This window comes from Ips typographus, linkage group LG5, assembly GCF_016097725.1.
Source record: "Ips typographus isolate SLU linkage group LG5, UJ_Ityp_2.0, whole genome shotgun sequence".
NCBI lineage: Eukaryota > Metazoa > Arthropoda > Insecta > Coleoptera > Curculionidae > Ips > Ips typographus.
In genome coordinates, this window is record NC_138426.1 from 5,622,720 (window position 1) to 5,694,006 (window position 71,287).

At 36.0% G+C, this 71,287-nt stretch overlaps 5 protein-coding genes and 2 long non-coding RNA genes across 18 annotated transcripts; 2 read left to right on the forward strand and 5 right to left on the reverse strand.

Annotated features, from left to right (window-relative positions):
• Nucleotides 1-2,288: 2,288 nt before the first annotated feature.
• On the reverse strand, nt 2,289-4,977 carry LOC145729628 (uncharacterized). Its single transcript, XR_014178421.1, has 3 exons — nt 4,337-4,977; nt 3,893-4,281; nt 2,289-3,679 (listed from the first exon to the last, which is right to left on the reverse strand). It is a non-coding gene; the product is annotated as an uncharacterized LOC145729628 (long non-coding RNA).
• A 510-nt stretch (nt 4,978-5,487) lies between these two features.
• On the reverse strand, nt 5,488-9,704 carry LOC145729060 (uncharacterized). Its single transcript, XM_081979668.1, has 4 exons — nt 9,469-9,704; nt 6,155-6,233; nt 5,936-6,097; nt 5,488-5,874 (listed from the first exon to the last, which is right to left on the reverse strand). The coding sequence occupies exons 1-4, from the start codon at nt 9,525-9,527 to the stop codon at nt 5,647-5,649; spliced, it is 528 nt and encodes a 175-aa protein (XP_081835794.1). The 5' UTR covers nt 9,528-9,704; the 3' UTR covers nt 5,488-5,646.
• A 13,021-nt stretch (nt 9,705-22,725) lies between these two features.
• Nucleotides 22,726-26,316, reverse strand: LOC145729138 (uncharacterized). Of its 5 annotated transcripts, none has more exons than XM_081979780.1 (4): nt 26,089-26,316; nt 23,414-23,473; nt 23,195-23,356; nt 22,726-23,133 (listed from the first exon to the last, which is right to left on the reverse strand). In XM_081979780.1, exons 2-4 carry the CDS (start codon nt 23,441-23,443, stop codon nt 22,906-22,908), a joined length of 420 nt encoding a protein of 139 aa, XP_081835906.1. In that variant the 5' UTR covers nt 23,444-23,473; nt 26,089-26,316; the 3' UTR covers nt 22,726-22,905. The 5 variants fall into 5 exon arrangements, with proteins under 5 accessions (XP_081835906.1, XP_081835902.1, XP_081835905.1 ...); XM_081979776.1 differs by having other exon boundaries at nt 23,414-23,492; XM_081979779.1 differs by lacking the exon at nt 26,089-26,316 and adding an exon at nt 25,252-25,797.
• Nucleotides 26,317-28,458: 2,142 nt separating this feature from the next.
• Nucleotides 28,459-38,527, reverse strand: LOC145729726 (uncharacterized). Of its 3 annotated transcripts, none has more exons than XM_081980604.1 (4): nt 38,483-38,527; nt 29,447-29,514; nt 29,219-29,389; nt 28,459-29,163 (listed from the first exon to the last, which is right to left on the reverse strand). In XM_081980604.1, the coding sequence occupies exons 1-4, from the start codon at nt 38,517-38,519 to the stop codon at nt 28,936-28,938; spliced, it is 504 nt and encodes a 167-aa protein (XP_081836730.1). In that variant the 5' UTR covers nt 38,520-38,527; the 3' UTR covers nt 28,459-28,935. The 3 variants fall into 3 exon arrangements, with proteins under 3 accessions (XP_081836730.1, XP_081836731.1, XP_081836732.1); XM_081980605.1 differs by lacking the exon at nt 38,483-38,527 and adding an exon at nt 32,625-32,871; XM_081980606.1 differs by lacking the exon at nt 38,483-38,527 and adding an exon at nt 31,768-31,923.
• Nucleotides 38,213-50,248, forward strand: LOC145729720 (glucose dehydrogenase [FAD, quinone]-like). Its single transcript, XM_081980595.1, has 7 exons — nt 38,213-38,470; nt 41,350-41,562; nt 45,141-45,403; nt 45,452-45,888; nt 48,143-48,334; nt 49,292-49,631; nt 49,877-50,248. The coding sequence occupies exons 1-7, from the start codon at nt 38,278-38,280 to the stop codon at nt 50,096-50,098; spliced, it is 1,860 nt and encodes a 619-aa protein (XP_081836721.1). The 5' UTR covers nt 38,213-38,277; the 3' UTR covers nt 50,099-50,248.
• An 8,049-nt stretch (nt 50,249-58,297) lies between these two features.
• Nucleotides 58,298-61,005, forward strand: LOC145729434 (phenoloxidase-activating factor 1-like). 6 transcript variants are annotated; one of them, XM_081980197.1, is made up of 8 exons: nt 58,298-58,554; nt 58,610-58,748; nt 59,244-59,286; nt 60,046-60,174; nt 60,230-60,330; nt 60,394-60,429; nt 60,480-60,716; nt 60,767-61,005. In XM_081980197.1, exons 3-8 carry the CDS (start codon nt 59,270-59,272, stop codon nt 60,934-60,936), a joined length of 690 nt encoding a protein of 229 aa, XP_081836323.1. In that variant the 5' UTR covers nt 58,298-58,554; nt 58,610-58,748; nt 59,244-59,269; the 3' UTR covers nt 60,937-61,005. The 6 variants fall into 6 exon arrangements, with proteins under 6 accessions (XP_081836323.1, XP_081836325.1, XP_081836319.1 ...); XM_081980199.1 differs by lacking the exon at nt 60,046-60,174 and having other exon boundaries at nt 58,304-58,554; XM_081980193.1 differs by having other exon boundaries at nt 58,311-58,554; nt 60,230-60,429.
• Nucleotides 61,006-68,441: 7,436 nt separating this feature from the next.
• LOC145729190 (uncharacterized) lies at nt 68,442-70,593 on the reverse strand. Its single transcript, XR_014178297.1, has 3 exons — nt 69,316-70,593; nt 68,893-69,243; nt 68,442-68,835 (listed from the first exon to the last, which is right to left on the reverse strand). It is a non-coding gene; the product is annotated as an uncharacterized LOC145729190 (long non-coding RNA).
• Between the last annotated feature and the right edge of the window lie 694 nt (nt 70,594-71,287).

Sequence of the window (71,287 nt, forward strand, 5' to 3'; positions counted from 1 at the left end):
AGAGACACTACTATCAGATTTGAGAAAAATAGGGGAGGAAATAAAGAAAAATGGGTTTGAACTTGCCATATCAATCCAATAGTTGTCATCATACTTCCGTTTACCCATCAGTGAATGCACATTCTCTGAAGGCTGCTGGTGGTGCATGTAAAAATACCACTAATCTTGCGCGGCAGTCAGTGGCGACGTCTCCATTGGCATGGGAAAGTCAAACGTGCACAATTAGACCCTAACCATTAATGATGGCAGTAGCCACCACAGGATCCCGAACAGTACAAAAGGAATTAACAGGCATTGCACTCCACGAATGTAAACCATACCAGAATAGGCTGTACTACTTACCGAGGTTCTGGGGAGATCAAACACAAGGCCCTTCCTGCGCATGCAAATGGTTTCATGGGGCTTCGGTTGAAGACATTGCGGAACACTGCCCAATGCACTGCCACCAGTCAAGCCTCATGATTATTTCAGAAGTCGGGTCAGAAGAATTCTTGCTGACACACCCTAAACCTAATACAACGATAATGTGCCCCCAAGATACTTCTAACCTACAAAATAGTAGATACTAAATCTACCAGGGGCATTGAAAATCAAACTATCTTGCCAATGTCAGCTAAATGTGAACGAAGAAACCATGATCCAAAAACGGTTTTCTTGCAAATCCGACAAGTCATCGGCCTCCATCAAGCACATTTTACCGGCCGCATGGACTAACCTAAAAACATTCGTACTTAATCCTACGAATAACCATGCATATCTACCTACCTTTCACAATTTTTCTGAATGCCTGAACAGCAATTCGACATCAAACCTACCACATTTTAATATGTCTTCCGAAAAAAAGCTGAGGCAGGCGTTAGAAGAAAATTGGAAAAAAATCCCAACAACCAACATTGTCGGGGTGCACAGCGAAAATCACTCCTTCATGTTTTTATGGAACATCACCTTGTCCCTAGCTGTAATATATCTACTCCTTAGAAGACCGGCCATAATGGCGCTCGCCCATGCGGTACCAAAAAGTTCATCGACCATAACGGTACCTAATCCAGAAACAAGCAGCTCCTGGTTGCTCATTTTTACCTGGTCTACAGGGGCGCTAGTAATCACAGTTCTCATATACAGTGAGGAAGCGCAGGTTGGAACAAATTCATTTAAAATTAAGGGTTTTGTTTTTTTGGAAATACGCTCTGTCACGTCGATTTTTATTTTTGTATGCGGTTTTTTATGGTAAATGCAGCACAATTAGCGGCCCAAAAATAAGTTGATTTTAATAAAAAGGTAGCCCAAATAAGTGATTTATTTCTTGATGAAATGTGATTTATCCACATTAATAATGATTTTATAGTCACGGTTTCTCTGAAAAACTTGCCTGAGGTGCTGTAGATGCTGCTTGCGATTTGTTGAAGCTATTAAGATATCATCAATATAACAATAAACAAAACCTAAACCACGCAAAACTTCATTCATAAAACGTTGGAAAGTTTGAGCAGCATTGCATAGACCAAAAGTCATCCTGTTAAACTCAAAGAGCCCAAAAGGTGTGATAATGGCTGTTTTTGGTCGATCTTCAGGAGCTATAGGGATTTGGTGACAGGCTCTAAAAAGAACAATAGTTGCAAACACCCTACCCCCAACCCTATCCATGTAATCTGTGGGCAAAATCTTGAATATGAGGGATTGGATATTTATCTGGCACACTGATGCTGTTTAGCTTCGGTAATATCCACGGTAAGGTCTCCAATCCCCTGTTTTCTTTGGCACCATGTGCAATGGACTTGCCCACTCACTACTGGAAGGAGTGCAAATCCCTTGTTCGACCATAAATTCAAACTCTGCTTTGGCAATCTTGAGTTTTTCAGGAGTTAGGCCGCGTGGTCTCTCTGCAATAGGACCAACTTTGGTTGTAATGAAATGTTGGACGTATGTTGATTTTGAATAACAGAGTCATTCCCAACAGTAAGAATGCTGGAAATCCGAGAACGGGAGGTGCCAGCTGGACATCCAAGTTTGGTGGAACTGTCAATGAGCCTTCTATTTCTAAGGTCTATCAACAGTCCAAAATGTTCGATGAAGTCAGCTCCTGTAATAGCTTGAGAAACATTAGCAATTATGAATACCCACTTGAATGAACGACGAAGGTTGAGGTCCAGTGTCAAAAGCTTTTCTCCAAAAGTGTCAATAATTGTATTGTTAGCAGCATACTATTTGAATTTTGAGGTTGAAGGAAATTTCTGTCTTGTCATTGACTTTGGAAGAACAGAAACAGCTGATCTAGTATCACTCAAAAATGGCAGACGATGGTTAATTTGAACTGCATCACCACCACCAACCGTCGTAACATGAGGCGATGCAATTAGTTTTCCTGCTGCTTGTTGGACACGCGAAGTTTCCAGGAACAGGGCTTCTCGCATCTTCTTGCTCTTGCGCCAAACTGATGATGATAAAAACGAATATTAGAATTTGAAAGAAGTTTTTATTAGAAAACCTGGCTTTCTAAACGGAGAACTGGCTCTATAAGGGCGCCTATCTGAAGGTTTACGTGGCACTTCTTGGAAGAGGCGATCAACTTTCGAGGTTAATGCAGCTAATTGATTTTCGAGCTGGAATTCAACCTGAGTTGTGGCAAACACTGCTGAACTTGGCTGGTCGAGATCTATAAGCCTAGCGGCAAGAACTGCTAGCTTATCTAGTTCATCTTTCGGACTAGCGATCAAAATCTCGTTAATCCGAACAGGTCTCTGATCTAGGAATAGGCATTTAAGTACATTATTAGTACAGACGTTACCAGCCAAGTTCTTCAAATGCTGCAAAAAGTGCGATAGTTTCTGATCCCCGAAAAGTTTACCTTTGAGCAGTCGTCGGATCTTGACTTGGTTAGATTATCCAAATGAAGGTAGAATTCTATTTTTAACCGCTTCGTACTTGTGAGTGTTAGGTGGATTTCGCAAAATGTCCGCTATGAAAGGAAGAACAGTGGTATCGAGGTTAGCATTTAAAAGATGGTACTTAATTTCATCCTTGGTAATCTTTGCGATTAAGAACGTACACTCTATCTGAACAAACCAGATATCTGGTTCGTCTCTCCAAAATGGCGGGATTTTAGCATTACTGGCGGCGAATACAGGCGCAGCGCCTTCGTTGGTTGGAACGTCTCCGTTCATTTCTGAATCCTGGGAGTAGACTTCCTGGTGTCTTCACAGTATGTCGCTCCTCAGTTGATCCTAATGCCTCCACTATCACGTCGGAGTCACCAAATTGTGGGTATTAATATCCACAAATAAAGGGAGGCAGAAATGTAACAATATTTTTAATAAATGAACGTATAAACGGTTACAAAGGTGTGAACTAGAGTTTTGCGACTATCTGATGAACGCTTAAGTCTCTAACTGACAGTCAACAATAACAATTACGAAACGGTTGTTGAACACGTCACTGAATCAAAGTCTGTCGTGCCGTGGAACTTCAGGTAAACAAGGTTGGCCCCAGGTGGTCAGGGAAAGGCATAGTGACCGCCACACTCTAACGGCAGTAACCCCATCTAGCGCACAGAACAAAATACGGGACCTGGGTAAACACCAGCCAGCGAGAAGGTCAGACACTTCGACGATAGTTGGCGATACCAAGAGGATCGACTGGCAGGGAGCTTTGTTACCCGTGAACTGAGTAGCGAGTAAAGCTGCTAAAACATCCAGACTTAATAGAACAACCCCTTAGGAGCGTAGCATAATGAATTGTTTACTTGTATTTTTTATATAAATAAAGGATTCGTTCGACCACATTAACCCACCTTGTAGCATGTAAGCTTGTATAAATTTGTACAGTTGGGAGGTTTTAATGTTTGGTGCGAACACTTTTCATAGAAATTACACTGTGTTCTGTTACCAAATCTTACCTCAGTCTCCTCCAGTACAATATCAATGTAAACAAGATCGGCGAATTGAGGTCATGATGTGGATATAAATACAGCTTCAAAAGCACGTACAGATTCCTGATCTCTAGGTTAGTCTGGGTACGCCTCTTGTGTAACGTAAACGTGGAGCATTAGGTGACCAAGTGCCACACCCGAGTATCATCCCTAGCAAACGAAATAGTGTGGGAAAGCAGCAATAGTTGCCGTACCTACCTCCCTTTGCTAGCACCACAACGTCTTTACCTGCCCGGTGAATGCCTTCGGGCAAGAGTTTAGGGTTCATTCATCCCCGCTAAAGCGTTCGCCCTCCGTGAAACCTACCGCCTTCTCTATCCAGCATCCCCCATCATGATCTACGCCGTCTTGGCAATCTGGGGGTAAGGACATTGTAACTGTTGTCTTAATTTCTTAAATAAAGTGGGTTACCTGTGGATTCCTGAGTTTTCTTCCCTCTGAGCTACCCCTTAACGTGACAGTATTATTTAACGTCACATCAACAAAGCACAAATAGCCAACTTAACAATAAACGTCACCGTGATTGTTAGACCGTATTCACATTATTTACCAAAAATTAAGAATTTCTAAGTGGATATCTAATAAAGCATTTTGTATAAACCTCGGCCGTGAAATATTTATTTCGTTCTCAAGATTGTTGTTCCGGGTCGTAAGACGGCATCGAATGCGAAACTTTCTTTCGGCCGAAAAAATAGCATTTTACGGCCTAGGTATACAAATAACTATTTTTTTCAAGCGGTCTAAAATATTCTTATTATTGACGTGTACTGCCGGCGTAGAAAGACTACATTATGTTACTAGCTTTTTTCATTTTTGACGCATGATGAATGAATCGAGGTTATAAAACTTAGAAAAATGGCGTTTGATGTTTGAATATGGTTTAGCGGTCATATTTTTCTATCCTATTTTGTAAATTGCACCGCTTATAAATTTTAACTTTTATTTAAAACTCTTCGATAGTTAGTTGAGATTCTGTATGAAGAAATGCCAATAGTAAATAGTTAGGTTCTACTAACTTTATTATTTGTGTATAGAAAAGAATCTTGATTTATGTAACCTAATCTCTAAATTTCAGGCGAGTCGAAAAAATTTTCATCAAAGTTATTTCTTAAAACCAATTTTTTTAAGAGCGCCTTAAAATTTTAGAGGTATTATAATCAGTTTTTTACCCTTTACTGAGGAGTTTACTTTATCGCGCGTTGCCAAGAGTAGCGAGCGATAAACATTTTTTCGCTTGCTGTCCAGGGAAACGACTACTATGCATGCCATTGTTGAAACTGTCAGTGTCACTAGTTTGATGTCAGTATTCAATTGTGTATAGTTTTGATCCTGTTTTTGAGTACCTACGCAATAAGTTTAGTTGTATTAGATATAAAGCGATGTTTGTATGTATTACGCGCACAATGTGACTTTTATGCTGTCGAATGATTCATTCTCAGAGCATAAAAGTCATGGTTTGCGCGCTTAATACATAAATAACTATTATGAGTACTTCTAATTACAAATGATAAAAAGGAGTTTTTTTGATTGACAACCCGTTGAACCATAGTGACTATGTTTAATTGATACACTCGATACAAAATTACTATATAGTTTTGTGTGTTTAATTATATAATTGTAATCCTTAATTAAATAAAGTAAGAACATTCAAGTTTTTCAGAGTATTACAAAATTGTCGCTTCAAAAGGGAAACGAATCTTGTTGCTATAATAACGATTATCTCATTGGATCAAGATCTCTAAGTCGTTACTTTCATTTTTGTTATTTTCCCAGAAATTCAATTTTCCGAAAATGAACAAACCCATAGAAGCCACAGTAATCGTTGTCCAGTCCAATATCTCCGACTCCAATACTATTATTGCATATACGCTTTTGACTATAACTATTAACATCGTGACACAGTTTAGTACATTTCTTGGAATGACGTACAAGTAGTTCTTTTGAGTCACCTGAAATAGTAGTATTTGCTTGACTTACATGCAACATTAATTTTTCATAATTAACACTAACCAGAATCAAATCGACCAGTATCATTAAAATTATAAAAATCCAAGTAAGGGCTGCGTATAAGGAACGTGCATCTTTATCTTCTTTGCGAACGGCACAAATATCGAAGACCGTTAGTGCTAAACCCATTAAACCCATTATCATATATCCAAGGACAAATGGAATCTGTATTAAATACAAAATATCTATTAAATTTAAATTCGGTTAAATTTTTTATATTACCTTTTTCCAAATTTCAATGGTACCCGCCATCTTAGTCAATCTCACTTGGTTTTCGGTGTTCTGAAAATAATTTGGTTTTCTGAAATAAATAAAATATAACTGATCAAAATCTATTAGGTATGAAGTCTACCCCTTTAACAGAGAATTGTTGAAATAGTGATTTTCCTACTCGGTCTGCTATCGAGTGCGTAAAAGACACTTTCCGCACGTATTAGGTACAATATTTTTCCTACGATCCTGCAGAAAACTACAATGCAAACATTAGCATTTATTAGTGTTTATGTCATGCTATATGTAGATGAAGGGGTTACAATAGGAAACCAGTCACGTGAATTTCTTACAGGTGGGTTGTCAGTTTAGTTTGTAGACGTTGTCAAAATATTTTTTCTACGATCACTACAATACTACTCAGGCAAAACAGTTATTTAAGTGGTAATACGGTAACAAGTGGTTCTTAAAAAGTCACTTAAACTGAACATGTGAAAAAGTAACTAAATATAGCGCATATTTAAACTATAATAATATACCAATAAACCAAAATCGTGCGGTAAAAATACTTTAGCTACGACCTCAGTGTAAATAGCTATTTACGCATAGTTTTCCGTTACGTAATGAACCTCTTTACACACAGTTGTAAAAAAAGCGCACAGCTGTAAAAAAGCCCACAGTTTTAAGATTGTCCACAAACTATCGTTATAATGCTGGGAAAAATTGATTTTGTAAAAATTGAGTATATTAGATAAAGATCATCGCGTAATGCATTGTTCATACAGTTTTAAGTAACTACCACTTCGTCTAGATCGTCTAGATAATATTATCTGCAATAGCAAACACATCAAGTAATATTACTGAAAGTTTTCCCTTTCTTCTTAATAACTGTAATGTCACCATAAATAATTATTTTAAGAACAACACTAATAATTATTTAAGTAACATGATTTGTGAATTTTTTTTTATTACGTTATTATTTTTTTCTTTAGTGGCATAATACCTATGATTAGTACAAATATTATGTCAATACGTTGAAAATATACTTTTTTACCCAAACATGACATAAAATACTTAGGCGTAATACTGGACCAAAAACTAAAATTTACAAAACACTTAAAAAATGCAAGAACTGAAACTATTAAACGGACAAAACATTTTAGATCACTGACATACAAAAACAAAGGTATTAGCACGAAAACCGCCACACAAATATACAAATCCATCTGTAGACCAGTTCTAGACTACGGACACTTACTTAGAGCAAACGCTACTGACAAAACTAAAAGATATACTCAGACTACGGAACAGATTGCTCTAAGACTAATAACCAAAATAAGACACCCAGAAAACCCACTACACAACCCATCCAACCAACTTCTCTACGAACGTACAAACATGACCAAAATAACAGACAGACTTATACAACTACAAAACAAATGGAAAAATAATCGAAACAACTGGACAATAATAAACCCACTGTGCATAACAAGACAAACCAGACAATCCCGTTACCTCTTTCCCACTGCCACCCTACTAGAGCACTTTAACTAAGACTATTTTTGTTTTATTTTTTTTTTGTAAATAAATTGTAAATAATTAGAATAAGTTAACATGTATGCTAAAACTATAAAAAAAAAATCCCACTGTAAACATAGGCAGAAAGACCAAGTGGTCGATAGCCTTTTTTCTGTTGAAAATAAAGATTGTTTATATATATATATATATATATATACTTTTTTAATGAAAATTTACTGTGAATTATATGAATTGCGAAGACAGGACTTTCCATTTGGTCGTAAGTAAAATATAGTACGTCAAATGTGCTCTAAGGCATTTTACGCACTCATGGAATTACACACTCGCCGATACGCGGCTTCGTTCGTAACTTTTTCCATATCGTGCGTAAAATGCTTCTTACAGCACTAGTTACGTAATATACTATTACCGTAGCGTGCGGGAAAGTATCACTTTCTGCACTTGTTAGGAAAATAACTATTTCAAGGCGGTGTTATTAACAGTTTTTCTTTAAAAGGCGCATAAAATGGTAAACGATACTAATCTGAATACGGACACCTGGTTGTGCTTAAAGACTAGTTGTCGTTTCTATAACTGCAACTATTATTGGCCTTCCATGTAAACTGATGCGTCTAAATTTATAAATCACTGTGAAGTGTTCCAAAAATCAAAATATTTAAGAAAATTGTCATATGTACCATTAGTTCTTAGACAAACCACTGATGATAAAATACACAATGATGTGCAACATTTTAACAATTAAATGTGCAGGCAATATAACAAGACGTTATGACGGATTGCACCGACGTATTTAGGGACAGACTAGACTCTATCTAGGCTAGGTTCTGTTATAACTGTTGCAGGTAATTTGTACAATATCACAGTCAAATTAAAATTTAGCGTAGGGTGCCCAGAATACGTCGGTCGGGACGATCGACCTTAACATAACCTTAACATAATGAGAACTATAGGACGTCTTCGGCGCCCGCCTAATATTGCTCCGGTTATTATGGACATAGTAATCATTTTGTTTCTAAGATATTATGGATAAATACACAACACAAAAAAAAATTGTCTTACCGGTGAAGAGTATTTTTAAAACTGAACGTGAAAAGGCGTAATTTGGTATGAAGTGTCAGTTTTGGTTGAAGTGTCAACGTCAGTTTTAATCCACAAAACTCAACTAGGTTTTTGCATGAGTTAAAATGACAGAGAGTGAGAGTAGTAAAAGATGATCACATGGAACATATTCTAGTTACCTGATAAGAGGTCACCTGACCAACTCAAATATAAAATAATTGTAGTCGCTCTTTTGAAATTTTTATTTGACATTTGAAACCCACCAAACCAAAACCTATTGAGTAAATAGAACAAATGCCAAAACCACTTTTGTCATCTGTTTTGACTCCTTTGGTTTTTTCTTGCTTTCATTGCTTTTGGCGTTTCAAGATAAGAGATACTCCCTCTGGTGATCAGTTTTGAAAACAATTTCGGGCATTCCAGCTGTCATTTTTCCGTTTGTTTACGTTGATTTTGGTTCGGAATTTAGCACTGGTTTCATAAATATGAAGTGACAGTGTCATATTATTCACAATGTTAGGTTAGGAATGGGTTACCCGATTTTAGTTCAACTGGCGCTGCGATCTTAACTTGAAACGCCAATAGCTTATAACTGCGGTGGCGCCTTTGACGTTGACGTTTGTGATTTGTCAAGAAAACACAGCTTTTTGACATTGATAAAATCTTATCAAGACTTGACCATTTCTAAATATGTTTTTTATTAAATAACAAATTTTTGTACCACTCACCTTTTGCAAATATTCAATCTACCCATAATATCGAGTTTTAAGTGCACCACTCGTAACATAACTTTTTAATATACACATCAAGTTATATACAGTTATATACACAAAAAACAGCAACATTTTGTCATATGCAACAGATTGTTTCTTCATTGGTAAAACTGGCACTTTTTGAGCAACACCTGACAAATAGATGCACATGTTTCGTAAAGTTTTGTAATGCTATAATAACTGAATACTATCTTAATTACAGAAATTCCATAACAGCCAGAAACCGATAAGTTTTTTTCTATTTGAAAATGCATTAATATTTACTGATATGGGTGATATGATATCGATTAGAATTTCATAAACCTTTCAAACTTTTGAGAGTTTTATTTTGTTTAAAATCGCATTTTTGTACTACTCGTAGTTTGCCATAAACTATTTGGCGGTGTTATTCTCACAATGCACTTTATAACTAGTGTATTAATTAAATAAATGTGTAAATAATTTCTCCGGAAGAAAATTTCAATAAAATTTTGAAATAGCTTTTAAAAAATTCTTTTTTTCAAATTCCATAACTCAGTTTAACCACCGCTTTTGAATCCTCAGTTTCTTGAAAACTGCGCGGGGTTTTGCATCTTCTCTTAGTTTCGAGTTTTTCCTTTAGTGCAAAAGTTCAAGGTTTGTACGGTTAATAGTTTTAAAAAAATGTTTGTTTATTTAGTTAATTCTTGTCAGGTTTGGTATACAGGGTGTTTCATAAATGCGTCATATTTTAGAGTTTGTTTAATCTTCAAAAAATAACCCTAGTTTGCTATATAAACCATGGTTCAAAGATGTTTTGCTATTAAGGTACAGGGTGTTAAAGTTTAGATAAACAAAACTGAATTAATTTATTTTTTCAAAACGGCTGCAGATATATTCATGAAACTTTAAAAGTGTCAACTGTCCTATAAAGCTCGTTTTTCAAGATATACGTTTTTAAGATATTTTTTAATTTTGCCAGTGCTGTCCAATCAAACAAGCTCTTGAATATTTTTGAAAAAAAATATGTACGCCACTATTTTTCCATAAAATGCAAATCAGTTCTGAATTCCTCATTCAATTTTGAAGAGAAAAGCTATCTAGTAACATTTCGTTACACCTTTTTGTTTTCCAGGAAAAAAATAAAAAATATGATAATGTACTCATAAAATCTATACTAAATCATCGACTTTGTTTATTATTCAATTTTTTATTCATTTTGTTTTTCAAGATATTTTTTATTCGATAGGAACAAGCAGTATCTCGCCATTTTTTCGGGGGTAATATCCCCAGTGCATTTAATTTTTTAGGAAAAATTCGGAAAAACGAGTTTCTAAGTAATTTGTTTTAACAAATAGCATGAGCGAGAGTGGTTTTAAAAATCATCCGAGTCGAAGACGAGACACTCTCGAGCACTCTTTCTTTGAGCAAGTGTTGATTGTGTGACCTGACTACCTATTTTTTAAGGTAATATTTTTGCGTTAGTATAGACGTGTGACGTTAACAACATTCTGTATCATAGGTCTGATGATGGCTTAAGAGCCGAAACCGGTAACCGGATTAAACATTTTGTGGCAACGACTTATTTTTCTTCTTCTTCCCTTTCCTGAGTAAAAAAAATATGGGCAACTTTGAGGATTGGAACAACTTTATATAACTTCATTGTTGTGATATATTCACCGAAAAAAAAGTTTTTATAAAAATTACTACCCAAAATTTATCCCAAACCATACTTGTTATAAATCATTTTAAAGGGAAAAAAATAATCTTTCTGCTGAGGTAAAAATAAAATATGACTCGTATTTAAAAAAGTAAAATTTTAGTTCAGAACTCAAAACATTTTTACATAAATAATGTAAAAGCTATTTTCACCAAACTCTCATAATAACGAAGTTACAGGGGCTTGTTCAAAATGTCAAAAATTCAAAATTTGACAATTACAAGAAAATAACCGCCTTTTTGATTTTTAAATTTCTTAACGGTTCTGGCAGTTTCCATATAAAAAGAAGCAAATTAGGTCACCCTGTACAATATACTATTATGGTCGGTGTCAATAGCAACGACCGAAAAAAAAATACAGGAAAAAAAGGAAATTACCACTCATTCTGACATCTGTTATTGGTACGGTTCCTGGTTACGAATTCTTGATGTGCCCATTGGGCACCATTTGCCCTATTTTATTTTTGCGTTTCTGACAGAACTCAGTTTATTAGATTTAGATAGACTTATTTATTTAACCACAATATACATGAAATGCATGCGCAGCAAGTCATCTTAAATAATTTCTACAATCTACAATATAACAAAACACTTACGGATAAAACTTAAACATGCATATACAAATATAAAATAACATGCAAAACTGACAATGACTTTTGAAAAACATAATTAAAATATTCCTCTTCCGAATAGAAAGAAGCGTCAATAAAAACCTGCTTGATCGCCCTCTCAAAAGCACAACCCTCCAATGTCCTGATGCAATCAGGAAGCTTATATCGTAAGTTGGACAATTTTTAGACTTTTTTTGAGACTTGAAGTCGCCTGCGAGGTAAACTCAATAAATTAGCGTTTCTGGTGTTAAACTAATGTACTTGAGAGTGCATCGTGTAAAGCGATTTATTCTTATGAATTTCATTTATGCAGCCCAACATATATGTCGATGGAAATGTTAAGACTTTCAAATTCCTAAAATGCTGTCTGCAAGAATCTCTAGGTCCAAGCCTCAACATGGTTCGGATCGCATTTCTTTTGGAGCCGGAAGATTCGAATAAAATGATCGGAGCCACCCCAAAGTGTTATACCATACTGAATTTTCGAGTGGAACCATGCAAAATATGCAGTTCTTAGGACTTCTAGTTTTAATGACTCTCTCAGATGTCGCAACATAAATATGACGGTGGCAAGTTTATTGGAAAGGCAGTCAATATGCGCAATCCAACTCAGACGATCATCAATAGTCTCTCCCAACAATGTGACGGTATTAGGAGAGTAAACTAGTAGTCCATAGTCACCCAGTGGAGTTGTAGTAGATAGGGGTAGCTGAGTAACACACAATCTTCTCCACAAAAAATTTATTGGTCTTTAAACCTTCAAAAAACGCCCAACATGTTTCGAGAGCAGCAGCTACTTATCATCAGGGGTGTACTAAACAGCATATTAGCTGGCTGTCATTTTAAACAGGGGGACAGCAAACCTGGGGTAGTGTTATGAAAAAATATATAGAGTGAAGTAGTAATCCATGTTACTTGCAGTGGAGGTGAAATCGTAAAAGTGGTGAAAAAACACGCAACCTTCTCCACAATATATTTATTAAACCCTCAAACTGAGGTGAAGATTCGCTTGCTGTCCAGAACAACGGCCACAATCACCGCCCTCTGTACAAGAAAGCCAAGAAGGTGCATGCCAAAAATTCCAATATGGCCGAAATAGTGGTTGACAGTTTGCATTTGTTTGTATTGTGGAAATTGAGTTTTTCGATGATTAAATAAATTTTTAAGGTTTAAAGTCAAGACTTGGGATTACTTGCCAAAGTAATTTTTGTTTGCTATTATATATTGTTGTTTATATGTTTATTGTTTTAGTGAAAGTGTAGTTTGTGTTCATTTTATTGTGTTATCACTATTGTTATTGTTCTATAATTTGTTGTTGGTTTTTTAACTTAAATTCTATTGTCTCTACAATATGCCGTCCACTTGTTGTTTGCCAAATTGTAAAAGCAATTTGGTGAAAGGCCCAAAAGTGTCAGTCTTTTACTTTCCATGCTCGAAGTGGTTGCTGCGCTCCACTTTGTGTCGCGCAGCAAACGTCATTCTCAGAGCATAAAAGTCATACTTCCAATCCAAATTCCAATCATTAAATGGGTTTTTTGAAATGTTTTATCCTGAAAAATTATTTTTTCAAAACACTACCCTAGGTTTGCTGTCCCCTTGTATAAAATGACAGCCAGCTAATATGCTGTTTAGTAAGCTGATGATGAGTAGCTGCTTGCACTTGAAACATGTTGGGCGTTTTTTGAAGGTTCAAAGACCAATACATATTTTGTGGAGAAGATTGTGTGTTACTCAGCTACCCCTGTGACAGTATTACCCTTAGACACGTTGTCCGAAGTAGGAAGAATCAACTCTTGAGTATGAATGTGATTTCAGTCTGATTTATTATTAGAAAACCAAGACTCGACTCTCGTTTGCACCTCCCCAGAACGAAACAATAGCTCCGTGAGTGTAGCCCCGCTAGACATAACGGTTCAGCAAACAGTTAACAATTGGCTGGCATTACATACTCTGAAAAATCATTAAATTATAAATTATAAAAAAAGAGGACTCCAAATTCATCCCTGCGGAACACCTGTCTTTAGGGGCAAGACAGAGGACAGTCTTCCATTCGCCTCGACAAACTGAGTGCGGTTCACCAGATAAGACTCGAAGACCAAAACCGATCTTTGCCAGTTTCTCCCACAGCAGAGTGTGGTCAACGCAATCAAATGGTTTTGAAACGTCTTAAAGAGATAACCACACTTGATCGCCTCTTTCGCGCCCCTTAAACAGATATACAGAAGCGCAACGCTTGCACCGTTGACCTCCCAGGCAGAAACCCGAACTGCTCTGTGCAAAAGAACGGCACCTCAAGCAAATAATCATGAACTAAGTCCTTTAAGTTAATTTCAAATAATTTGCCAAATATAAGAATAATTGAAATCGGACGGTAATTACGATATTTAAGTCAGATTTCGAACCTTTTTTAAATATAGGAATTACTTTAGCACGCCTAAACTGCGTGGGAAAAACAGAGGTGGCTAAAGAAGTGTTGTGTAGATGTGATAAGAGAGGTATCAAGAAACATTCAGTATTTTTGACTGACGCGTTATTAAAATTATAAATATCTAAACACGAAAAATTTTTCAACTTTGTAATGGCATGGAATACCATTTCATATGTTATGTAAGGGAAGTAGAAAGAGTGTTGACTAACAGACGCCCGCATATCATTCACCGGGTTCTGCACAAAAAGGTTATCCAACAAAACGTCAGTCACAGTGGCAAAGTGTAACTTCAAACTCTAACAATCCACCGCATTCAAGTTGTTATCCAATACATTTCTATTAAGTTCATAGTTAATCATCTTCCATGAGGCTTTATTTTTATTGTAAGATTGGCCGATAAAGTTATTGAAGGTCGTTTGCCTTTCCACTTAAATTTCCTTATCTTATTGTAACAGAAATTACACTATGTTCCGTTACCAGAAGATCGGCGATTTGAGGCCATGATGTGGGTATAAATACAGCTTCAAATGCACGTACAGATAGATCACTGATGGTTAGTCTGGGTACGCCTCTTGTGTAACGTAAACGTGGAGTATTAGGTAACCAAGTTACACACCCGAGTATCAGCCCTAGCAAAGGAAATAGTGTGGGCGAGCAGCAAGATTTGCCGTACCTACTTACCTCCCATTGCTAGTACCACAACGTCATACCAACGTCATACCCATCCCCGTTTTGCAGACGCAGTTAACGACAAACAAAAAAAAGGGAATGAATAAATTGTATAATTTGAGATCCGCAAAGACCGACAGTCTGTTTAAACCAGAAGCTCAAGTGTAGGGGACTCACGGAGCCAAGAACCAGAAGAAAGTGATAAAAAAGAAGAAAGACAGCCATGCCTTCTATTGAGCGGACTGCCGTGCTATAGGAGATCCCCACACTAGGTTCAGGTCCCGAGAGCGGTTCCCTAGTTCCAAGCCCGGCAAGTCTGTCAGCCTCCATGTTGACGGAGACACCCGTGTGTCCCGGCACCCACGCGAGGTATACCCCGCCGCCCCGAGAGAGGGCCTCCATGGTACTTTTACACTCCATTACCAGCTTGGACCGCACCTCATCGCCCTCAATGGCCCTGATGGCAGCCTTACTGTCGGAGCAGATGACTGTTCTGTCATCCCTTTTCGGGTCGGATAGGAGAACCCGCCCGCAGACAAGGATGGCATATACTTCAGCCTGAAAGACTGTAGTGTAACTACCGAGAGCGATACTCTGTGACAAGCGTCTGGAGCCGGCAAAAACGCCGGCCCTCGCGCGTCCTGCTAGCAACGATCCATCTGTGTACCAGACGTCGCTATTCCGGAGGAATTCCGGTCCGTAATCGGCCCCCCACTCTTCTCTATCAGGAACTATGACTTTGAAGAGATTTGAGGGCACGAGCTTGGAGATCTGATGATCGCCTGGCATCAGTAGGACCGAACACTGGTCTGTGGCCCAGTCCCATATCCTGCCGTGCCCAAATGAGCAGGCTTGTAGTTGGCCGCCCACGTGCAGCCTGTAAGCTGCGCGCGTGGCCTCCATTCTCACGCACAGTTCGAGGGGCATGAAGTTTAACATCACCTCCAGGGCCCTAGAGGGAGTGCTCCTCATTGCCCCTGTCACCGCCAGACAAGCCGCTCTTTGAACTTTGTCCAGTTGAGCGGTTGCTGAACTTTGCTCAACACAGGGCCACCACACTATGGCCCCGTAGGTAATTATGAGCCAGCACAATTATGAGCACCACAGCCACTCATCTTGGGTATGGAATTCTTGGAAGATACAAAAGCAACAATTAACATGGCGAAGAAAACGCTAACCTTGTCACGTTAAGGGGTAGTCCAGAGGGAAGAAAACAGAGGAATCTACAGATAACCCACTTTATTTAAGAAATTTAAGAAAAGGCAACAGTTACAATGTCCTTACACCAGATTGCCAAGACGGTGTAGATCATGATGGGGGATGCTGGGTGGAGAAGACGTTGTGGTACTAGAAAAGGGAGGTAAGTAGGTACGGCAACTCTTGCTGCTCGCCCACACTATTTTCTTTGCTAGGGCTGATACTCGGGTGTGGCACTTGGTCACCTAATGCTCCACGTTTACGTTACACAAGAGGCGCACCCAGACTAACCCAGAGATCAGTGATCTGTACGTGCTTTTGAATCTGTATTTATACCCAAATCATGACCTCAATTCGTAGATCTTGTTTACATTGACATTGTACTAGGGGAGACCGGGATAGGATTTGGTAACGGAACATAGTGTAATTTCTACGAGAATGAGAGAGGCTAACCTTACGCTAAAACCCAGTAAATGCGAGTATCTGCAGGAACAAGTAAGAATAGACAGACTAGAAAGGTGTTCTAGTCAGAAATAGTGCAAGAGTTACAGCAAATAATAAGTATTCAAAGCACCTTTACCACGGCTTATCACATGGTCATGCAATGGCCCTACGGAAAGGCTAAACAAAACACTAGCCGACATGATGTCCCTATATTGTAACACGGAACAAACTGACTGGTATTCATACCTATCCTTTGTCACGTTCGCCTACAACACGGCAAAGCAAGAGACTACGCAATTCCCGCCCTTTGAACTAATATTTGTAAGAAGCCCAACCCTACCTTTAGACGCAGCACTTCTAGACAATGAAGCAAGCTCAAATGTCAAGGAACTAAGGGAAAAAGCGTTACTAATAAGAGCACTAGCCGTAGATAACATACAGAAGAAACAAGTAAAGGATAAGGAGTTGTACGATAACAAACATAGAGAAGGATAGTATGAAGTTGGAGACAAAAAAAGTGGTTTGGGCCGTACAGGATTACGAAAAAAGTAAGCGAGGTAAATTACGAAGTAAAGAAAGAGGGTGGTAGAAAAACAGATGTGGTGCACATAGCCAGATTACTACCATTCTACGACGAATGGACACTAGGGGAAATAGCAGAAGAGCAAGAAGTGAGCGATGACGAAGGACACAGGGCATCGAAATCCTCGTAGATAATACTAAGGCAGGACGTTTCTCCAGGTACTGCTAGGCAAACTCCCAACACGTGGAGGTGAAAGCAGGGGCCCATCGAGGGCCTATTCGTGAAAGCAGGGAACGGAATTCCCAAGAGAAGCGTTGATAGAATGTGACAGAAGCTGACAGTGGTGGGTTCCTGTTACATTCTAAAGGTCTTTCTCTTGATAATTCCCATCCCTCGTTTCAAGAATACGCACCGTGGAAGGGACTACCAAGTACAATCATTTACGAAAGCACTATCCCGTTAAGTTAACCTATGTGATACCCTGGTCAGAACCGAAAGTAAACCCGGCACCAAGAAGAAGCTACCTGGAAAACTGCATCAAGGGTAACCAGAGCTCCATCTGTCAAGCTAGGAGGAAACATTTGAGAGACTTGGGGGATGCAATAGATGAAGAAATGAGGTTGTACAGGACAAATTGGTACTCAGATGAGGAACCACCAAAATCACTAAGAGCAAAACGCACGTTTTCACCTGGGTGAAATATTGTTCTGTGTCGCAACACAAGAAAAAATGGACTCCATGTCCATGAAAGAAAGTAAACTGGAGGCCCATATAACGGCCCTCCGCGACGGTATGGGGAAGGCCCTGAAGTCATTAAGTTTACTCTCGGAGGAACAAAAATGGTGCCAAGAAAATACAAATCGGGCAATAAGGACAACGGAAACCAGGATTCACAGTTTGGAGGAACTCCTGAATAAAGAACAGCTAGGGAATAAATGGGTGTCCAAAACCAACATGAAAGCAAATCTGGGAACAGCTACCAAAAATATTCTTCTACTGAGAATAATGCGAAGCCAGGCAGCACCCCAAGAGTGAAGGCAAAAATAAATCCCCATGGCAGTAATAAAACCAGAGACACTACTATCAGATTTGAGAAAAAGAGGGAAGGAAATAAAGAAAAATGGGTTTGAACTTGCCATATCAATCCAACAGTTGTCATCATACTTCCGTTTACCCATCAGTGAATGAACATTCTCTGAAGGCTGCTGGTGGTGCATGAAAAAATCCCACTAATCTTGCGGGGCAGTCAGTGGCGACGTCTCCATTGGCATGGGAAAGTCTTACGTGCACAATTAGACCTTAACCATTAATGATGGCAGTAGCCACCACAGGATCCCGAACAGTACTAAAGGAATTAACTCCACGAATGTAAACCATACCAGAATAGGCTGTGCTACTTACCCAGATTCTGGGGAGATCAAACACAAGGCCCCTCCTGTGCACGCAAATTGTTCCATGGGGCTTCGGTTAAAGACATTGCATAACACTGCCCAATGCACTGCCACCAGTCAAGCCTCATGATTATTTCAGAAGTCGGGTCAGAAGAATTCTTGCTGACACACCCTAAACCTAACACAACGATAATGTGCCCCCAAGATACTTCTAACCTACAAAATCAGATACTAAATCTACCAGGGGTATTGAAAATAAAACTACCTTGCCAATGTCAGCTAAATGTGAACGAAGAAACCATGATCCAAAAACGCTTTTTTTGCAAATCCGACAAGTCATCGGCCTCCTAAAACCATTTGTACTAAATCCTACGAATAACCATGCATATCTACCTACCTTTCACAATTTTTCTGAATGCCTGAACAGCAATTGGACAACAAACCTACCACATTTTAATATGTCTTCCGAAAAAACGCTGAGGCAGGCGTTAGAAGAAAATTGGGAAAAAATCCCAACAACCAACATTGTCGGGGTGCGTTGGTCGGTTTTTATGGAACATCACCTTGTCCGTAGCTGTAATACCTACTCCTTAGAAGACCGGCCATAATGGCGCTCGCCCATGCGGTACCAAAAAGTTCATCGACCATAACGGTACCTAATCCAGAAACAAGCAGCTCCTGGTTGCTCATTTTTACCTGGTCTACAGGGGCGCTAGTAATCACAGTTCTCATATACAGTGGTGCACTGCAGGAAGCGCAGGTTGGTACAAATTTATTTAAAATTAAGGGTTTTGTTTTTTGGAAATACGCTCTTTCACGTCGATTTTTATTTTTGTATGCGGTTTTTTATGGTAAATGCATGTATACAATTAGCGGCCAAAAAATAAGTTCATCTTAATAAAAAGGTAGCCCAAATAAGTGATTTAGTTCTTGATGAAATGTGATTTATCCACATTAATAATGATTCTATAATCACGGTGTCTCTGAAAAACTTGCCTGAGGTGCTGTAGATGCTGCTTGCGATTTGTTGAAGCTATTAAGATCAATATAACAATAAACAAAACCTAAACCACGCAAAACTTCATTCAGAAAACGTTGGAAAGTTTGAGGAGCATTGCATAGACCAAAAGTCAAAAATTTATCTGGTACTGTCATGTTGTTTAGCTTCGGTAATCTTCACAAGGTCTCCAGTCCCCTGTTTTCTTTGGCACCATGTGCAATGGACTTGCCCACTCACTACTGGAAGGAGTGCAAATCCCTTGTTCGACCATAAATTCAAACTCTGCTTTGGCAATCTTGAGTTTTTCAGGAGTTAGGCGGCGTGGTCTCTCTGCAATAGGACCACCTTCGGTTGTAATGAAATGTTGGACGTTGTGTTTTGGATTTGAGCCCAAGGTTGAAGGTCTGGTGATATCTATATACTCGTTTAAAAGATTTTGAATAACAGAGTCATTCCCAACAGTAAGAATGCTGGAAATCCGAGAATGGGAGGTGCCAGCTGGACATCCAAGTTTGGTGGAACTGTCAATAGCCTTCTATTTCTAAGGGCTATCAACAGTCCAAAATGTTCGATGAAGTCAGCTTCCTGTAATAGCTTGAGAAACATTAGCAATTATGAATACCCACTTGAATGAACGACGAAGGTTGAGGTCCAGTGTCAAAAGCTTTTCTCCAAAAGTGTCAATGATTGTATTGTTAGCAGCATACAATTTGAATTTTGAGGTTGAAGGAAATTTCTGTCTTGTCATTGATTTTGGAAGAACAGAAGCAGCCGATCCAGTATCAATCAAAAATGGCAGACGATGGTTAATTTGAACTGCATCACCACCACCAACCGTCGTAACATGAAGCGATGCAATTAGTTTTCCTGTTGCTTGTTGGACACGTGAAGTTTCCAGGAACAGGGCTTCTCGCATCTTCTTGCTCTTGTGCCAAACTGATGATGAGAAAAACGAATATTAGAATTTGAAAGATGTTTTTATTAGAAAACCTGGCTTTCTAAACGGAGAACTGGCTCTATAAGGGCGCCTTGCTGAAGGTTTACGTGGCGCTTCTTTGAAGAGGCGATCAACTTTCGAGGTTAATGCAGCAGTGGCAAACATTGCTGAACTTGGCTGGTCGAGATCTACAAGCCTATCGGCAAGAACTGCTAGCTTATCTAGTTCATCTTTCGGACTAGCGATCAAAATACAGAGAGAAGATCATTATTAGTACAGACGTTACCAGCCAAGTTCTTCAAATGCTGCAAAAAGTGCGATAGTTTCTGATCCCCGAAAAGTTGACCTTTGAGCAGTCGTCGGATCTTGACTTGGTTAGATTATCCAAATGAAGCTAGAATTCTATTTTTAACCGCTTCGTACTTGTGAGTGTTAGGTGGATTTCGCAAAATGCCCGCTATGAAAGGAAGAACAGTGGTATCGAGGTTAGCAATTAAAAGATGGTACTTAATTTCATCCTTGGTAATCTTTGCGATTAAGAACGAAGACTCTATCTGAACAAACCAGATATCTGGTACGTCTCTCCAAAATGGCGGGATTTTAACATTACTGGCGGCGAATACAGGCGCAGCGCCTTCGTTGGTTGGGACGTTTCCGTTCATCTCTGAATCCTGGGAGTAGACTTCCTGGTGTCCTCACAGTATGTCGCTCCTCAGTTGATCCTAATGCCTCCACTATCACGTCGGGGTCACCAAATTGTGGGTATTAATGTCCACAAATAAAGAGAGGCAGAAATGTAACAATACTGTTAATAAATTAACGTAAAGGTGTGGACTAGAGTTTTGCGACTATCTGATGAACGCTCAAGTCTCTAACTGACAGTCAACAATAACAATTACGAAACGGTTGCTGAACGCGTCACTGAATCAAAGTCTGTCGTGCCGTGGAACTTCAGGTAAACAAGGTTTGCCCCAGGTGGTCAGGGAAAGGCATAGTGACCGCCACGACCTAACGACAGGAACCCCATCTAGCAAACAGAACAAAATACGGGACCTGGGTAAACACCAGCCAGCGAGAAGGTCAGACACTTAGATAGATGGCGATACCGAGGGGATCGACTGGCAGGGAGCTTTGTTACCCGTGAACTGAGTAGCGGGTAAAGCTGCTAAAACATCCAGACTTAATAGAACAACCCCTTAGGAGCGTAGCATAATGAATTGTTTACTTGTATTTTTTATATAAATAAAAGATTCGTTCGACCACATTAACCCACCTTGTACCATGTAAGCTTGTATAAATTTGTACAGTTGGGATGTTTTAGTGTTTGGTGCGAACACTTTTCAGGGGAGGGACATGTAACATAGAAATTACACTATGTTCTGTTCCAAAATCTCTGCACCAAATCTTACCTCAGTCTCCTCCAGTACAATATCAATGTAAACAAGATCGGCGAATAGAGGTCATGATATGGATATAAATACAGCTTCAAAAGCACGTACAGATTCCTGATCTCTAGGTTAGTCTGGGTACGCCTCTTGTGTAACGTAAACGTGGAGCATTAGGTGACCAAGTGCCACACCCGAGTATCATCCCTAGCAAACGAAATAGTGTGGGAAAGCAGCAACAGTTGCCGTACCTACTTACCTCCCTTTGCTAACACCACAACGTCTTTACCTGCCCGGTGAATGCCTTCGGGCAAGAGTCTAAGGTTCATTCATCCCCGCTAAAGCGTTCGCCCTCCGTGAACCCTACCGCCTTCTCTATCCAGCATCCCCCATCATGTTCTTCGCGATCTTGGCGATCTGGGGGTAAGATTTGATCTGTTGTTTCATTTATTCAAATAAAGTGGGTTACCTGTGGATTCCTGAGTTTTCTTCCCTCTGAGAATGACAGTATTATTTAACGTCACATCAACAAAGCACAAACAGCCAACTTAACAATAAACGTCACCGTGATTGTTAGACCGTATTCATATTATTTATCAAAAATTAAGAATTTCTAAGTGGATATCTAACAAAACGTTTTGTATAAACCTGGGCCGTGAAATATTTATTTCGTTCTCAAGATTGTTGTTCCGGGTCGTAAGACGGCATCGAATGCGAAACTTTCTTTCGGCCGAAAAAATAGCATTTTACGGCCTAGGTATACAAATAACTATTTTTGTATGTAAAAATATTGTATGTATTACGCGCACAATGTGACTTTTATGCTGTCGAATGATTCATTCTCAGAGCATAAAAGTCATGGTAAGCGCGCTTAATACATAAATAACTATTATGAGTACTTCTAATTACAAATGATAAAAAGGATTTTTTTTGATTGACAACCCGTTGAACCATAGTGACTATGTTTAATTGATACACTCGATACAAAATTACTGCACATAGTTTTGTGTGTTTAATTATTTAATTGTAATCCTTAATTAAATAAAGTAAGAACATTCAAGTTTTTCAGAGTATTACAAAATTGTCGCTTCAAAAAGGAAACGAATCTTGTTGCTATAATAACGATTATCTCATTGGATCAAGATCTCTAAGTCGTTGCTTTCATTTTTGTTATTTTCCCAGAAATTAAATTTTCCGAAAATGAACAAACCCATAGAAGCCACAGTAATCGTTGTCCAGTCCAATATCTCCGATTCCAATACTATTATTGCATATACGCTTTTGACTATAACTATTAACATCGTGAAACAGTTTAGTACATTTCTTGGAATGACGTACAAGTAGTTCTTTTGAGTAACCTGAAATAGTAGTATTTGCTTGACTTACATGCAACATTAATTTTTCATAATTAACACTAACCAGAATCAAATCGACCACTATCTTTAAAATTATAAGAATCCAAGTAAGGGCTGCGTACAAGGGACGTGCATCTTTATCTTCTTTGCGAACGGCACAAATATCGAAGACCGTTAGTGCTAAACCCATTAAACCCATTATCATATATCCAAGGACAAATGGAATCTGTATTAAATACAAAATATCTATTAAATTTAAATTCGGTTAAATTTTTTGTATTACCTTTTTCCAAATTTCAATGGAACCCGCCATCTTAGTCAATCTCACTTGGTTTTCGGTGTTCTGAAAATAATTTGGTTTTCTGAAATAAATAAAATATAACTGCTCAAAATCTATTAGGTATGAAGTCTACCCCTTTAACAGAGAATTGTTGAAATAGTGATTTTCCTACTCGGTCTGCTATCGAGTGCGTAAAAGACACTTTCCGCACGTATTAGGTACAATATTTTTCCTACGATCCTGCAGAAAACTACAATGCAAACATTAGCATTTATTAGTGTTTATGTCATGCTATATGTAGATGAAGGGGTTACAATAGGAAACCAGTCACGTGAATTTCTTACAGGTGGGTTGTCAGTTTAGTTTGTAGACGTTGTCAAAATATTTTTTTTACGATCACTACAATACTACTCAGGCAAAACAGTTATTTAAGTGGTAATACGGTAACAAGTGGTTCTTAAAAAGTCACTTAAACTAAACATGTGAAAAAGTAACTAAATATAGCGCATATTTAAACTATAATAATATACCAATAAACTAAAATCCTGCGGTAAAAATACTTTACCTACGACCTCAGTGTAAATAGCTATTTACGCATAGTTTTCCGTTACGTAATGAACCTCATTACACACAGTTGTAAAAAAACGCACAGCTGTAAAAAAAGCGCACAGCTGTAAAAAAGCGCACAGTTTTAAGATGGGCCACAAACTATCGCTCTAATGCTGTAAAAATTGAGTATATTAGATGGACATCATCGTGTAATGCATTGTTCATACAGTTTTAAGTAACTACCACTTCGTCTAGAATATTATCTGCAATAGCAAACACATCAAGTAATATTACTGAAAGTTTTCCCTTTCTTCTTAATAACTGTAATGTCACCATAAATAATTATTTTAAGAACAACACTAATAATTATTGAAGTAATATGATTTGTGAATTTATTTTATTACGTTATTATTTTTTTCTTTAGTGGCATAATACCTATGATTAGTACAAATATTATGTCAATACGTTGAAAATATACTTTTTTAATGAAAAGTTACTCAGAATTATATGAATTGCGAAAACAGGACTTTCCATTTGGTCGTAGGTAAAGTATAGTACGTCAAATGTGCTCTAAGGCATTTTACGCACTCATGGAATTACACACTAGCCGCTACGCGGCTTCGTTAGTAACTTTTTCCATATCGTGCGTAAAATGCTTCTTACAGCACTAGTTACGTAATATACTATTACCGTAGCGTGCGGGAAAGTATCACTTTCTGCACTTGTTAGGAAAATAACTATTTCAAGGCGGTGTTATTAACAGTTTTTCTTTAAAAGACGCATAAAATGGTAAACGATACTAATCTGAATACGGACACCTGGTTGTGCTTAATAACTAGTTGTCGTTTCTATAACTCCAACTGTTATTGTTCTAAATTTATAAATCACTGTGAAGTGTTCCAAAAATCAAAATATTCAAGAAAATTGTCATATGTACCATTAGTTCTTAGACAAACCACTGATGATTAAATACACAACGATGTGCAACATTTTAACAATTAAATGTGCATTGCACCGACGTATTTAGGGACAGACTAGACTCTATCTAGGCTAGGTTGTTATAGCTGTTGCAGGTAATTTGTACAATATCACAGTAAAATTAAAATTTAGCGTAGGGTGCCCCCAATACGTCGGTCGGGACGATCGGCTTTAACATAACCTTCACATAATGAGAACTGCGGGACGTCTGCGACGCCCGCCTAATATTGCTCCGGTTATTATGGGCATAGTTATCATTTTGTTTCTAAGATATTATGGATAAATACACAACACAAATAAAATTATTGTCTTACCGGTCAGGAGTATTTCTAAAACTGAAGACGAAATGAACGTGGCACAAATTGAGCGGGAAATGATGAAGTTAAGCGCAGTTTTAACCAACAAAACTCAACTACGTTTTTGCATGAGTTAAAATGACAGAGAGTGAGAGTAGTAAAAGATGATCACATGGAACATATTCTAGTTACCTGATAAGAGGTCACCTGACCAACTCGAATATAAATTAATTCTAGTCGCTCTTTTGAAATTTTTATTTGACATTTGAAACCCACCAAACCAAAACCTATTGAGTAAATAGAACAAGTATCTGTATAGTGACGACAGGAAATTTCTGGCCGCAATATGCCAAAACCACTTTTGTCATCTGTTTTCACTCCTTTTGTTTTTTCTTGCTTTCATTGCTATTGGCGTTTCAAGATAAGAGATACTCCCTCTGGTGATCAGTTTTGAAAACAATTTCGGGCATTCCAGCTGTCATTTCTACGTTTGTTTACGTTGATTTTGGTTCGGAATTTAGCACTGGTTTCATAAATATGAAGTGACAGTGTTATATTATTCACAGTGTTAGGTTAGGAATGGGTTACCCGATTTTAGTTCAACTGGCTCTGCGATCTTAACTTGAAACGCCAATAGCTTATAACTGCGGTGGCGCCTTTGACGTTGAGGTTTGTGATTTGTCAAGAAAACAGAGCTTTTTTGACAAACTACAGTATTTTTCAACATTATCAGTAATTTTTAAAATATATAAAACAGTAATAATGCTATCTTGAACCAAGTATTGATAAAATCTTATCAAGACTTGATAATTTTTAAAAATGTTTTTTTAAATAACAAATTTTTGTATTACTCACTTTTTGCAAATATTCAATCCACCTATAATATCAAGTTTTAAGTGCACCACTACTAACATAACTTTTTGATATACACATCAAGTTATATACATTGATATACAGAAAAAATAGCAAAATTTTGTCATATGCAACAGATTGTTTCTTCATTGGTAAAACTTGCACTTTTTGAGTAAAACCTGATAAATAGATGCACATTTTTAGTAAAGTTTAGTAATGCGTTATGTTATACTGAATACTATCTTCTACTACAGAAAGTTCGTAATAGTCAGAAACCGATAAGTATATTTGAAAAAATTCATTGATATAGACTGATATGGGCTATATTGATATTGATTACAATTTCATAAACCTTCCTGTCATAAACTATTTGACGGTGCTATACTCACAATGCACTTTATAAATAGTGTATTAATTAAATAAATGTGTAAATAATTTCTCCGGAAGAAAATTTTAATAAAATATTTTTTTAAAAGCTATTTCAGCTTGCTTTAAAAAGCTTTAAAAAACTAGAATAAAAAAGTACAAAATTATTTTTTTCAAATTCTATAACTCAGTTTAACCTCCGAATTTGTATCCCCATTTTCTTGAATGCGCGGGGTTTTGTATGTTATATTTTATTTGTCTTATTTCTGAGTTTTTATTTAGTGCAAAAATTCAAGGTTTGTACGGTTAACAGTTTAAAAAAAAATAGTTGTTTATTTAGTTAATTCTTGTCAGGTTTGATATACAGTGTGTTTCACGATAAATGCGTCAAATTTTAGAGTTTGTTTAAACTTAAAAAAATAATATAATATATGTTTTATATATAATATAAAAAATAACAGGGTGTTGAAGTTAAAAAAAGTAAAATAATTTATTTTTTCAAAACGGCTGCAGATATTTTCATGAAACTTTGAAGGTGTCAACTGTCCACGATAAAACACGTTTTTCAAGATATACCATTTTAAGATATGTTTTAATTTTGCCAGTGGTGTCCAATCAAACGAGTTTCTGAATATTTTTGCAAAAAAAAATGTACGCCACCATTATTCCATAAAATGCAAATCAGTTCTGAACTCCCCATTTAATTTAGAACAGAAAAGCTATCGAGTAACTTTTTGTTGAACCTTTTTATGTTTCAGAAAAAAATAAAAAAATATTATAATGTACTAATAAAAATCAATACTATATCGTCGACTCTGTTTATTATTCAAATTTTCATTCACTTAGTTTTTCAAGATATTTTTTATTCGATAGGAATAAGCAGTATCTCGTAAAAACTAGTACAAATTTTCGAGCATTTAGTATTAATTTTATTGCTACTTTTGCATAATTTTTTATTTCTTACTCGAAAACGAAAAAACGTACCAAAAAGTTGTTGAATAAGGAATGCAGAACTAATATGCATTTTACGGTAAAACAGTGACGTACATATTTTTTGCAAAAATATTCAGTAACTTGTTCGATGGGACCCACTGGCAAAATTGAAATAGTTATTTTTTTTTCAAGCGGTCTAAAATATGTTTATTATTGACGTGTACTGCCGGCGTAGAAAGACTACATTATGTTACTAGTACAATAATGAATTTTCATTGTTGCTGGTAAAAAAGTAATGTCAATATTGTAATTTTCTACGCATGATGAATAAGTTTGCGTGACATTGACATTTTGAGTTTATTGACGTTTTGGCGAAGGAAATGAGGTTGTGGTCACAATGAATCTGTTGATATTTTGCAATATGAAATAAAAAAACGCTTGAAAAAAAAACTGTGTATGTAACACAGGAGTAGAATGCGGTAATTTCGCTCAGTTGCCGACCTCAGCTTCGCTTCGGCCGGACAATCTTCTGAACTCAGCACAATAATCGCTTCTTTCTACTCCTAGTAACATAATAAACTATGATCTATCTACTCCTACTACATACACCAGGTCGCACAGTGCGCGCACGCCCCTAATGATATTTTTTATGGTCGCAGCGACCATAAATATCATTATAGCAAATGGTGGAACACGTACTACCGACTGCGACCAGAGGGTCGCAACAGCCAACGGAAGCCAGTGCGACGTGCACACGACCAGTGGATCGCTGCGACCAACAAAATAGATGGTGTTGGTTGGATGGAAACGGCCAGACAACAACGGCCAAAGTGTCAGCGCATCACTTTTGCGATATTTCTTGTGCCATGGCATTAAAAAAATCATGCCAATTTGATACCGAACAATTTATAATGGAAATTCAGAAGCGATCATCTTTATGGGACTTATCTAGTGAAGACTTCAGCAACCGGGTTTTGAAAAAAAAGCATTGGGAGGAATTGGTTGAAATTTTTGGGGACGAGGAACTTAATGATGAGGAAAAGAGAAAACTAGGTAATTAAAATAACCTACCCACAGAAGAATATGTCAACACTTTGTTATATATTTTATATATGGTACTTTATTTTATCTAGTTTAGATGCAATTATTCTGCCAGTCAACTTTTCCTTCATTTTGAAAGTATTCAGCAAACAAATCTCTATAGGTATCACGGATGTGTATAACTGATACACCCAATACAAAATTACTGCACTTAGTTTGTCAGTGTTCATCTTCATTGCAGAATAAGACAAATTATAACACTTATTACCGGTAATAGTATATTAAGTATCAAGAACAGTACATACGTAAGCTTTACTAATGCATGACAAAGTTTGGAATTATTTTTTTCTCATTTGTATGTAATCACTCAAAATTAGACAATTAGCCTCCAATTTTTCAGAATATTACAAAATTCTTGCGTTAAAAAGAAGCGAGTTTTGTTGCTATAATAACGATTAACACATATCACAATACCCACTATTTGGTATATGTGCTTGAAGAAAACAGATCTCATTGGATCAAGATCTCTAAGTCGTTCCTATCATTTTTGTTGTTTTCCCATAAATTCAATTTTCCAAAAATGAACAAACCCATAGAAGCCACAGTAATCGTTGTCCAGTCCAATATTCCCGATTCCAATACTATTATAGCATATACGCTTTTGACAATAACTGTTAAAACCGTGACACAGTTTAGTACATTTCTCGCAGTGACGTGGAGGTAGTCCTTTTGAGGTACCTAAAATAGTAGTATTTGTTTTGCTTTCATACAATATTAATATTTCATGACTAACAACAGCCAATAAGATCAATTCGACCACTATCATTAATATTAGAAGTAACCAAGTCAGGACTGCGTACAAGGGACGTGCATCTTTATCTTCACTGAGAACGGCACAAAAATCCAAGAGCGATAGTGTTAAACTCATTAAACCCATTATCACATATCCAAGGACAAGTAGAACCTGTATTAAATACCAAATATGTTTTAAGTTTATATTCAGTCCAATTTTTTGTATTACCTTTTTCCAAATGATAATGGAACTCGCCATCGTCGTAAGTTTTTGATGTTCCGAAAATAATTTGGTTACTGAAATAAATAAAATATAATTAATCAAAATCTATTAGGTATATAACATAAGTGTTTAACTTTGTGGTGTATTTACAGAATGAATGTATTTACAGAATACACCACAAAGTTAATAGCGCCACCTCAAAATGGATTTTTGTAATCATGTAAGTAGGTACCTATTCTAGGATACGGAGAGTTCAGTTTTTTAGTTTTGTCCCTTATTTCTCTAAAAAGCTCCATAACCATAAATGCCGCATACAGCCGGTAAGTTACAAGCCAATTTCAAAATGTTTTTTCAAAATGTTAGGGCCAAAAAGAGAAAAAACTGAGATAGTCATTCCCTAGCTCAATGTTTTCTCAAAGCGAATGCAAAAATTCAAACCATTAGAAGGTGCCACAGGAACAAACTGATGCCACTAACATGGCAACCGGTCAATTGAAACTACCCCTTTAGCTCAGAATTGTTGAAATTTTATTTTCAAGGTGTTCTATATTAAAACACAAATTATGTTATCTACTAAATTTTTAAACTGACCCATATATTTTCACAGATAAGAACATCACCCACTATATTCGTACCATACATCGTATAAATTGCTTCGTAAACGTAAAGTACGAATATAAAAGGTGCTCCTCAGCTCAGATGTCTGCACAGCACTGGTCTCCGGGTCCGTAAGCTAGCAGCTTACAACTTACAACTCGAGCTGTTAGCTACTTTCTCCGGAGCCCTACGCAGATAAGAAAAGGGCATTTCGTATAACTTATAATGGCCGATTGAATTCTTATCCCTGTCAGTTCAAATTAGCCCTTTGTGCGCGCCGAATAAGTACCCAGTGCTTTTAGCCGCGGGTTTAACTTACTTGGGCAACAGAAGAGCTAACACAACTGCACATACCCACTGTTAATAGACCCTTCTTGTAATAAGGAATTTTCCAGGACTACTGTTGTCTTCCGTCTACCCCTACCAACCTCCAGTTTTACACCTGACAATATGACACATCATCGTAATCAGAAAAAACAGCCCAATTCAAAAATGTAAAAATTAAATATAACGTTCATAGGAAAAATCGAGGTTGATAATGGTAACTAAAATTAGTCGATTCTCAATTACGGTATCGCCACGTTGTAAAGAAGAAAAGTAGTAATAATAAAGTGTAATTTTCAGTGATCTCATCAAATAAAGTAGCAGAAAAATAAAAACTAATTTCCAAATTTTTGGTTTTGTTCTAATATCTCAGGAAGTACTAGAGATTTTTTTATTTTTAAGCGGCATTTTTATTAATTTTATTAATCGCCAGATTGCCCAACTTTGCCTTAATTTAAACTTCCTTGAATATTTTTAAATAATCTCAGAGAAATACCCAGGGTGAGTGAAATCCCCAATATTTTAATATTTAGTTTTTCCGTTTTTGATTTTATGACATGTAAAAACTGTACAGAACGGTTTTGATTGCGGATGATCTGCAACAGTTAGTTAATATAGTAGGAGGTTATAGCCGGAATATGGTATTAACCATAAACACAAAGAAAACTAAATTCATTGTTGTCACAAGAAAAATAATTAACGCCAGCTTAACGTATAATGGAAAAGTTATAGAACGTGTGAAAAAGTTTCAGTACCTAGGAGCTTAGCTTTATGAAGAATGGTCATCAGACAAGGAGATTGAATGCAGAATAGGAAACTTGAAAAAATTTCTGAACTTTTTTTTTTGTCAATTTGTGCAATTTATCTTTTTTTTAAATATGTCCAAAATCATATTTGGAAATTAATTTGTAGAGAACACTGCCATAGTCTTACTGCCTTAAATATACGCAAATTATTGAACGCAAATATCATTATATCGGAAATCACGCAACACAGACCCATGATGTGGTACCTATATAGTTAAAAGTCTCTAATTAACCATGCCATCAGATGAAAACATGGAAACATATTAGATGTTCCATTTAAAATAAAAAAGTTAGGTTATCTTTTGCATTTTCGGACTAACCCAATAAAAATTTCAAAAATAAAAATAGCAGATTTCAAATCGCACTACAATTTTTCTATTAAAAATACTTTTCTGTATCATGCATAGTTGACGAGATAAATGGGTGGGTCAAGATAAACGAGCCACCCTTTACTTGCATGACTTGCATTTAGTCAATTTTGAACCTGAAAACATTTTAAAAAGATAGGTAAATCAATAATCAATACGAGTGTTTCACCTATCAGTAAAAACTAATAATTTTAAAAAAAAAACACAAAAATTATTTTAATTGTTGTCTTACCGGTTCACTGAATGGGCTGACTTTCAGACAATGACTAATGTAGAAATCTTTATATAAATTGGGAAAAATTGCGGTCGGTATGATGTTTCATCGAATGATAGTGGTAAATGTGACAGATGATCATATGTTACATATTCTCGTTAGCTGGCAAACTATCACCTGATCAACCCTGACATAAAATTATAGTCGCTCCAATCACTCCATTAGCCATGTTGTCAAATTTGGCATTGCCAAGCATACAAAAATACGTAAACTGCAAAATTAATAATTTTTGTTTTATGTGTTGCTAATTTGCATTTTTTAAAACCTAATATGCATTTATATATTAGTACACTAGTAGTGGATTGCACCGACGTAATTAAGGTCACCCTAAGGCTCACCTAGGCTAAGTTTTGACTGTGACAGATCATGTGCAAAATGTCCTAGTCAAATTAAAACCTAATCTAGGGTGCCCTTAAATATGTCGGTGTAATTGGCCCTAGTAGGTATTTCTGTACGGCGGCGTACTATTTCCCAATTTCGTTAAATGAATAGCTCGTCTGATTAAAAATCTATATGTATATCTGTCTTTGTTACTAAAAAATCCGAAACCGATTTTCGGTTTCATTTAAACTCCTATTTGACATTTGAAACCAACCAAATAACCGGTTTTTCAGCATTACCAGTAATTCGGAACACGCAGCTGTAACCAAGTTTGGAAACAGAACACCGACTAATAATTGCTTAAGTCAATGTCAAAATGAGAAACGTCATTATTATTTAAAATGATAATGCTAACTGGAACGTTAAAGTTATTGATAAATGGTTATCAAGACTTGGTGATATTTTTTTCAATAATTAAAAAAATTATTACTCACCCTTCGTCAAGTTTCAAGTAGACTACTACTAGCACAATTTTTTAATATACACACAAAGTTAGGTAGAAAAATGCGGGAAAACAGCAACATTTTGTTGTTGCTGCTTTTGGTTATGTTGTTACTGTTGGCATCAGATTGATTCTTCATTATTAAAACTTGCAATTTTTGGACACCTGATGAATAGATGCACATCTTTAGTGAAATATTGTAACGCATTATACTGAACGCTGTCGTTAACTACAGTAATTCCAATATGTTTAAAAAACGGTATGATTTTATCTATAATGGTTGATGCTGATAACGGTTATGATACAAAAAAAACCAGGTGCAATAAAATTAAAAATGGTTGCAAGTTTTATTTTGTATACAAACTGAAATCATATTCCTGTACTAGTTGGGATTTTCGTCTCACCATTCACACTATTTTCACCTAACTTGAAACTAACATTAACCTAGTCCTCCCAATACAAGACCACTGACAAAACCTTCTGATGTTTCGGTGGAAAGTCTACCACCGCCTTCAGAGAATTAGAGAGAATTTAAAAAACAAAAAACATAATGGTCATTGTTGACCTGGGTCAAAAATAGTCTAATCTCTAGTTCTAGTCTGGCACAAACACAACAAAAGAGGGAATATTATTGACCTAGGTAAATAATAATGTCAATGTCTATTAAGACATATGTCATGTTGTTTTATTGTTAACCTAAATTTTGTAAATGTCTTAAACTTAATTTAAACTTAAACTTGACATACGGTTAATAAAAGCTTCTGTATAAACCTTGGTTAATAATATACTGTTATTTACTAGCAATACTACAAACAAAAACAATATAATGCAAAAATTAAAAAGATAAAAGTAAATAAACGGCACAATTCAAATTAAAATTATGTTAAAGTTAAAGTTTACATCATACATATTTTCAACAACCGTTTGAACACACTAATGTTATCACAGACTTTAATATCACTCAGTATTTTAATTTAAAAGAACCAAATAGCAAATTAGTAAGATGGAGACTTAAACTTGAGGAATATGACTACGAGATCATATACTGCAAAATGCAGATGCTTTATCCCGTATACAGATAAATGCTCTAGAGTGAAAGTATTTTCAATAATCCTGGCGATATTGACGTTGATATTGACCAATTTCTGAATCAATTTATTAACGAAAACAACAACCCCAGTAATTTAAATACTATAGAAATGTAGGACGCACTCTTTATTTGATAAAAATCTACTAGAACCTAAATCAACTCCAAATAGAGTGAATATTCTACAAGACGTAAAACTTAAATCTTTATTAAATCAAAATCAAGAACAGACCTTACAAACTTCTCATTCTTGCAGTAATGGCAAAAAACTAATGGCGGTATTACGATTTTCGATGATATCATAAATAATAAGCCTTACCAGGTAATAATATTAAAAAATCCTTATGACAAAATTGTCGCAACATGGGATAGTTTCGAAAAACTTCAAATTTGGCATTTAAATATGTATACCTAAATCAAATTATAACCTTATTCTGGAATTTGTATGTTTTTAGATAGAACAAATAATAAAACATTCTACCTATACTTTCATGATAATAGTATGTATTTAGATTTCAACAAGGTTTATATGCACAATTTCTACAAAAGCAGACTAAAGCTAGTTAAATGTACAATACTAATAAATTCTGTAAGAGACAAAAAAGAAAGACTTCTATTAATCAAACCCATTTTTACCACGAATCGAATTCACCAGTGGAACGATTTCACTATTCTTCTTCTTCTTAGGACGCCGTCTCCCTACGACTATAATAGTTCGGGAAACCGCACCCCTGAAGATCTCTATAGATGTCCGTCCGCACCATCGACGTATATCCTTTAGCCATGAGTTCTGCCGTCTGCCCACAGATCGTTTGCCCTCAATCTTCCCTTCGATAGGGAGCCGGAGGAACTCGTACCGCTCCCCCCTCATAACGTATCTGATGTATTGGAGCTTTCGTTCTTTGATGGTTGTCAGCAGTTCTTTACCTTTGCCTATTCTCCTTAGCACTTCCTTGTTGGTTATCCTGTCTACTCAGGATATGCGCAGTATACGGCGATACGAGTACATCTCAAAGGCATCAATGCGGTTCTCCATTGCTTGGCATACTGTCCAACTTTCGGAGCCATAGAGTAGCACTGGGAAGATATAACTACGCAATATACGTATGCGGAGCTGTAGGTTTAGGTATCTACTAGTGAGGAGGTTCTTCATGGAAATGAATGTTCTTCTGGCCTGTTATATTCCTTGATCTGATTTCCATTTTAGGGTCACTTTTCTCGTTTACGAGGGCTCCAAGATATTTAACGGACGGTATTTGTTCCACAGCCTGATTGTTAATCTGAAGGATCCCCCGTTTTAAAGATAAGGATGTTAATGAGTTATGCTTTAATAACATATAATAGTTCTATTCATTCTTCTACCCATTTTGCTCTATATGAATTACCTTTTGGACACACAAGCTCAAGAGATCCTTGTGAACTAATCAACAAAGGTTTTTATACTGATTATGTATACACTCATCACAAAGTTAAAAATCTTTATGTTTAAATGTTTTTCTTTAAATTTTTTTGTTTTTTGTTTTTTTCTTTTATGTTTTCATGATTATTTTATTGATGGGACATGGCATAATAAGTGCTGATGCGAATGTTCTGGCAAATAGTTTTGTATGTGATATTGAAAGAATTTTAAACAGTAGGTATGTGTTTTTAAGAAAAGTCATTTAAATAAAGAGTGGATAACGGATGATGTAAAGGAGAATATACAAATTAGGGATAATTTGTATGTTCGTGCGATTGCGGAGAGCAATGACGCAGTTTGGAGGGAATACAAGGGAATGTGAAATTACATAATAAAGCAAATAAAATTCGAAAAAGAGCGATACTTTAAGCAAATAATTGACGATAATAGAACGAATCCTACTGAAATGTGGAAGAAATTAGAATTATTGTTACCGGGGAAACAGTCTTCAAGAAATGACGAAATAACTTTTGAGCATCAAGGAATATCTGATAAGTTCCTAATAGCACAAGAGTTTAATAAATATTTTGTTAACAGCATTACTGAAAATGTAAATAGCATTCCACAGTGTTCTCCACCGAACGAAATATTGATTACGACCCCCGATGTTTTTGTTGAGTTTACAAAATTTAAACATTTGTCAATGTGTGATTTTAAAAATATTTTAAAGATTATGAAAAACGTCGGAGGAGCAGTGAGTGGAATTTCTACAAGACTTTTGCGTGATGTATGTTGTGTTGCAGGTAACCGTTTATTAGATATACTGAATACATCTCTCTCAACTGGAAAATTTCCAAATGACTGGAAGGAGACAATGGTCATTCCCATACAGAAGGTAGAAAAGGAAGTATCGAAAACTAATTTGTTCAGCGAGTTTCGACCTATTAATACTGTACCAGTTTATGAAAAAGTATTAGAAGCAGCAGTTAAGATGCAGTTACAGGAACACTGTAACATAAATAACTTGTTGGTAGTCAATTAGTCTGGTTTTCGGGAGCGTTACTCGTGCGAAACTGTAGTTATTCCCTTGTGTGATATTTTTAAGACAGAGGTAGATAAAGGTAATTTTGTTATGGCTGTATTTATAGACTTTAAAAGGGCGTTCGAGACCGTTAATAGGGAAATATTTTTGCGTAAGCTTGACAACATGGGCATTAAGGGTGCCGTTTTGAGGTGGTTTAATTCTTATTTAGTTAATAGACAGCAAAGGGTTAAATTTAAGGACAGCATATCTGACGCATTAAATGTTTTAAATGGAGTTCCGCAGGGAACAGTTTTGGGTCCCTTGTTATTTTTATTATATTCTTACGAATTTTCCGTGGGTTTACACAAAGTCAACTTAACTCAACGATTAATAAATTTATTTACGCTTCAAAACACTCCGTACAATAATTAATTCAGCTACTAAAAACACTACTACAATTCCACAATTATTCCACTATTTAAACTTTACCGCGTTCCCAAATTCACTACTCCACCGTCGACACCGCTTCTTTTATATTCACAAACCACGTTCTAGAATGACCGTAAAACGATTCGCGATTTGCCTCGAATATCAACGATGCTTCGAGGTCTCGCTTCCTAACTGTGGCCTACTTTAACACGCGGCCGGCCAGATATTGCGGCGCATCGATTTCATCCCGAATCGAGTGCTCGTTCAGAAGTATCGAGCATAGTAGGCCCAAACCGTAACAATATGTTAATGACATTGTCATTATAGTAAGTGATTGTAAAATAGAAATGTTTGCGGATGATACCATGTTATATTTGACTGGAGGAGATTTGGGTGTTATGCAGCGTATGTACTGTGAATGATGATCTGGCCAAATTATTCAAATGGCTTTGCAATAATAAATTGTATGTAAATATTGAAAAATCAAAGTTTTGCATTTTTGGCAAAAGTCATAGTCTAAAAAACGAAAATTTTGAGGATCTAAATATAGTTATTGACAACAGAAAAATTGATCATACCAACCAGATTAAATACTTAAGAATAACATTTGATTCTCAACTTAACTTTTACGCACATGCCGATTATGTTACTCGAAAATTCGCTACAAAATTGTTATTGTATAACCTGATAGCTGCTCCTCATCTCGAATTCTGTTCCTCCATACTGTATAACTTACCTGCTTTTAAAATTGACCAGAGAATGAGAACTATTCTAAAATGTAACCGTTATACTCCGATCGCAGCTATGCTCAATGTTTTAAACTTTTGTCTGTTAAGCAAACAGTTGATTTTAGTGTGTATGTGTTTGTATTTAAAATAAAAAATAATTTGTTGCCCTCATATGTTTGTAATAGTATTAAGGTTTTTATAAATGTACATAGTTATGGCACAAGAAATTGTTCAAATTTTGTATTGATGAACAAATGTCATTCTAGTCAAATGTTGAATTCTGTGTTGTATAAGGGATTGTATAAATTCAACATGTTGCCACGAAAAATTAGGGACTGTGATCAACTGTGTAGTTTAAGATAATGATCAGAAGACATGTTTTGGAGCAGTGTAGTGTTTAGTGACGGTTTTACTTATAAATGTATTTTTTCTATCTGTGTTTTGTATAGGTCATTTTATTTTGCATTGTATACTATTTAAGTTGTTTATTGGATAGCTGTTATGCTAAATAAATACATATTATTTATTTAGAGTAGGGGATAACTTTTATGAGATTTTTACTGTACCTTTCCATTTAAATTTTCCGAGTTTTTCGACATTTTTTATTATAGTGGTATCGAAACGCTCCCTAGCGGTGGGTTTGGAAAGCTGAAAATTATTTTCAGTATTTTCTCTTAGCTACATTTACTAATAAAAAAAATTTCTTGTAGCCATACTACGTATAGTTTCCGAGGAACAGCCGCGTGCACGGCTTATTGGGACACCCTGTACAGCTTTCATCATGTGGCAAATGGTAGGCCTTTTCGAAACATTGGGAACACCCTGTATAATCGAACTAATTAATTTGGTTTGTTTACTACAATTTGTATGATAAATTATTCAGGAATTTTATCAAAATATGACCTCAATAACCTGTGACTTCTCTGAAAATATATATTTTTGCTAATCAGTCAGTCTAAAAAGTTTATTACTGAAAACATGTCTTTAAAAATAAAACTTCTGATAGTGCTTGTAGCTTACGTCTTATACTGGGGTTTTATGAAAAATGATTTTAGTTATAATGATGATTTATATGAAAAAGTGGAAGAACTTTTGCAAAGTTTTGAAAGTTACCAAATTTCATTAAATAATGAAGAGTATTTTAGTGAAGATGCAAATACACTACCCATAAGTAAGTACATACATAAAGTAAGTGCCTTAAAGGCCGATTGTGCCAACATATTTAACACTATCATAAAATGCAAAATTTTAGAGTCCAAACTAAACTTAGCCTAAGTTGTCACCAAACGCGTTGCTGCAATCGGCCATGAAATATTTATTTTTGTCCTGCATGTGAAAGTGGTAGACCGAGCGAAGCGTTATTCGTGCGTGTAAGTATTTAGTTTTAAAATCTGTTTGATTTTGGAATAAATATTGGAAGTATCTTCTAAAATTATTTTCAATATGTGTACAGGTCTCCTATAGCTAACTGTTCATGTATACTTGGACAAATTACATTTTTCGAATGTCAACAGACTTTTACGGAATTTTGATACCTGGCATTATCACTGAATTAAACTGTTTTTCTGCCTACCATGTATTAACACACTTTTTTAATAGACGATAACGAATGCAAAATCTTTCATTATTAATAATAGTAATGGCGTTTATTTATAATAAAAAGCTATAAATATAAACATTTACATCATCAAGAAAATAAAAAACAAGAATTAATGACACTCAAAAAAATATGAAACTTAAATCTACAAACAAAACAGCAAATTTTAAAACTTGAAATTAACATTACATTAAAACAATATGTTTTCTTAGGGACTTTTTACAGTTAGGCAGCATGTTAAAATCATACAAACCTTTATATAACACAGAATTGTGCATCTGGCTTGTTCTACATCTTTCACTCAAAATAAAATTGAAACCGTTTCTCGTGTTGTAACTGTAAACATCCCTAAAAAACTTTATTTTACTGCAAATATAAGGCGGTAAAAGTTCAGGCCTTATTTTAAAAACAAACACATGACTAGCAAAGACGATCATTTGTTTAATACACAACATATTCAGAACATTAAGCATTGTTGCGACAGGGGTGTTCTATTACACTTCAATATACATCTCATGGCGCGATTTTGAATGAAATTGTCCGATGGAGAAGACGATAGCGAAACAAAAGATGAAAACGAAGACGAAGATCAAAGTCCTTCCCCCTCAAGAAAGCAAGGAATTAATCGGGGGTAATATCCCTAGTGCATTTAATTTTTCCGGAAAAATTCGGAAAAACGAGTTTCTAAGTAATTTGTTTTAACAAATAGCATGAACGAGAGTGGTTTTAAAAATCATTCGAGTCGAAGACGAGGATTTAAAACCACTCTCGCTCATGCTATTTGTTAAAACAAACTACTTAGAAACGAGTATTCCAATTTTTCCACAGGAAAAATTAGATACACGAGGGATATTTGGTAAGATTATTTCCTGAGTTAAATAAACATTTTATTTTAATTAAAACAATAAGAACAATAACTTTCAAGCTAGAAAGGGTAACACTATTCTTTATATTACTGTGAAAAGTGTGAAATTTTTTCGATTTTTTTTTTCCGGAAAAACTGCTGACAGCTAAGTTGACAGTTGTCAAGTGATTTTTCCACTTAAAATTTACATTTGTTATACTAATTCTTGATAGCGATTGGTCAAAATTGATAGGAAGGAAATAATCGAATGCTTCCTACTGTTGTAATGTTATAAATTAATTTTATATGACAAAAACTTTTTTTTATTTTTCATATCTTTATTTTATTTTTTATTTTAGTCGACAGTTTACTCAAAGCTTCAGATTTTACGCTCAACACTGAAACTGCTTTAACATTTGAAGGAGACAATAGATGAAGTAGTAAAGAAATATACATTATTGAAAAGATTTCCATGCTCTACAACCCTATGGCCAGTATTTAGTTTTTCGGTGCATGGGTAAAGATTTATCCGATCAAAAAAAAAAAAAACAAAAAAATATGAAAAATTATAAAATTACAGACTTTCAAGAGCGGATATCTCGAAAACTATACAAGATATCAAAATACCTATATTTATATACCTTTTCGTTGCCTGGACTACTAGTCATATTTCCTCTAGCTGTTTTATCAACACTATGGCGTCACTGGTGGCCGGTTTATCTTAAAACCCTGTTGCTTGCTGTAAATATGTGTAGTTTCATAAGCCAAAATACGGTTGTCGAAACGAATGTAAGCGTATAGTTTTAAATAAACAATATCAGTTATTTATAGACTTAAAATTAAAAAGTTTAAATTCGTAAATAAAATCATTAAAGATTACGTATACAGGGTATTACCTTTTGCCACAAAGCGGAAGCTCCAAAGATAAAATTTTGGAATATCACGTAAGGGTAAAAAAACTATACCTTGATGGTCGTCAGCATTTAGGGTTTCCAACTAACTGCCTTTCAGCAAAAAACCACATATTGTTACGGTTTGGGCCTACTATGCTCGATACTTACTGAACGAGCAGTCGATTCGGGATGGATCCGATGCGCCGCAATATCTGGCCGGGCGCGTGTTAAAGTAGGCCACCGTTAGAAAGCGATACACCGAGAAGCATGTTCGACGCAAATTGCGAAGCGTTTTGCGGTGGTTCTAGAACGTGGTTTACCGAATATAAAAGAAGCGGTTTCAGACGGTGGAGCAGTAGTGGATTTGGAACGCGGTAAAATTTAAAGAGTAGAATAATTGTGGAATTGTAGTAGTGTTTTTGGCAGCTGAATTAATTATTGTACAGAGTGTTTTGAAGTGTAAATAAATTTATTTCTTGTTGAGTTAATATGACTTTTTGTAAACCCACTGGAAAACCGTAACATTACTAATACTAAAATTAAATATTTTTTTTATAAACTGCTTCGGTTATAAGCTTTGATTCTATACTTAGTTCTAATATTAATACCATCACTAAAATTAAATTTTGTTTTATAAACTAGGCTTAAGAAACACTTAAATAAAGTATTCAAATCTATGACATATTTTTGTTAAAGCTGGTTTTTATTTTTATAAGAGTTTGGAACGTTTGACATCATAATCGTGGGAGCCGGTGCAGCTGGAGGAGTTCTAGCCAACAGACTAACTGAAAACAACTTTACGGTTTTATTAATCGAAGCTGGTGCAGAGGACCCTGCTACTTCTGCCATTCTCGGTTTGGCCCCCTTTCTTGCGTATAGTCAATGGAATTGGGGATACAACACTACGAAGCAAAAACACGCCTGTTTTGGTTTGTTATTTAATATACTAGTTCATAAAGGGTGTTCCACGATAAATGCGACATATTTTAGGGCTCGATAGACCATCAGAAAATAGCCATATTCTAAAGTTATTGCGTTTTCATCATTCAGGGGGTAAACGATAATAAAAAATTTACAAAGTTTGTATAGCTCCAAAACTTGTATATTTGAACTTGAGTTTGTTGGCGCTAACTGTCATCAAGGTTGCACGTTTTAAAATAAAATTAGTATGTATATTGATTATTTAGCCACTTTCAAAGCGTAACGTAACAGAACAGTCTGGTGCACCCACTGGGTGCAACGTTCCTTTTTTCCTGAATCCCCTATCTAACTAGGGGAATATGGCTTCTGCTCCCTTTATGGTGCAATTTGCCAGGGAATTTCTTTCTGTCTAGGATTTGTCTGACTCTAGGCCATCCCCAGGCAGGCCTCTTGGTGCTTCGTTATACAAATCAATTGGTTGTTTTGTATGGTTTCTGAGCTTTGCTTCCTCCTTGATATTGGCGGTGCGTACGGTACTGAGCGTTAAGAAGACAACACAATAAAGGAGGACAACACAACTACTGGCTGAGAGCAAATTGGGTCCAGGAACCTTATCTACAAACAATATAGGAAAGACATTTAAGATCAGTTTGTTGTCCAGGAACCTTATCTACAAACAATATAGGAAAGACATTTAAGATCAGTTGTCTACAATCATAATATCTTAATCCCTAGATCTCTATAACAATCAAATCAGTTTAAGTACAAATATACGTGTTTTTTTAATTAAAACCATTAGTTCATTATTATTATTTTGCGCCATTATTTTCATTCTTATTCTACATCAAATGGATATTTCATAAAAATGTATGTACTCGAATTTATTCAGTCGGTTGATTAACATGTTTGTTGGGCTCTCATTCAAACTAGGAAAACCCATGGGGATGGTACACCCCCACTCTGCAGGTCTCTATAAAAGTCAAAGACTCCATCGTAGTTGATAGGGCATTGGAAAAATATGTGATTCAAGTCCTCGATTGCTCCGCATTCACAAAATGGAAAATCTGCCACTCCAATTCTAAATTGATGTTCCTTAGTCAGGCAATGTCCTGTTCGCATTCTTATAATGGTTGGGATAATTTTTCTGTTTTTATATTTTATTTTTTTAACCAAGGCACTCGGTTTATTCCTTTCTATATTTATCAATTCTTGCCTTGTGTACGGCAAGATATGTCTTATGTTCAGGTCTAGTTGCTTAGGAACATTGAGGTTTCTCCCTAATTTTTCCAATTGATCCACTTTTTCATTCCCGTTTATTTTGGAATGGCTTGGTATCCATGCCAAAGAAATCTCAATTAATGCATCTCTTGCTTCAATTAAAAATCTTTTTATTTTTAAAGTGATATGATCATTTTTAGGGATTATGGTATTGTCATCCACTTTTTGTATGGCACTCTTGGAGTCGGTGAGAATTAAGGCTTTCTTGATATTCTTATATGAGAAAAGTGTTTGTACCAGTATGGCAACACCACCATCCGCTCATTCCTGATAATATTGTATATTTGTGGGTTGTATTCCCAAATGAGAGAAAGTAGTGCATGTTTATTACTTACTAGGCTCCGAATATTCCATTGCAAAATTTTGAAGTCTTTGTGTTCAGTCATTTTTGAATTTTTGTCTCCTGATTTCCTGGTTTCTCTTCTTTGAGCACATCTATACATTATTTACTATTTAGTTAGAATTCGCTATCTGACCCCATTTGGTCATCCTGTATTTCCTGGATCTTTATAATAATTGGCATTAATGTTTTGACAATAACCTGAATTGTGTTATTAGACATTTCCTTAAAATATCTCAATATGTCTGTTATGTTATGTGTATTGTGTCTTTTGTGTCTTTGATCTGCTGCTTAGCAAGCAGCAGATCATCTGCACTAGTTGGCAAAGTCTGTTGGGTTAAGGGTGTATATGTTGTGTGTCTTGTTGTATTAATGGGTTCTACTTGAGTTCTTGGGTTTTTCCTCTCTTTATATGGTGGGCTTCTCCCATTGGGCTTGAGTGAAGTGCTCAATTATGCTTACTTTTATTATAAGGCTGTGCCTCTTGAGTGTTTCGTTTCTTAGCTTGATTTCTAACTACTTGATCATATGTTCTTTTAAATCCCCGGCTGCTGATTTACTACCTCCCTTCTTTGCATTATGGATATTCTATTAGTTTTCTGTTGTATCGATGGAAGGGGAGGGTGTTCTCTTGGATTATATCATTGGTGTATTGCTTAGGGCACTAATCGTTGGCTTCTTGGTAGGTTATGTTTTAAAAAACTATTAGTTTTTTAATTTGGGTTGGCCTATTATATTCTGGGCATTCTTTTGATGTCGAAGTGTGTTCTCCACTTTTGCAATGATAACATATCATTATGCATGAGCTGGCCACTCAGAAGTGTCAGGGTGCCTTCCAGGCATGAGACACGTTTTCGCAAGTTTATTAATGCAGGAGAAGACTATTTCGAAGAATTTTAAGCATTTTTCCTATATTCAATTCAGTAATTTACGTTCAACATAATTGTAAGTCCGGGAAATGGGTTATTAAAGTACAATTATAGATGTTTACCACCGGAACCGGAATTTCTAGACGAGTACTTTAATTGCATTTTACGGAAGAGTATCGTAAAACGTTTTATTTCAAATTGTAAGTGGTTAGGTTAGTTATTTAATTCTTAGTTTTTTTTGGGATTTCACACAACCCTATTCATTTTGGACACCAACTGTTAAATATTAATTTGCCGGACTAGTCCGGAAAAAAACATTTTGCCGAACTAGTAACGTAATGAATCATTTTTCGGACTGAAACCGACTACGTAATAGAGCATATTACGGTACAGTATGAAATAATAGTTATTTACATTACTAGTGGGGTATAAGCATTTTTATAGTCACGAGTGGGAGTACGTTAATTTGCCATACCCCACGGGTGATGTACAACATTTTATCTACGACCATCAGAAGCAGCGTAAAGTAAGAAGAAAATTCATATTTTGTGCAATGTGAACTATTTAGGAACGTCTCGTATATGCTTGCTACGGGTAGTTATTTGTTACCCTTAAATTTTGTCATCTACGCTGTACTGTTTTGGTGTTGTTGCTATGGTGGCTATTTGTTTCCACATATTACTTAAGCGACAATTTAACAGTGTCAGTCACAAATTTTTTAAAGTGCATTTCGTTATGAACATGTCTGAAGAACTTCCGTCAGATATTGGAGAAGCTGCCGCAAACGTGGTATTTGGCTTGTTGCCTGCCAAGTCAAAGGAGAAATATGAAAAAATGTATCAAAGTTATGTTTAAATTCAATAAACAATTACAGCAGACATTTTCATTTAAAGTTGTTTTATCGCACTAGTGCGATAAAATCGATTATTATCGCACTAGTGCGGTAAAATCGCTCATTACGTAACTCAAAATGAGCTATGTAATGAATGATTACCATGCTAGGAGTAGATAAAATAGATTTTTTTCAGAAATTGTGCATTACTCATAGTGAACCAAGTATTACAACAGAAAAAACCATTACAAATTTTGTTATCTACAGGTTCAATCGATCACCAATGTGTTTATCACAGAGGAAAAGGCCTGGGTGGTTCCAGCAGCATCAATGCTGGAATGTATGTCAGAGGAAATCGCTTCGATTACGACAATTGGGAAAAACTTGGCAACAAAGGTTGGTCTTACAAGGACGTTTTACCTTATTTCAAAAAATCAGAAAACGCAAACTTTACTGATTTCATTGATGTCGACTATCATGGATTCAATGGCTTACAAACTATCAGTTTGGCAGAAGATATCCCTGGATTGGTGAGTAATCTACTATTAAGTTTACTGGAAATGTGTCAATCGTTTTAGAGTGCCACTATACTGAATGGGTTTCGTGAACTGAACCTACTGGAACAAGATTACCACGGTGCAGATCCACTTTGCTTTGGAAGAGTTCAATATTACTCTTCTTTTAACATCAGATCGAGCTCAAGCTACTCGTTTATCCAGCCAGCGATTAAACGTAAAAATCTTCTTATCACTCTAAAATCTTTAGCCACCAAACTATTAGTAAATGAGAAGCAGGTGTTTGGTGTACAGTTTCTTCAAAACGGACAAACTTACAATGCTTATGCTTCTAAAGAAGTTATAGTATCCTGTGGTTCCGTTAATACTCCCCAGCTATTAATGCTTTCTGGAATTGGTCCTGCTGAAGAACTCCGGAAGCATAATATTGAAATTGTTGCTGATTTACCAGTAGGAAAAAACATGCTGGATCATATTATGTTTCATGTTCTTCGATACAGGTTAGTATAATAATATTTATGTTTCACCTATACGTTATGAATACATAATACCTTGGAAACGGTGTAGATTATACGGGCGTAGTTATCATAACGCCCGCTTATAACGCCCTGAAACCTTTTTTAATATCAGCAATGGCATTTTTAATCTTTCTTGCCATAAAAACTACGTATTCCCTACCTTAAGATGCTCTTGACTTTTTAGCTAATAAACTTTGGTAAGCTTTTGCTATATTTTCTTTTATATTTTCTAAAATTTCGTCCAGCTTTTGCCATTTTTACTGACTGACAGGACTATCAAAGTCACAACATTCAGGTAAAATAAACAGTAAACAACATACCGGTAAAGGTATACCTTACTTTTCAATACCAGAAACAGTAAATAATTGCTGAATTAGGTGAAGCATCAAACATTGTATGCACCTCCACAATTACAATGTACACATTAGGCATTTACGAAAATTATACCTGCTAATTCCACCGTTTACCACAATCGGTGTAACTTTTAAGGATCTGGTTCATTACGGTTGAATGAATTTTAGAACGCGATTGGTAATCCTATGTCTTTGAGATCTGGCATCCAGATGTTCATTGTTGAAATGTTTTATAATATCGGCATACTCTCCCTCCATCTCGCAAACAGAACATATTCCAATATCCATTTTAATTTAACAGGTCAGTCTCATAAGCTTGCTAAACTGTGGAACAAACCGCCAAACCGTCAACCATAAACTAATTTTTGAGGTTATGATTCTAAATTTTAAGGGAAAACCTGTCAAAAGTCACTTTTTTCTTAATTTACCGACGGAACTTCTCGATCCATAAATCATAAACCGGGTACATATATTCGGTATATGGGTAACATTTCAGAACGACAATAGTAGTTACCAAAAACAATTTTCGAACGCTCTAGGTTAAACAGGTATCTACCGGTAGAATATTCGTAAATGCCTCTAGTAGTGATAATGTACAGGGTGATAGTGGCGTACTACAAAAAGTTTGGGACGATAAAATGGGAAATGACCCCTGAAAAAGTATCACTCTGTAAATTTTTCCTACAATGTGTACCTACACTGTAATTGTGGAGATCCTAAGGAGTAGTGTCTGTAGAAAAATTAATCTTGCTATGTCAAGAATGAATGAGGTTTTATTACATAACTTTTAAAAAATCTGAAACTTTATCACCTTGTATCTCGGTAACATCGTATTTTTTTCGAACACAACTTTATTACAACTTTCTGCTTAAATCTTCTAGGGATGGTATAAGTTTGGCCGTATAACCCTGACTTACCCTGTAGAATAGCATGTTTCCTTTATTTGCCAGGTGATCAGAAAGGAAACATATCCTTACAGGCAAAAGTGTCTGATTTGAAACTAAAAAAAGGGTATGGTGCACCCAAACTTGAAGATAGAGCAATGGTATATCTAGACTCGTAGAGAAGGTTTTGATTAAGTAGGCTAAGAAGCAAAACTTAAAAAAAAAGTATCAATTAAGAAAGTTCGTCGAAAGTAAGTCGAATAAAAAAAATCCGTCGTTGCCACTGATTTGATGCAGAGAGAGATCTGATGAGATGAAAATGCGGCATGACTATGATGATTACGATTATGACTAAAGCAGGCATTACACAAAGCAAATATTTGCTTATCCGTGTAATAATGAAATATTCGCTGTATCTGTTGAAAAATATTTGCTGCCCTGTTTGCCAAACAATTGCTGCCCGTTTAGCAAACAGCTTTTGGGTGGCATAGCAAATATATGTGCTCAAAACAAAAATTTGCGCCAATAAATTCCGTAGCAAATATAGCAAATATTTGTTTCGTGTAATGCCCAGAAGTAATTCCAGTTAATCGTAGAAAAAATTGGCAATTGTCCATATTGCCCTCTTTCGATAGAGACATCCTGTCAACCCTTGTTGTCTAATATTCTGTTTTTTCACGCGTGAATATTTTATGATTTCGTGTGTAATATTTTAGTTTCTTAGATACAATCGGCCACCCGTCTTGATTGTTCACCCTGTACTAGGTACGTTTTAGCAAAATTTGTCTGAGTTTACATTTATCTGCTAGAGTAACGATTATTGATTGGAACGTAATTTTAATGGCGGGTGCAGTTTTGACTATGACAGGTGATGTCAGGAAAATGTCACAGAATTAAACGAATAAAAGTAAAACGTAGCAAGAAGGCACCCTTAAAATGTCCCTTAAATAATATTCTTTTCGAATTCAGTCTTTTTATAGACTTTTTATTTTATTTTAGAACTGATCATGTCCACTTCAGTAATTATTCACTGAAAACGCAGTTCAAAATGTGGACAGAAAATAAGAGACCTTTAACAGGTGGCTATGGAACTCTTGCGCTGGCTTTTTTTGATGTAGATGGAGATGTCGTTCCAGACGTTGAGATTATGGCTCTGACCGCAAGTCCACTATTTGGAACGGTTCTCAACAGGTGAGGAAATTTAAACATTAATATATTCGAAAATTAATCAATAACATGTACATTTTATGGCGTTGCAAACATTAATTAAAAATTAAAGTTAAAACTTTCTCTAGTTTTCTAGAAAATATTTATTAAAATGCAAACAAAGTCTATGATCAGCCGTTTTCAATATGTTTCATTTCTTTTAAAGGAAATGTTGGACCACTCCAACCTCTTTATATGAAGAGATAAAAAAAATAAGAAGCAAAATTATTGTTCGTCGAGAACAGGCAATTACATTCTTCGTATTTTTTTGAGTTTTCGGACATTTTTCATTTTATTGGTATCGAAATGCCCTTTAGCGGTGGATTTAGAAAGCTGATAATGATTATCATCATTTTCTCGTGGCCACATTGATGAGACATTTATTTTGTTCCCGAAACGCTAGAAGGATTTGTATAGTTTCCGAGAAATAGTTTCCGCGTGCAGAATACGCCTTATAATGTGTGTGCTTAAGCATCGGCTTTCATAGCAAAAACAATAACTTTAAACACTAGGGCTTTCGATAAGTTTTTCGACCCGTCATCGTTGACAGCGGGCGGTAAAGTAAACATGAACGATACTTGTTCAAACTTTTCCATCCAAAGATCATTTGTTCAAATAACGTGGTACGTTGTACGTACATGGGTCGAAAAAAGGACTACACCTTTGGCCAACCCTCGACTCCAGGCCAGGGCCCTAATTTTTGAACACAGGGAGTAGAATTACCGATAGAAGTGTTGATAGAATGTGACAGAACTGGTTGACAAAAGCAGGTTTCTGTCAAATTATGTGTTCCTTTCTCTTGATAACTCCCCTTCCCTCGATTGAAGAATCTAGGGCCAGGTCTCAAACTTCCACTGCGGGTGTTATCTTTTTTTTAAGCCGTTGATACGTGAATAACCGTGGTCGCAGTTTTAATATAACTAACTATTTGATTTTTTTTAGGGCCTCTCCTCAATATATGAAAGCGTTCGAAGACTTTGACTCCTCGACAGACTTTGTCGTCCCTGTAATGTTACTTCACCCGAAATCAGTTGGTGAAATTACTTTAGCTTCTAACGATCCAAAAGATTTTCCTAAAATAAATCCTAATTACCTTGCCGACGAAGCTGACGTGGAAACTATATACCGAGGAATTCAGATAGCTTTGAAGCTTAACCATACTGTGGCTTACCAAAATTACACTGCCAAAGTAAAGCTAATGAATGTACCTGGATGTGATGATTCCTATCAAATTATGTCAAAGGAATGGTGGTACTGTGCAATTAGGCATATGTCAACCACTGTACGTATAACTTTCCTTTTATTTTGTTTTTTTAACTTAGATGATCGGATTTCGTATTATTTTTTAGTGAGTAGTAGCTTAATTTAGTAATTTGAATCTATTTTTGATTATATGAGCAAACTGGATTTAAAATAGGAAAACGATTTAGAAACAACTGAAAAAATAGACTTGTCGTTTATAATAAGTGTTAGCATAATTAAAATAGTATAAACTTTCTTCAACAATCTGTTCATTTTTGACTTTAGGTTTTCCATCCTATTGGAACAACGCGAATGGGATCTGATCCATCCAACTCCGTAGTGGATTCCAATTTAAAAGTTCATGGCATAAGTAGATTGCGAGTTGTGGATGCTGGTGTTATGCCCTCCCATGTTTCTGGGCATACAAATGCTGCCACAGTCATGATTGCTGAGAAAGCAGCTGACTTAATAAAAAAAGAATATCGCATGAATTATGGTGATTACTGATTAGAATATGAAATTTTGAAACTGAAAAATATTACAAATTTTATATGACTAGGGTCGTCTTGTATTTTGGCAGAAATCTTGTTCTAGCGAGAGTCAAAAACAGTGTATAATCATAAATTCAATGTATTAACAATATAAAGTAAATAGCAACAGATAGTTTGATTCACCCCAAAATCCAGGGCTCCAGAGGGACAGACATGGCTATTGCTAAAATCACTACTTCTCATTGCACATTGACGACTGATAACTCTAGACGATTTTAGACTCGGTTTTTTTTTTGTAGGTAATTCTATGTAAAGATCTTACAATCAGCGATCCGGACATTTCTATTCGATTACAAGGACCGATAATAATGTTCGAAATTCGCTCGAGTTAACGGCAACACTGCCCAGACAATACCGTGTTTGCTGGCAGACGAACGTACAGTAGACGGCAATCAATCGGCCGATGCACGTCATTGTCGTTTAACGCGCCACGTTGCCAGATGTTTAGTTTTTTCATTAAAACCCGAACTTTACATTAATTTTGTTTTTATTTACTTCTTATCCTAAGTTGACGCAGCTTTTTCACAGAGAATTTTGAATACCAATATTAGTCAATATTGATTTATTTTTTGTCTCTCTGTAAGCAGTTTTTAGTCAAGTCATCAACAACAAAAACCAAAAACAGCAAACGGTCAAGTAGCAATCTGGCAAGAACGCACACAACTCGTTAAACGTCGAGATCGAGAAGGTCACTTTTGTATCAGAATTGCGTTCAGTTAATAAGCGCGTGTGAGTAAGAGAGCGATACAGGTTCCAACTAATCGCTAAGAAATACGAATACATTTTCAAAATATGATCTATGGTGCCGTCGACCATAGTTTACCAGCTAAATTATTACCGCGGTTTTGGTGATATTCGTAATTACTGGTTTACTGGATTACTCTGCGGTTTTTCTTTTAGTTTGAAGGATTTATTTTATCTATTTTTAGCTTCGATTTTATAACTTTTGCCTTCGCACAATATGTGAATGTGAAAATAGTAGTGGCAATTAAGAATTGTTAAGGTGGGTAAATTTGCATTTGCCCGTATTGTATCAACGTGGCGTATCTTGTTATATTATGTATCCACGTTGAGTAATTTGTTTCTACCTCACGGTCAAAGAGAAGATTATTTGAAGAAGCTGATGGGTCTTGCCAATCAGAACTGCAACTTCCTCAGAAGTATTGCACAGAAGAATTGGAAACAACTATGAAAAACCGTACAATAAAGTAAAACTTAGAAAATCTTTTAGAAGTATAGAAGTACTAGCAAAACCAAATACTGCAACCACTACTACTTCACCAATACAGAAGACTCATCAGTTATATCAGCAAACACAACAAAGCCACAACTTTTAGGCGATTTGTCAGTTGAAAGTGTTTCAACCAGTTATCTTTTTAGTTGAGTCAAGTAGTGATTTCACACCATATTTATCAGGTGGCTCTGGGAAAAATAAAATTACTGTAGAAATGACGAAAGAAAGAAAAACATTAATTTACTAGAGATGAAATATCGGTTGTATTTGGGTATTTCTCCATTTCCAGTAAGATCATTGCTTTGAAGTGTCGGCAAATGCCGCCGTTTTTCGTTACCGGTAGTAAATTACCTTATTAGCCTTTTACCAAGGTCGCTCACACCTAATTACAACGTTTTGGCTGGGAAGTGTTATACGGGGGATGACGGTTATTTTAGACATTGAATTTGCCTTTTTCAGTTTTAACTTAAGCTTAGTTGGAATCCAATGGAATTGTCGTGTACATTGGAACCTGTACACGACCTGTACACTTATCACTTATGTTTTTCTACTGTGACGCGTTTTTAAATATGGTTCGCTTTCAACAGCTCAAAACTCCGGCGCCACCTCCTGAGTTGTTACATGCCAGTAGGAACACGATTGCCTTCGGGTCGCTTTTAAACAGTGGAAAGTTTCTGAATTTGTGAGCTCCGCAGGGATGAAACAAAAAACTGGTATCAAATCAACTCTCTTTATTCGGAACATAACCACATATTTTACAAACTAAAGGAAAACATACGGTAAGACTTAAGACGTAAAACTCCGCATGGTGCAATAAACTTAGGAAGTATCCCTTAATCATAAACTTCCGGTCTTACCCTAGCGGACCCGGAACCTACGGTGCAGCCTATCCTAAAACTAACGCGGCAATGTACGGCGGCCGTCTCGTTTCGGTGAAAATTACCATTAGCGTAAAAGAAGGAGAGACAGGTTCCAACACTTCGCCACGGCCCAAAGGACGAACGTCCGTACGACACTACGCCATACTTGGTTCGGGACAGGACCACATTTGACCATACGAAAAACGTGTTGCGGTGGGGTGACGTCATGCGAACTACGCCAACACGACCAGGTATCCCTGCGACTCTACTCCAACAGGGGGGAAAGAGGGGTGACGGACACGTTCCGACCATACGCCAGAACATGGGGAACAGGTAAAGGGGCGTCATGCGACATGCACCTACATGACAGGAGCGCCCGGCGACCACGCTACCAAGCCATGGTACTTACCGTTACGGACGGACGGTATGCTTATCGGAGAGAGTCCTGCGAAGGTGGTGCGAGACTCCCTGCATCGCGCCATTATAAATGACAGGAAGAATGGCCTCAGATATGCGGGTCAAGCAATACTACTGTTTTTTACCCTCTCATCGATGTAGACCAAAGGGAAAGGTCCGGAAGAAGGACTCCGTTAACAGGCACTGGCGTTTCCCTTTCAGGAATTACCAGTGTTACAACGGCGTCCCCTGTCCTGGGTGAGAGTGCCCCGGCTGACAACGGGGCTCTTCTGCGCTCTTCTTGTCTTGAATTCTTCTTTCTTCGTCAGGTGGTCATCCTGGTGGAGGTCTTGGGGCTCCCTGCCTAGCGCCGCGGGGTTACATTTATACGCTCTTCAGGAACCCCACCACAATGACGCGTCGGTAGTGGGGCCGCCGCCGCGTATCGGTATCGCAGGCGCGCCACAGCAACGATCGGATCGTCGCCCGAGGCTTATCCCTTCCATAATTTCGATAAACCGTACACGGAAGCGCATTTACAATATTTTACAGGACACAGTTTCACTCGCTTGGTGAAATATTAGTATCGAATCTAAAAACTTCGTTACAGTACTTATCATTACTATTTGTAAATATTTCTTAAGCATTGTACTTACTATACAGGGTTTTTCAAAATTTTCAACCCAAGTGTGAAAAATTAAAAAAAAGCACTTATGGATATTCCAAATTATAGTAAAGGTTTTTATCATGTTTAGGTTATTCTAGTATTAATTATTTCAAGCATCAAGTTACTTTTAGAATAAAAAAATTCCACAAATTAAGAACATAAATTGACTACCTTGTGTATCAGTTTGGGTTGACGTAATGTTAGTTAACTCCGAAGAAACCAAAAACGCAGCTGGAAGTGCAGTTTTCAGTAAACGTTTTTCCAACGATGTAAAGCAGTTATTATGAAAATGATTGGTGCATATTCGTATTTTCTTGTGGGCTTCTTATGTCGTTAAATTTGCATTTTTACGATTTTTTTGGCATCTAAAATAATAGCTAATAAATATTAATTAAATTTTCTGTTACACTTTTGTTCTAAATGTTTAGTAAAATAAAACTAAAAATATATGTGTTTTATACCTTATAAAATCCATAGGGCTTCGAAAAAAAAGGTAATGTCAGAAGAAAAAAAGGTGATCTAGCTAGTTAACACAGCAATTGTCAACCGCACAGTAGAATCCGTGATTGCTCATGTTTTCGAACACTAATTAAATTTCTACCTCACTGAAGACAAAATAACGGTCCAGCATATTTAACGTGTAGGAACGAAAATTCAACGCATAATATCCGGTTAGAACCTGCTAAAATTTGATTCCGACTTGGTCAGAACACGCAGGGGCGCTTAGGTTTTACGATAAGAGTCAAGTGATCGAACTGATTATTATATCTTTAGACTGTGTTTATACGAAGTCAGTTGGAACAATTCAACATACGGGGTTTAATCAACATACCGCATAAAGCATAGACAAAAAACGAGTGAATTTGTTTGTGATTGTTCCTTGTAGAAATTTGCAGCCAGTCAACGTGGACTTAATGTGTGAATGTGTGAATTTCACAATTTCACACTTTTTATTATCCAGCGTTATTAAACATATTTTTAGTTTTCTCAGATGCCTGTTAACTCACTGCATGGTTTCCGGGTCGGTCGGCGAGTAATAGTCCCTAACTTAAAGTGGCGGGACAGCTCGCTACCCTCTTAGGATCCCATGCTGAGAAGAGAAGGGTTCTCTGGCAACATAAAGTGACCGTTCGAACCTTTAACCCTATCAGTTTACTACTTGGTCCTTTGGTCACATCGTACAAGAACACCTTGCGTGTTCCCCTTTACGGTGTAGCTGAAGGACTGAATTAGACTCGCCCTCCCCGTACTTTCATGAAGACGCCGGTGATTACGGCATTAGTGACCTTCTAATCTGGGGGCTTACCTGTGACCTGAGTAGTTTCTCTACCATCCCTCACTACGCACCCCTAAACGTGACAATATCAGCACATGAGAGAGACCCTCAGCACCATTAAAAGATTTCTTGCAACAGGGACAACATAATGTCATCTCAGGTTAAGGCCGAATGATACCAAAAACACGTAACGTGCCGATCTTCTGCTGTTGAACTAGGGCGCTTATAATATGCTCTCCCGAACAGTAATGCTTACGTCATTGGTTAACTGATCGTGTTCTGGTATAACTGTACCGTTTTATCACATACACACTAGGGTTTAATTGTAAGTTAAGCTTGTACAGTCATAACCATCATGCAAACCCTAACGTGTATCGTGTATGGCCACCAGTGCTTTTAAAATGGTTCTTTAAAGCACTAATGTCTTAAAACGTTATTTTAAATAGTTCAATAGCGTGTTAAAAGTTGATATTTTAATGCGTTTGTAGTAAATAGTTATATATAGAACAAGTGACTTAAATAAACCACTTTTTTACGTGTCACTTAAATCACGTGTTTTAAAGACTAAAATTACAGTTCTAGTAAATTTACGCCGCTCCCCGTAGATATGACATTGATGTTTGTTTGCTTACATCAGTAAATAAGCGAATGTCATTTAGAGCAATTTTTTTTAAATCTCTTGTGAATAAAAAATTGTTTAAATCGTTGCTCAGTATTGAATAATTGACTAATAATGGGACGAAATTTAATAAAATTATTGTATGGCACTTTAGAAATTAAAAGTGCACTTTTAATCTCTTATTTTAGGGATAAAAGGAGCATTTGTTTGCGGCATCGAAAGCTGATTTCTGAACTTTGATTTTTAAATTTCATAATGGTTCTGGGAGTTTCCATACAAAAACAAGCAAACTAGGCCACTCTGTACAATATACTATTTCCACAGTTGAAAGTAAAATTAGTGTCATTTTGGTTTAACCGACAAATTCCACTCGAAAATAATTTAAAAATTTTATAACACCAAGCAAAACTCCTTTTTATTATACGACTCTGATGATCTGACATTATCTGACTCTGATCCACAGAGTTGGTGTGCCACTACTTGATTTGGGATAATAACCATCCACTTCTGTTGCTCCAATTTTTCCATCTTGATTTATTCCACTTCAACAGGCGTCTGTTGGCATCTTGAAGATTTTTCGTTGAATTTCAACATCTGTACTTCACAAGGGCTCTGGTCATCATTTGGTACGGAGTTGATTTCATAACAGAGGTATTCTTGTTCCTTCACGTTCTCGCAAGAGTCGTCGAAAGCAGCATGCTTTTCTTCATTAAGGATTAGGTATTTTGATGACGGAAAAATTACTTTATAGGAGTTTTGACTAGGTGTTAGTAGAAGAAGATACAGCCGATAAAGGATGTAATTATCCTTTTCAACAATTGGAACAATTATAAAGACAATTTGATCTGGTTTTAATAGCTTCTAAAGTTCTTTCGAATAAAAGAACATTTTCTTTATTTTCCAATATTTCCAATTTCCTCTGATAAATAATAAATATTGAAATTAAGGAAAGTTGCCTCGGGCGCCACCTGGTTTCAATAAAGTAGTAGAGTTTTCGAAATGTGAACCAGGAAACACAATTCGTATGCCGTGGTAGCTTTTAAACAGCTGGAGACAAAGTACCGAGGGTCGAAAGGTCGTCACGAGTTGTCGGCTAGAGGAGACCAGGTCTGGGAGTTTCTGATTGGTGAAACTAGTACTTGGAATGTTGGAAGAAACTTGTTGGGGGGAACCGCACTGTGGAAGTTCAGTTCGAAGGAGTTCGAAGTATTCGGAGGACAGTCTTCCCAGTCTTGTCCAGACAGTCAGTTCTGTCCAGTTTCGCCGTGCTCCGAGAGAGATGGTAGCATCCAGCCACAGACTTCGCTCACGCCACAAAATGTAGTCGTCCTAAATTCTGCAACCAGCACCGGGTTCGTAATTAATTAGTAAACCATTTCCTAAATTATAGTAAATCGCGATTGTCAAACCCTCCAGAAAGCTGCCCTCATCATTGTTTAACAAATGTAAGTATGGATTTATTATTGTAATATTTTGTGCATGTAAAAGGTATTGTTTAAAGTGTTACTTTAGGGAATTATGTTTGAAGGTTTTATTCCGATTCACTAAGTTAAGTTATTTAGTTATTAAATTATATTTTTCTGCCAAGTGGTTTGATTCTACCTCTGAAACGAGATCTCGGTAAAGGCGTTTATTAAAGTAATAAACGCACGTCTCGTTTAACTTGTTGGGCCAAACGGGCTTTACAATTTAAACGTGACAATATTGACATTTGGTGCGTCAAACAGTCAATGTTGTCGTTCAATTGCCTAACCTAACCTAACCTTAACGTATTGCAAAAATGGTGTATTGTGACCTATTGTTTCAATGACATTTAATAGAATAGAATACAACTTACTAGTTTACTAGTTTTACTAGTTTTGCGCTAGACTTGCCAGTGGAAAACGCGAGTATTGACTGACCTGATAGATAAAAATGACAATTGAGAGTTGACAAATGATGGCAAATGGAAACTTTCCCAGCAAGGTTTATTTCCTTCCTGGAAAGTTTCCGTTTTGGAAATTAGAAAAAAAAAAAAAAAAAAGTTGTTGATATAAAATAATTTACTAGTGTATTTTACTAATACTAGTTTAATAATAGTTTGTTGTGAGTTGAGTGCTTTTCGCAATGTGTCAACGCGTAAATGGGGCATCGTGGCTCTGTCATCCGTAAAAAACGAAATCTAAATGAATTCAGACAGACCGGGAGTGAAAAATGACAACAATTTTTGAAGCTTTCTTGTTGTTCACGTTCTTGCTCATAACCACGTTTGTTTTGTACCGTTATTTTCATAATTTCGAAAATAGAACTAGTTATTTAAAACCGCTTTTTGTCTCAGTGTTTTTCTCTACCTAAAGCAAGTTTCTCTGAAAAGTTAAGTTCAGAGTGGTCCTTCAAAATCATCCTAGCAATTCCACGTAACCTCAACATAGTTATTTATACAGCAAGTGACTTAAACCATTTTTTTAATATCCGCCAGGATATTATAAGAAAACAACGTAAATGCTATTAAGCATTTATAATAACAACAGTAACAACCCCCTAGAAGGGGGAAACAACAAAACTCTGCAATCGTAGGACTACTACTACTGTTGCCGCGTGCCTGCTTAACCTCACAACTACAACTTGGCACATGACAGTTCTTCGAGTGAATAAACCAGGTGTAAGTCACGTGTTTTATACAATATTTTATTAAATTTCGACTTCTTATATTTAAAAAAACTAAAATTACAGTTCTTTTAAATTTGCACCGCGTCCCGTAGATGTGATGTTTGTTTGTTTACATCTATAAATAGGCGAATGTCATTCAGAGTAATTTATTTTTTTTTAAACATTTTGTGAATTAAAAAATGTTTAAATCGAAATGTTGATTAGTTGACTAATAATAGGACGAAATTATTAGAAATTATTTAACATGTCCAGGAAACAAATAAAAAAATAGTCAATTTAATAAATACTTTGAATAAAAATTTATCATCGCAGTTAGATTTTTTACACTACAAAAATACTAACGTAACGTAATAAATAAAAACCGGTGAAAATGGAAAAACCTTATAGTTTAAAAATAAATTGCAGAAGAAAATATTAAAACATAAAACCCACTTATCAAACAACCTTTGAACTTTCGAAGGTTCTTTCTACGCAATGGATTAACCGAAGGCTGATGTACTAACTTATCTTTATTCAAAGCTCTGTGGAAGTAGTAAAAATTAAGGAAATACCGGTTTATCACACAGAAAGAACACTTGATTGTAACGAAGTGGCTGCATTCTGGCTCACTACAGAAGCAGAATTCGAGGAGGTCAGTAGGGATATCATAGGAAATGATTTCGGTTTACGTGTTTTGTTTATGTGGTTTGTTTTTGTCAGTGGTCCATTCCCGTACGTATATCTCCATTTGATTATTACAGCTTTTTAATATGGTATTTGGCAATAGAAAACTTAGGAGAATTTTGTAAAACTCCTTCGGGATAGTCTGCATTATGCATTAGTCTCTACCAGTGTGACTCGCTAAGAGCTTTACATCGATCCTCTACTAGAACTCAAGAACAAACTAATTTTTTAATATCTTCCAAGTAAGTATTTTATTGTATTTTTATTCAAGGTGATTCAGAATTTTATCTAATATTAGAAGCTCCGGAAGTAATAGTAATAGAATTTTGTTTATACAAACATGCAAATGCAAATAATTGTAATGTTGGGACATATTAGGCAACCACTTAAACACAAACTAACGTTTTTTACACATCCGGAAAGTCTTTCTGGGATACGACATTGGCAAGATTAAAATCAAAAATGTATTTAAAATTTTGTTTCAAAAAGTTTGTTATCTCTTTTATTGTGTTTGCAACCGGTTCTAAAAATATCAATAAATGTTATGCAATTTTTTAGTATGAATGTTGAATGCAGTATAATGCATGATAACAATAGATTTAAGCACATTCATAGGAGATATACCTCAATTTTTACAGGTATATGGTGTTTCAAATATAAACGTAAATTATATTTTAGTTTTTTAAGGGTTTTAATAAAGTACCCGCAAGTATTGATGTAACTGATGAAAATTACAGGCCCAATCCATCTCTACCAAGCAAAAATGAATGTGGATGGCAGGTAATTTATTTAATTTATATAAAAGTTGCCACACTGCAAACTAGAATCATTCTAAAGAATCAATCAAAGTGTTTTTTTGAATCTACTGTCAATTAGACAAAGATTTAGAAAAAAATATTTTACTTCTGTGACACTGAAGGCCACACTTTCATTGTCTGCACAAGATTGAAGCTGAATATATAAAAACTGCAAACATATGGCATTGCAATGTTTAGATCACAATGTAGATTTTGGCAAGCAGAATCTGTCTAAGTTGACCTATTTTGACAGCTTTTTCAGGTCATAAAGATTAGTAAATGACTTTAAAATATTCTATACATGGTGGTCTAGTACAAAAAAGCAACAATTTCAAGTGGATAACAAAAAAACAACATCCAAATATTCATCTTCGTTCTTGTTCATCAAAGTTATATTTGTAACGCGTTTCTGAATCTTCCTGTATACTCGTAGATTCCCACAGAATAATATGTTTGTATTGAACTTTTTTGTGTAAGTCTTGATGCAGATGAGGTAATAATAACCCTGACAACACGCGATTTTCAAACAACAACTTTCAATAAAATAGCGGGTATTTAAATTTTTTTAAGAGAAGCCCTTACAGTGTGATGAATACCGTTTAACGGCACACGGCCGACACGTAAATAACGCACTCGGGTGATTATAAACTTCGCTTGTTATTTACTCGTTATCGGCCTTGTTTCATTAATAACTATAAATCTTTTAGAACTTATTTAACTTACTCTTAGAGCTTATTTTTAGTCTACTGCTCGAATACTTAAAACCAAACGGTAAACACGGCACATCTTGCGAAGGTTCTCTCATAAATAGCCGCTACATACTCACAGCTGCGCATTGTATTACTGGAGCAATCTTAAAAAGAGGACAACCGTACCGACACCAAAACTCTAGGTAAATTCCTCAGTCTAAAATCTCATAATTGTAGTATAAACATTCGATTTGGCGAGTACAACATCACCAGTCCAACACAAGACTGCTTTTATCACAGTGGTCAGAGATTTTGTAATCGGCCTGAGGTTAACGTAGGTATTGAGGAGTTGATTCCACATCCAAGCTATATAAAAGACTTTAATTATTTACATGATATAGCATTAGTTCGGTTGGAAAGAAAAGTACAATATACAGGTATAAACAATTGAAAAATTAAAACTGTAAGTGATTTTGACTGTTTTCAGACTTTGTTCAACCAATCTGCTTGCCTGAACCTAGCTATGAGACAGCCACAGGTGAACAATTAATTCTTGCTGGATGGGGTGAAACTAATACAGGCAGAAGGAGCGAGGTAAAGCTGAAGCTATCAGTGTCTAAAACTGATTTTGAACGATGCGCTAAAACCTTTAGCAGATGGGGTGTCACACTAACAAAGAATCAGTTATGTGCTGATGGTGAAGATGAAAAAGACACCTGCACAGGTATACTATAAAAATTTAAATTTACTATACTGAAATGATGACAAAAACAGGTAACGGTGGCGGTCCATTGATGAGAAATTTGCCCACTGACAGAACCAGATTCATGCTTGAGGGCGTGGTGTCATTTGGAGCTATACCATGTGGAACTCCAGGATATCCTGATGTTTATACTAAAGTTGCTAAATATGTTCCTTGGATTCATAATACAGTCAGGCCTTGAATTGAAAACTGTTTTGTAATATTTTACTAATTCTAAACTAATAAATTAAATATATTACTTTTAAATGTTTGACTTTTTATCTGTTACACAGGTTATTTAAAGAAGGGAATTAAGGAGCAATCTTAATGCTACTTTGCTTTGTAGGTGGACTTTTGTTATACAATCTTGCAAAGCCTAATCAGCCAACTAAGAATAGAACTAATTTTCAAATGGATTTAATGAGAAAAATTACTTAAGAATAGATTGCATAAACAGGGAATTATTTCCCAGCCGATTAGTAGAGCTCAAAAAATTAATAGAATCATTCTAGAACTAGCAAAAACAGCATGGAAAAGATATTTTGTGGTAAAGCTGCATATATTTCTACTTTATTCAATATTCTTTACAAACTATTGATACAACTTCAATTGCGCTACACAAACGTGATTTAACGTATTTACTTACATGTTTTTGTATACAAAGCTTATGCGAAAATAGAGGAGTAAAAGAGAAATCTTTTAAAAGTTTATTTTGAATGTGACAACTGTCAAAATCGTCTCCATAAAGCTATAAAGCTAGATCAAAAACATGAAACTAAGTAAAATACGTTTGATTTAGATTCAATGCATTTTATATCTTCCTCATTGCATGCCTGATAGTTATGACATTTGTCAATCTGTGTCTAACTTAATTTAGTTTATTTTAAGTGTGAAAACTGTCAAAATTATCATAAAGCTATAAAAATAGAGCACACACACAAAAACAAAAACACTCTATTTGAATCACGTAAAATGCATTGTATACCTCCATCAGTGCATTTTTGACATTTAATAATCTATTTCTGATATAATATGCTTTATTGGATTGCAAGTTTTGCTGTAATTCCTCTACTTTTCAAGTGACTTCTCGATGACTGTGTTAGATTTAATTAAGCAATTTTTACTATACAGGGTGTCCCAACTCTATTTAGACGCTTAATTTCTCCGTTCCTGTACATTTTAAAGAAAAAGGTTTCGGATAGAAATTTATTATTTAGAATGGGACTTTCAATGACAATTTACTTATATAAACAGGGTGAAGCAAAAACGCACTTTTTGACATAAACTTCTTTTTTTTTTCAATGGAACGCCCGTGTATTTTCTTGGATCCACAATGTGTAATACTTTTTTTTCTAAATCTTTGCGAGAAAATCACAAAAAATGCTCAAACTGGCGTCCATTTCCGGTATGGCAAGATTCATACCTTCTAAGCAGCTCCACGGTACAAGCATTTCTAATTGTCTGTGGGGATATTTTCCTGTGGACACGTATAATTTTTGTTTTCAAATCCTCCAAATTTCTTGGCTGAACAGAATAGACCTCATTTTTCGAATAACCCCATTAAAATAGTCTGATGGTGTCAAGTCAGGTGACCTTGCGGGCCTACCTGATTGATCCTTGATTACCTATCAACTTAGTTCCAAAATAATAAATTAAAAAATTTGATACAATTAAGCTGTTGTGCGGTGGCGCACCATCTTGTTGCCACCACATATTTAAACGTTCGTTTCGCAAAATGAAATAATAAATGTCAACTTATTTTTTGATATACTATCGGATAGTCGATTATCGACAAGAAGCATTGTCTTAACAACTAATCATCACATCTTTACCAACTTAATAATATAAAGTCTTTAGTTCTAACATTTCTGCACGAATTCACAAAAGTTTATATGTCCTGATGGTGAACTCATGTAAGTCAAAACGTTTAAATACCATCAAAAAATATCGTACGATTGAAGTTTTTAGAAGAAGATACTAGATAGACTTTTTTATGTTAATGTTAAAAGTTTGGGTAAACAACTATAATAGACTTTCTGGAAAAATTCACAATGAACTTGGTGATCTGAGGATGACCGAGGCCACAGACAAAAGCATAAAAATTACTATTTATTTTTATTGACTTAACCTAACTAATCCTCAACAATCGCAATAAACTATTAATTTTCTGGACTACTACTTCTTTTTGAAAACTGCTGGTCGAGCAGGCCTTACCTTTTGAAGGTCTAAATAAAGTATTGTGGGGACGACTGCGTGTCATTCCCTTCCTTTTGTATTAATTTTCTGTTAAATTAGAATGTTTTTCAATTTAATTACATCTAAAAAATGTACCTGTATAGGCGTATATTAAAATTAGCTACTACATATTAAAACGTTCTTTACACAACAAAATATTTCCTGCAGCAAAAAACTTTTTGCAATTAAGTCCTCCAGTGTACAATTCTCGCTAAACCGAGTGTTTCTATTATTTCAATTTAACTTTAATTAAAATTTTGTTTGCCTTAAAAAATTCAGGAATGTTCTACAGTGAAAAATCATTGTTACGGTATTTTTAGGCGGAAGCCACTTTAATTTCTGGACGTTTTGAGTAGGCATCTCCATTGTTATGCAGTCTTTATGACATAAAAGACAATAATAATTAAAATCTGTGTTGTAAAAAAGTTTTTAGTTTGGGAAGACTTTAATTACTTCCAGTTTTGATGAATGCAATTGAGTCTAATATTGTCACGTTAAGGGGTAGCTCAGCTCTACGGTGCATCATCCGGAGGGTATGGGAAAAACTTTTTTCACAAAAATATATACACTTTTCTCTTAAAACTGTTTCTCGATTCCTAGATAACGTTTTCAAACGCAAAAAATAATTAATCCTTTCATTGGGTCACCTTTCAACTTTGTCATTGAGAGTATCTTTTTGCTCACCTTTTTGGAGTAACATGTTGAAATTTTCCTATTTTATATACAAATCTCATTGCTGAATATTGAAGCTTCTGTATTTTGTTCTTATATTCCTTACTTAGATAATTAATATTAATACACAACGTTACAATAATTAAATTGAGACAGAATTAATGATTCTAGAAATCTGTTTAACTTGTGTAGGTAGCAGACATTTGAACGGATAAAGCTGTCTGAGCTTAATGACCAAACTAGTTTTTTTTTTAACACGATATTCGAAATTAAGGTTACTGTTAAATATCACTCCCAAGTTTCTCGCATATTCCACTTCCTTTCCACACAAATCCTTATCGATTCTTTTAAGTACAAAACACGCATTCTCCGGTGCGAAGCCATAAATAAGCTGGGTATCATCCGCATATAAGTGGACTGAGCAAAATCTAACCTGCTTCACAAGATTAGCCGTATATAGGGTAATTCAAATTCGACCCTCACCATTGGGATCTGAGAAACCATAAGAGATACGAGAAAGTTTAAATTGGGGCAAAGTTGCGCAATTTAAAGCTCAACCAAATGCTGTTTTAAAAATTTCGTTTTTCCGAGTACTTCCGAAAAAAACTGAAAATTTGATTTTTTGTTTTTATTTATTTTATTCTGATTTTAGTGATGTATAATAACTTATGATTTAATTGATAAATGACAAAATAATTCAATAAAAACTATTTTTACTATAGTTATGGCTTTGAGTTAATGGGCCGTTTTATAAAATGTCATTATTTTTGACAGTACTTGTCAAACACGATAATTCGGACGACCATTAGAGCAAGTCAACTAACCTAACCTACCTTAACTTAAACAGCTCATTAATGTTTCCAAGAGAAAGATCATCATTTTAGGAACTTCATTTTTTGCCAAATTTAAATTTTTTATAATGTTATGTGCAAGTTTATTGTTATTTATACAGCAAGTGACTTAAACCATTTTTTATTCATTCATATTTATTCGAGTGAATAAACCGATTTAAGTCACGTGTTTTATACAGTATTTTTATTATTTTGGACTTCTTATATTAAAAAAAAAATAAAATTACAGTTCTGTTAAATTTGCAGCCCGCCCCGTAGATGTGACATTGTTTGTTTGTTTGTTTACATCTGTAAATCTCGTGTTAAGGGGTAGCCCAGAGGGAGAATACTCAGGTTTCCTCAGGTAATCCACTTTTATTCAAGATAATAGTTACAATAATCTCACCCCCAGATCGCCAAGATGGCGAAGAGCATGATGTGGGGAGACGGTCCGGGTTGAAGGGAGGTTCACGGAGGGCGACGCTTTAGCGGGGATAAATGAACCCTAGACTCGTGTCCGAAGACATTCAACGGGCCGGTAAAGACGTTAGGTACCTAGCAAAGGGAGGTAAGTAGGTGCGGTAACTCTTGCTGCACGCCCACACTATTTCTAGGGCTGATACTCGGGTGTGGCACTTGGTCACGTAGCTCCACGTAGCGTTCCACAATAGGCCGTACCCAGACTAACCCAGAGATCAGTCAGTGACCTCCCTTTGGGGAAGACCCCAGAGTTCGGTAATTTAGTCGAGCTACGGTGCATCTTTTATATTCGTCAGCGACCTCATTATGCTAACCTTGCTGATTGTGCTGGTTACTGGGTGTGCACCGTAACTACTAACACGGGTGTAACATCTCCCCCTTCCAAAAAGTGTTCGCCCCGAACACTACAAGCGAAACTTATACATAGTCTACATATGCTAATGTTAACCTTAAATGCTATAGGGTGTATGAAGGTGGTGGAACGAGGCCTTTATTTCTTCACCAGATTACAATATGTTAGCTTATCATAGTCCTATTCTTAATGCCTGCGAGAGATAGGGGTGTACTTTAAAACATCACAAATGTTACATTGGGTCACCTTTCAACCTTGCTGTTGCGTCTATCTTATTGCCTTCCTTATTAAGCGAAATTCACGTAAATTGCTCATTGTACCCTTCGTTGGCACCATCGTCTAAGTGAAAACGCTTCATCTAAGCTTCATCTCATCGTAGTGCCTTCTCTTGACACTGTATTCTCTAAGCGGCAAACTTGATCGCTTAGCTTCATTTCTTCATACTGTGTCCTTTTGCGTGCTCCTTTAGCACACCTATCCTTGGACATGTATATTTCTTCCTAATTAACGTGAGCCCATTTGGAGATGCTTCTTCAGCTCGACTTATTAAAGACTCCGGGTGCACACGGGTGTAAGTAGCACCATCGTGGCGGGACCCATCTGAAGATGTTAGCTTCTCCAAGACATAAGGCTAGTTCGCCTTTCAACAAGGCTGTAGCAGTTGATCGATAGACGCAACAAGATTGCCAGGGACCCTAAAAAAGTAAAATAAGATTTCAATTATTACTTTGTTTGCCATTCATCTCTTAAAACATAAATAAAACCATTATGTAAACCAGTACACTTTGTTGTAACCTAAAACTTCATAAATGCACGAATTTGCTAGGTCATCACATACCTACACCTAGGTCAGGGACCGCGAAACTGGCCTAGAAATCAAGAAAGATATTGTAAATAAATAATTGCGCTAACTATACACTTATTCTATGAAACCTAATTAAGAAAATTTGCCTTTTACCATACCCAATATAATACGAAAATAATGTGCTGCTATGCACTAAAAATGTTGCGCTATGGTTGCCTTCTTAGAGCGTCCTACAGGCCCCTCGACATTGCCCTACTCAGTTCAAGCAACTGTGGATCTGCAGGCTAGCCCTTTTTCTTCCAAAACCTATCATTTTGTTTTCGCTATGTCTCTTCTCTACCCTTCTGGCCCTTGTCTTAGCTTATCTTCTTCCACTTGAGCTTCTGTACCTTATTCGAAGCGGGCTGCCAGATTTTGTGGACCTAGAAGTGTACCGTCTTCATTCATTCCCTTTTTCTTTGTGCCCTTGTTTAGCGTGTGTCTGCGAGGGTGCGTCTACCAATGTGAGGATTAACAGACGGGGATCCAACGAGGCGCCTCCACCATGTCACGTTAAGGGGTTGCCCAGAGGGAGAATACTCAGGTTTCCACAGGTAATCCACTTTTATTCAAGATAATAGTTACAATAATCTTACCCCCAGATCGCCAATATGGCGAAGAGCATGATGTGGGGAGACGGTCCGAGTTGAAGGTAATACAATAGGCGTGACCCAGAGATCAGTCAGTGACCTCCCTCTGGGGAAGACCCCAGAGTTCGGTAATTTAGTCGAGCTACGGTGCATCTTTGCATCTTTTATATTCGTCAGCGACCTCATTATGCTAACCTTGCTGACTGTGCTGGTTACTGGGTGTGTACCGTAAGTACTAACACGGGTGTGACAATAGGCGAATGTCATTCAGAGTGGTTTAATAGTTATTTATACAGCAGCGACTGACCATTTTTTATTCACGAAAAGAACAACTAGGTCGACGAGCGTAGCGAGTGGCCTTAGCTCTTCGAGTGAATAAACCAGTTTAAGTCACGTGTACACCTTTGTGACTATGTATGTTCAGGCCAATTGCGTGTGACATTGCAATTTAAATTTTCTCGTATCTCTTATAGATTCCGAGATCCCAATGGTGAGGGTCGAATTTGAATTACCCTGTATATGTACATTAAATAGTACAGGGCCTAATACACTTCCCTGAGGCACACCTCTTGTTACTTGAACCAAATCAGATTCTTCCCCGTCCAACTTTACAACTTGCCTCCTACCTCTTAAATAGTTCTCAAACCACTTACACACAATACATGAAAATCCATAATACTGAAGCTTTTGTAACAATAATCCATAAATAATCATATCGAAAGCCCTGCTGTAATCAAGTAATATCAGACAAGCGATCTCCGACCTAATTATGATCTGCAATAGATCAGCGGACACCTTAGAAAAAGACATTATTGGAAGCATATTAATCGGTCGTAGCTCACTTAGAGACTCAATCTTCGCCTTCTTACTAAAGATTGAAATCTTCCATATGTCAAGGACAGTGTCCGTACACGACGTGTAAATATCATTCAAAACCGGGACTATTTAATTTAAGCTAAACAATATCATATCATATGTAATAGAGTCGAAGCCTACTGCTCTTGATTTGACTTTATGAAATGCTTGATAAACCTCCAACTTAGTAATATCATTAAACGAATGCGACCCAGCCCCATCAGAAACACGGAAACCGTTAATGGTATTAATATTAAATTCTGGACCTACATTACCATCATTTTGCACAGGTGATCCGAACACACCCGAAAAATGGTCACTTATGTCATTCACATTTCTTAGGTGCATAGGGATATCATACATTGGTTGGTTGTGTACCTTCCATTTATTAAGTTTTTGACCAAGTTTCCTTAGATTTTCTCTTAACTTTATTAATTTAAAAGGTCATATATGCTTTTCTTTTCATTCCTCATGGCAAAAGATAGGTAGTTCTTTATATCTAAGTAGAGATTTTTGTCCAGGCTTTTAGTTTTAAGATATTTGGAGTATGTCTTCTATTTCAGCTTTATAATTTCTTTTATAGTTTCCGTAATGTATTATTATATTTGGTATCGACTCATTTAAAATAGTATCAAAATTTATGTTGTTCATATCATTATGGAAATTGAGTTTGTTACGGGTTGATTTTTAACTTGTTTAGATCTGGCTAATAAAAAGTACTTTATGGCACAATTCTCACCTTACAAGGTGTCACTTTCGTAATTTTTAATTCAATTGCCTAATGGCTTAATTTAATGTTTAATATTTTGTCACTAATTTCATTCTTAATTTAATTAAAACAGCTAAATAGTCATTAATAATCATCATCACTTTATTTACTATGAAATCAACATAAACACAATATAACCTTGCAAATCTTAACCTAACATGATTAATGACCATGGGTCAGCTGACAGATTTCAGTTAAAGGGCCAGATTGATAAGGGGTCAAAGTCCAAAAATCACGCCATTGTCCTTTTAAAACCTTTTCGGTCGGAAAGTACGCAAGTTTGCGGATATTTTAAGGAAATTCAAGAATTTTTTCTTCAAGTTTAGTGTTTAGAATCGCCGTATTGCCAGATTTAATAGCTGAAGTTAGATTTGTAACTGAATTTCCTGATTTTGAGAAAGTTCCATAACCCCCGGGTGGTTAATTCTTTAAGGCCATCCTACATCACTCAGGTATGTCTTTGATCAATTATATCTAATATCCACCCTTTTTAACTCTTCAACTTTACTTTCTTAACTGTATTTTACTTACGATTTTGTAATAGTAGTCAGTTCAATACCCTTATCAGATTCATGTCAGTTTAGGCCTACATACACCCCCATGCTTGCCTGGTAGACACCCTTAGCTTACTCAGGACCACTCAACAAGGTTTGCTACCATCTGACCCACATCACCAGCCATATAGGCTTTGTCTAAGACAGCACGACCACCAGTTGCTGCTTGTCAACTCGACAGTTGGACAGTTGCTGGACCCCCCGTTCAGGACTTGGGCCGAGCCTATAGTGGCTTAAGGTTCCAAAAGTAAAGCCAGCTAGATCCAGGTCGTATATTTTACTTTATTTTACCACCAAGCGGTCTGAAGGAAGCTTAACAAGGTTGATTCTGCAATAGTAGAAATATACATAGTCTGACACCAACATACACACTTTAACCAACTTGTTTAAGTAGATTTACCTTAGCATACATTTATTAAGCTGAATTAGTGTACACCTCAGCGTATATACAGGGTAATTCAAATTCGACCCTCACCATTGGGATCTCGGAAACTATAAGAGATACGAGAAAGTTTAAATTGGGGCAAAGTTGCGCAATGTAAAGCTCAACCAAATGCAGTTTTAAAAATTTCGATTTTCCGAGTACTTCCGAAGATATCCGAAAAAAACTGAAAATTTGATTTTTTGATTTTATTTATTTCTAATCTTATTTGAAGAGATATTCCAAAACTAAAAGCACCTTTTCATTGCCACTTTTTCTCAGCTATTCGATGATGGATTCAAATTTGCCACACGACGTTTCGTTTTTTGGCAGCCATCATCAACTTTCTTTTTTCTTATGGGCGCCATATTGGATTTTTAGCCCACCAAATAGTACGTTTTATTCTGATTTTAGTGATGTATAATAATTTATGATTTGCTTCATAAATAACAAAATAATTCAATAAAAACTATTTTTACTTTAGTTATTGGCTTTGAGTTAATGGGCCGTTTTATAAAATGTCATTATTTGACAGTACTTGTCAAACACGATAATTCGGACGATCATTAGAGCTTTTAGAGATTTTACCTTAGTTAGCTTTGTTAATGAGACGTTTTATGAAGATTACTTGGTAGTACTTGTCACACGCAATTGGCCTGAACATACTTAGTCACAAAGGTGTACACGTGACTTGACTTAAACCGGTTTATTCACTCGAAGAGCTTAGGCCTCTCGCTACGCTTGTGGACCTAGTTGTTCTTTTCGTGAATAAAAAATGGTTTAAGTCACTTGCTGTATAAATAACTATTAAATCACTCTGAATGACATTCGCCTATTTACAGATGTAAACAAACAAACATCAATGTTACATCTACGGGGCGCGGTGCAAATTTAATAGAACTGTAATTTTAGTTTTTTTTTTTAATATAAGAAGTCGAAATTTAATAAAATACTGAATAAGACACGTGACTTAAACCGGTTTATTCACTCGAATAAATATGAATGAATAAAAAATGGTTTGTCACTTACTGTATAAATAACTATAAACTTGCACTTAACATTATACAAAATTAAAATTTGGCAAAAAATGAAGTTCTTAAAATGATGATCTTTCTCTTGGAAACATAAATAAGCCTTTTAAGTTAGAGATAATGCTAACAAATCTCTTTTTCTGATTAACCTAAATAGTTCAGCAATGCTTGTATAATAATAACATTTTCTCCGGGGGTTTCTTTTCTAGATACATTTTTAACTATGATTGACTTGCTCTAATGATCGTCCGAATTATCGTGTTTGACAAGTACTGTCAAATAATGACATTTTTTAAAACGGCCCATTAACTCAAAGCCAATAACTAAAGTAAAAATAGTTTTTATTGAATTATTTTGTTATTTATGAAGCAAATCATAAGTTATTATACATCACTAAAATCAAAATAAAACGTACTATTTGGTGGGCTAAAAATCTAATATGGCGCCCATAAGAAAAAAGAAAGTTGATGATGACTGACAGAAAACGAAACGTCGTGTGGCAAATTTGTATCCATCATCGAATAGCTAGGAAAAAGTGGCAATGAAAATATGCTTTTAGTTTTGGGATATCTCTTCAAATAAGGTTAGAAATAAATAAAAACAAAAAATCAAATTTTCAGTTTTTTTCGGATATCTTCGGAAGTACTCGAAAAATCAAAAATTTTAAAACAGCATTTGGTTGAGCTTTAAATTGCGCAACTTTGCCCCAATTTAAACTTTCTCGTATCTCTTATGGTTTCTGAGATCCCAATGGTGAGGGTCGAATTTGAATTACCCTGTATACTCAAGGGTGCCTCATTCTTTGTTGTGAATTGACTAAGGGTTTCAAACTTTACACACACCCACACTGGTTTCCCCAACACAAACACTACCTTAACCAACTTAACAATCACCAACCACATTGTTGCGAGCATTAGGTT

Bases quoted from the DNA above. Each gene is read 5' to 3' on its own strand.
- LOC145729060 (XM_081979668.1), bottom strand. From the start codon at position 9,527: ATGTTACGAGTGGTGCACTTAAAACTCGATATTATGGGTAGATTGAAT. The intron at 6,234-9,468 runs GTGAGTGGTACA...TATTTATTTCAG, and splicing joins AGATTGAATATTTGCAAAAG to AAAACCAAATTATTTTCAGA. The intron at 5,875-5,935 runs GTTAGTGTTAAT...CTACTATTTCAG, and splicing joins TACTGGTCGATTTGATTCTG to GTGACTCAAAAGAACTACTT.
- LOC145729138 (XM_081979776.1), bottom strand. From the start codon at position 26,147: ATGTTAGTAGTGGTGCACTTAAAACTTGATATTATAGGTGGATTGAAT. The intron at 23,357-23,413 runs GTAATACAAAAA...TATTTAATACAG, and splicing joins CCATTGAAATTTGGAAAAAG to ATTCCATTTGTCCTTGGATA. The intron at 23,134-23,194 runs GTTAGTGTTAAT...CTACTATTTCAG, and splicing joins TAGTGGTCGATTTGATTCTG to GTTACTCAAAAGAACTACTT.
- LOC145729720 (XM_081980595.1), top strand. From the start codon at position 38,278: ATGTCTTTAAAAATAAAACTTCTGATAGTGCTTGTAGCTTACGTCTTA. The intron at 41,563-45,140 runs GTTTGTTATTTA...TGTTATCTACAG, and splicing joins GCAAAAACACGCCTGTTTTG to GTTCAATCGATCACCAATGT. The intron at 45,889-48,142 runs GTTAGTATAATA...ATTTTATTTTAG, and splicing joins TTTCATGTTCTTCGATACAG to AACTGATCATGTCCACTTCA.
- LOC145729726 (XM_081980604.1), bottom strand. From the start codon at position 38,519: ATGTTGGCACAATCGGCCTTTAAGGCACTTACTTTAT. The intron at 29,390-29,446 runs GTAATACAAAAA...TATTTAATACAG, and splicing joins CCATTATCATTTGGAAAAAG to GTTCTACTTGTCCTTGGATA. The intron at 29,164-29,218 runs GTTAGTCATGAA...CTACTATTTTAG, and splicing joins AATTGATCTTATTGGCTGTT to GTACCTCAAAAGGACTACCT.
- LOC145729434 (XM_081980193.1), top strand. The intron at 60,430-60,479 runs GTATAAACAATT...GACTGTTTTCAG, and splicing joins AAGAAAAGTACAATATACAG to ACTTTGTTCAACCAATCTGC. The intron at 60,717-60,766 runs GTATACTATAAA...TGACAAAAACAG, and splicing joins TGAAAAAGACACCTGCACAG to GTAACGGTGGCGGTCCATTG.